This window comes from Ptychodera flava, chromosome 9 (assembly GCF_041260155.1).
Source record: "Ptychodera flava strain L36383 chromosome 9, AS_Pfla_20210202, whole genome shotgun sequence".
Lineage (NCBI taxonomy): Eukaryota > Metazoa > Hemichordata > Enteropneusta > Ptychoderidae > Ptychodera > Ptychodera flava.
The window spans coordinates 20,044,515-20,116,603 of NC_091936.1; the positions used below are offsets into that span (position 1 = coordinate 20,044,515).

Below are 72,089 nucleotides of genomic sequence, written 5' to 3' on the forward strand. Positions count from 1 at the left end.
TATATGCGAAAGTGTATTTAATAATAGCTCGCATCGTGCCCATTTTCTTGTCGCCGGCAGTGAATAAAACGTTGTTTCGGTGAATTGAGTTGAAATTTGTCTGCGTGACCGAGAAGGTAGCCAGGCTTGCGTCCCTTGAGAAATTAAGAATATATTTGTCCCCCAAAAGTGATGATAATTCGGTCCTGGTGTTAAGCTCTCTCTCTCTTTCTCTCTCTCTCTCTCTCTCTCTCTCTCTCTCTCTCTCTCTCTCTCTCTCTCTCTCTCTCTCTCTCTCTCTCTCTCTCTCTCTGAGATTGCTGCTCACATAGTTAAGCGGGCAAAAATTATCTTCAGTACAAAGTGCGCCTTCATTCACCGACGTGCTGATACATCGAGCGAACCGTCGTATTATCCATAAATCCTTGAACGAGGGACTGTGAATCATCATACACTGATGAGGCGCATCCATCATCGACATCCCTGAATACATGCTCAATTTTCAATTAAAATAACGTTTCAAATCAAGTTCCCGATCAAATTAATTGAATCACATATCAAATGCGGGTAATATGGGTGTATTCATGTATTTTATAGTCACAGTTAAAACCAGATATGACCTGAAAATGCTCAAGTGTTTCATTATATATTGCGGTTGTGTGTATATTTAAACGTTTGCCAAATGTTTGCAACTTCATTCAAAGTGTTATGATCAACATCATGAACAATATTCACCACAGATTAATTCTAAAGGTCATTAAGCATACAAATATGTAATTAGCTGAAAAAAAATACAAAATTTCTTTGACTGCTGTCATTGTATCACCACTTTATATGGCAAGTGCCTTTCGTCAAGTCCCAGGTCAAGTCTTCCAAGCTATATATGCCAAACTGTAAAAGCTCATCAGATATGCAAATTGCAAATTAGCTGACATGAAAATGCGAAATGACTTTCAATATTGTTTTAACCTGGTATCATCAATGTACATAGCAATTTTTGTCAACTTTCGATCAAGTAAATCCCAGTGTGTATATCCCTAATTAGGAAAGCTCATTTATTATGCACATTAGGAATTGGCTGTAATAAAATCGTTAATGACTTTGAATAATGTTGTATCGAAGTATCTGTAATGTACATAGCAAGCTTCGTCAACTTTGGTCAATTCAGATAAATATCCCTAATTAGGAAAGTTAGTTAAATATGCAAATTAGGAATTTGCTGAAAAGTCAAAATGCTTAATGACTTTCAATAACATTAAATCACAGCATCTGAATATACTTACCAAGTTTCGTCAGTTTTGATCCTGTCAATTCAGATATACATCCCTAATTAGGAAAGTTCACAAAATATGTAAATTAGCAATTATCTTTCATGTTGCCCCTTATTGCCTTTCACAGCCGATATATTTTGATTTAATCAACATTTGCAGTAAATCGCATCAAATTGTGTGCAATCGTTCTCAATGTATATCTTTTTTTCTTAAATAATTAATTATGCAAATGAGCAAAAGTACGCAAACCACATCAACCAAACACTAATCAGTTACAAACTGAATCAATGTACCAGATTTGATTCTGATCTGATGAGCCGTTTTTTGAGATATCGGGCCCACAGACACACCGACACACAGACGGACAGACAGACAGACGGACAGATAGACATGGCTGCGACATAAGCTCACATGTGTTAACACGTAAGCTAATAAAATAAGATATCCATGGATATTATGGTTTGCACCCCCATTTGTGTTCAATGATTGCGCGTAGAAATATTCAAGCTTGAGCGTAATGTTCCAAATTTTCCTTTCACACTGGACTAGCCCACCAATCACTTGGCGTTTTCTATGTTGTAATAAAGATAGTCAGCATATCAAGTTGCTCTTCGTGTCTCAATTGTATTAATCATTTTTAATTTTAGTACGTTTCAGATGCTTGCCTTGGTCGGGCGTACGTTTATGCTTGGCCAAGCCATCGATATCATACGGCTTGCGCGATCACACCAACCTCCACGCTACACTAACTCGAGAGCAAGCTTTGGAAATTTCTACCTTTTAAACAGGCCTATTTAATTGATCTTCGGATCATTTCATAGTATGGCTCCCTTCAGCGTACATTGGATCATGGTTGCGTTGTATGGGGATACAACAATAAAACAACAGGGGAAACATTTATTCTGAGCTTCTGAGATGTCAAACGACTTTCCCCAGTTGACCAGTTCTCTTCACTTAATATTGTGTTGATAGGACAAAGAGTTTAATACTCTCATGCAATTTTAATTTTTTTTAAATGTATGATCAGCAATGCTCCATGACAACTTTCTGATAGTATGTTAATCTCTCGGAAGTAGAATTCATCAGTATCATACACCTTTTGTACAGACTATGAATTATAATTACGAAAGCCTCACTATGTGCAGGTCAAAAAATGTTTGACTATCGTTCTTCGTTCTTCTAAAATTTGGAATTCTTGGCCTGATGATTGAAAGCATGCTCTCAATGTAAATTATTTTAAAAATAAAAATGGTTTGAAAGAGTTCACAAAAGAAAGTGTTTCTTCACCTAGTTTTCAAATTTCCTCTGAAAGTTTCGTTCATGCATTTGAACACCGATGACTAAATTAAATAAATAAATAAATGTCAACTTTACAGACGGGAGAATTTAACAATTTTCGCTCGAATTCTAAACCTTAACCAACCACTTTCCACATGTTTGTCTAGAGACAGAGTTTATTTAGTTGTGGAGTAGACTGTTTCTCGTTCTCTATAAGAGCCACAGTGAGCCATACCGGAACATATACATTGCAAATAAATGACTGTTGAACCTCAAAATGGAAACACAATATTCTCAAAATATTGGAGAATATAAACAAAACCTCACAGACCTAAAATTATACCGAAACCTTACTTGATCAGGTGCAGCCAACGGAGCTATTCATCGAACAAAATCTATTTTGGGAGCAATATTTGAGGGAAGGGGAATTTTAAATTTGCTCGGGTAGCGGACATATTTTTAGGTGGCAGGGGAGCAAATTTTAGGGTGTTTTTTTGTCGGGGAGGGCAGATATCGGTTGACTGTCCCGGGGACAGGGAGCACGTAGGAGCCAGCCATCCCTATCATACGGGATGGAAACCAAATAGAAGGCCACTAGCTCTGCAGATATGTGTCTGCATAGGAATGTTAATTTTCGTGGGAAATTTTTTCACGGGGCAGGGTAAAATCGGCAAGTTTTTTCATCTCACGGTAGGGTTTCTTCATGTCTGCAGGGGTAATGGAATGATAAAATTTTAAGGGGAATTTTTCGCCACAGGGCAGGGACCTTCAAAAATTGACAGTGGGGAGGGGAAACAGGCAAAAATAAGTGGGGAGTTTGAGTGCGGGAGGGCAAGTCGAAAAATTTTCTGTGGGAGGGCAAATTATGAACAGCTGATTAATTACCCTCTTGACTTAAAATTAATCAATTCACATTATTTGTCATGCACAATATATCTTGTCATAGTAAAGACCCCTTTAAAAGTGCATTGTTCGTTGGCTGCACCTGCTTGATGTTAATTTATTCAAGTGTAATTGCTCTACATTTAATTTTGCCTAAAATAAGGGTTACTTACCGCAGCCGGTCTTTCCATCTCGTTACAAGTCTAAACTGCCGGGACGACGAATGACCTTCCAGATTGTACACCGTAAAGTGCCGTTCGGCAGTTATAACAATCAAGCGATATATTTGCAAAGGTATAGGGTTGCTACTCCTGGAGTATATTCCACCTGAAACACAAGCGATCTTGATCTTAATTTTCAGCGGTCTCTGAAAGATCGTGAGCATTTTAGAATATAAGTTTCGATAATTTCTTAATTTTGGTTCAAACTCACAATCTATGGTACCGTTCACCTGGCAAAGGAGACAGCCATCCAAACCACCGCTACATTCTCAACCTCATGTTGATCACCAGTTTCACGCCAGTGACACTGCGAATGAGATTATTGATAATATATACTATTTCCTTTCAGTCTCGTCATAGCCATTTGTTCGACTTCGTCGATTTAAGTGAGTCTTGGGCCCAAAACATTAACACAGTGTTAATTAAATGCGACTGATCGAAAAAAAATTGTTGATAATTTGAGTTCCATATCCTTGTTACAGCTGAACGAGTCATATATGAACTTTGATTTACCAGTACGACAGGTGTCTTTCAGCTTCAATGGAATTTAAAATTTATGAGTTAATTTTAACAAAATTATATTAAGTGTTTATCGTCTGAACTTTCTGACTATCGAACTGACAAAGAAAATAAATAAATAATACTGAAACTCTGTTATTATATAAATCATTGGTCCAAAAGCATGGCAATTGAAATAGCTGTATGTACAGGTATTTAGCTAGGAAATGAACACCAAACTACATATGGTCAAATCTTCAAGGGTAATTAATTTGTTATAAGAAAATGGTTATGAAAAACAATCATCATTCCTAGAATTTTACACATTCCTTGACGAGTCACGGTTTAACGATATCCATGATTTTAAAGAATATTCACAGTGTTCTGCATGTTTGCTGCGTGTTTTTTTAACATTATGAAATAACAATGGATGGTGTAATGGAATTCGATGGCGGAATATATGACACTAGTTGATTGGACTTTTTTCGGTCACCGGAAAGAATCTAGGCAGAGGAGTGAACAAGGATCACGGCAGGGGTTAATATCCCTGACGTGCTGTAAATGATGGAATATCCAAGCAAGCGGACTCAAAACAAAACACACCTCATCCATCTTGACACGTGACTTGCCGTGCATAATTGATCATACTGGCAAACTGACGGCACTGTTCTCTGAAGGCTACAGCGAGAAACTCTACGGACCGACTTGTGTGGATTCTTCCCAGTCTAAAGGTATGTGACCATGTGATTGTTACATAACATTTTCGATGGAATAGGAATCAGTCAAACAGGCAGAGACATATGTTAGTATGTTAATATAATTCGCCTCGGGGACAAATATTTGGATTGTTTTTTTACAATTCTTTTATGATCTACCGCCTTTTGCAAGCTCATTTTGAAGCTCTTCGAGTAGTACATGAATTTTTAACAGGCCTAGAATTTTGAAAATTAAAAAAATCCCTCATGAGTTAACACTGGGGTGTTGTCGTCACCGTTTGAAGGAAGAAATTGGGGTATGACGTATCGGTATTAATTTGTTTAGAATATTTTAAATGCGTGTTCCTTGACAATTGTCAACGGTGATAAATCAACTCATGGTACGGACATAAAATTACGTAACGAATATGAATAGAACAACAGGTATATCACAGTCCCTTGACAAACCTTACAACGAATGGTTGGTGACAAATACGCCTCGTGGCACCGGCCAGTCATCTGTAGGTTTGTCGCTGTTTTATTTATTTTCTCCGATACTAACGTCTTTGATGATTTCTGAGTCGGTAACTGACCAGATTAATCGTGTTTATAACGATCGTTTCTCGGTGAATGCAAATTTTACTGTCATCAATCATTCCATCTGCTGCCTCGTCCTGAAAATCAGACATGCCGAACTTTTCGATGATTTTTGTACCACACCCTGTTTGTTTTTCAGTAACAGTAATTAAGTCTTAACAATATTGAGCCGTTTCCGTTTTCAAAATTAGAAAGGAAAAAATTTGTCTCGTTTATAGCACGTGTGTGAGTTGTTTTATTCCGATCGACCATCATACCGAGCGGACGCAGTTCTTCCCGCCTTTGAAGGTTTGCCTAAAAGTCAGAATACTCTATTATAGATTGCCAATATGAAGGTATAGATGAGCATGCGGTATATCCACTTTTAAAAGTATAACATTAAAGAATAGTAACATTTCGATCGCCTTTCTCTCTGAAAAACGTTTTTGAAGTGTGATCTACCATAGAAGTACTCTCAGTTTAAATCATAAAGGCAATTTAATTTTCCGTATCGCTGTTTGTTCAAACCTGGAGATTTCGTTTTATCAAAAGAATTTAAAACACAACGTTTACTGCGCTGCAGCAGTATAAATCTCCGGTTGTTTTCTTTGCTGAATAACAGCTTTTTGCTGCTCAAATATGTTATACCCGCACAATTGCACTGTACATAGTTTTTAATAGGATATCGCCTTGTATTGCAAAGATGGTGTACTTATTTTGCGGGAAAAAACACGTCAAACAAATTATCATATAATTAAATTGTTACCGTAACACTACTGTCCGTTTAGTCCAATGAAAGTATCGTATGGGGCGCGATCTTCGTCGCCACCTACTTCTGTCATCCTATGTAACTGCGTGGGAAGACGAAATAAGACAACTTCACCATAATTGCAACATGCATGCCTGGTAAACTGAATGCTCCCCAAACACACAAGAAAAAAGATACAAACAAAACATAAAGACTTTAGTGGGCAATTAAACATCTATAGGTCCTCTACCAAATGACATTTATATTACAATAACAATTTTGAGTTTACAAATATCGGTATACGTGTCACAGTAACTATACGAACGATAGTTTTTTTTTCCAATTTTCTTCTAGAATGTCTTAAAATTGACTTAAATTCTCGCACAATACGTACTTGGATGTATTCACAATTTTGTTTGAAAATGAATCCAATTATTTATATAAGACTCAGTAAGAAATATGCACAGGCGATGAGAACAACATATTTGCATTATGATTTTTCCCTCACATTTAGGCCTATGCACTCGTCATAAAATGATGATATGTAATATTACACGAAACATTACTGTTGACGCTATTGAAGACCAGTGGGTCCTCTATTCTATATTGAAAAGATAGTGTTTAAGGGGACTCCCATGACATTTTTGGAAGCAACTGAATCCCCCACTCCCAGGATCATGTTTATTTGTAATTTTTTTCAGGGTGGGCCCTGTCTTCCTTGGTGTCGCCACACTATTATATCACGACGGTAGCACCACGCCCTCTACGGCTGAACTTCCAGGATATTAACTGTTCCTACACTCATTCCTTCAGCACACTGCGAGTGTATACTCGAACACAATTAACAATGTCTTCTTCAAAAAAATGCCAGACATAGTTTTATTAACAACTCAATTTTCCTTGCCCGAGTTGTGTCGGCGTGGCCTATATTTATTACCCGCGCGTTCAATTTTGCATTTAAGCCAAGGCTTTTGCCTCAAGTTGTCTGTGTTTGTTCAGCTATAAATTTGTGATATATTTAATCATGTGTATTTTCGTGCCTCGTTTCCCTCTCTTCCAAAATGAAGCTTTTAGCTTACGAGTGATTTAAAGCGCGGAGCAAAGGCTCTTGCAAAATTTTGACGAAATATCCTTTGGTTCGCATTCTTGAATATTTTATTTCAAAATGATTTCAAAGGGTGTCGATACTGTTGAAAAAATGAACATCTTTAGCTGGTGGAAATTTTTGCTGAAATGCAGGCAATGCGAAGACTTCAAATTAATATACGCATCTCAGAGGTTGCTCGTCGGTCATCTAATTAGTGATTCATTAACAATACATTCTCTTCGCACGGGAAGTATGTCACGGTCATATTACTCAATCTTGCTGTCTTAGAGGTTGTACTGACCGCAAGACGATATCAGCAGATCCAGAGCTGTTATCGTTGACACATGTCTGGCATAACGTTAGTATAATCCCCAATGCGACGAAAAATCATACTGACACAGATGTTGTGGATGCAAAACGCAAGTGGTATTGAGAGCTGAATCCAGCGGCTACTGTATTCAAACATTGCAGTTTAGATTGAGGTCGCTGTAACGATTACATTTTTCAGTTAAGTCGTCATGAGAATTAGTATACGATAGGTCAGGAAGACAGAGAAACGATATAGTAAATTACTGTATAATAAGCTCATGCATATGACCGAAGACTAATACAGTCGGGAAAAGGCTCTCTGAAGGCCACAGAATGTGCCTTTGATTGGTTCTGACATTTAGTTTCGCCGACAAGGGCTGCTTTGAAATTGATATCTGGCGGAGCAATTTTCGGACAAATTCTCAACATGATAGCTTGTCAGATTTCACAGTTACTACCGCAATTGAAAACGTCAACAGATGATACCCATAATGCCTCGCAGAAATAGGACGGTACCATCAAGGCCGGTGTATGGGCATTGCAATTTCTTTCGGAAGTAAATTTTAGCCTTTAATGTAGTTCGCGCCTCGAAACTTTTACTCTCACTTTAAATAAAAATAACCTAAAATTTACTGATATTTGACAATCAAAATTGCCGCCATCCCTGTGTTAACTCTATGCGAAAAATAAACATTTTTGTTTTTCATAAAAATAAGCTGGTGGAAACTTAAGTAAATCCATGAGCTTCTAAATGAGCCTTCACAAGTGGTGGCCCAAAAAGGTATTATAGAGGTATGAGCGACACGAATATCTGTCCTCGAGGTGCATTTTATCATAAGACATTCCATGCATAAGTATGATGATCTGAAGTTGTTCATGCAATTTAACAAGCAATAAGAAAGTTAGTCTTTGATCATTAATACAAATACTATCATTTTACCACAAATACTACACAGTCATGGAACCATAGTAAAGGGAAACAAACCTTAGATTAGGTCAAACAAATAATATGTATATTTCCGTTCACTCAGTGCCATGGCATGAAATAGAGTGGGACGGTTTTGAACTGTTTATTTCTACTCGAGTAGGATCTATTTCGCAAAATAAATCATGTTTGATATTTTCAAAAAATGAGAAGAAGGGATGGGCCAGGTTACCAGAAACACATATGCGGTATATTTGACATCATGTAGAATTTTTAAGGGTCATTGACTTTCGTATTTGTATAATTTTATAGGCATATTCTGACATCTTTTTAAACGGTTAACATCGGTTCACTTATAGTTATTTTCTTGAAGGCTCAGGTAATGCGTTTCGATAATACTCTTGAAAGACTAAAAATATCCTACAGTTTTCAGCCTCAAAAGACTGCGTTCATTACATCAAAGATCATAAATAAGGGGGGATTACATTTATGAAATTTTACCAAGAACACATATATGTTATATTTTGCATTGTTTAGTATTTTAAGGGTTGGTCACTGATTTTTTAAATAATCATAATTCAGATCATACTAGAGATATTTTCTGTCATGGCTTTAAAAATACAAATATAGAATAATACTTAATAGCACTTGTTTCATCAATTATACGGCTCTCTTTATTGTGTACCAGGCCATTACTCTTAATGTTATGTCCTAGCAGTGTCTTGACTTTAAGGAAAAACTGGTTTTCCTCAGAGATTCTTCCCGCGCCAGAGTTGTAGTTTTTCCCGCCTTTTCTCCTACTTAGTCTGCACGCGTATTTGTCGAAAATGTACATTCGCAATAATTTCTCAAACCGTTTAATGTGCATTAAGCTCTAAACGTCCCGTCTAATTTGGTTGTTATTTAAGTCACCGTGTCTCCAATCCAATGTGAAATACGAAGTGACAAGTGATGCACAATCTGCCATTAATGTTGATTTCAAATGACAATTATATGTGTATAATCTGCCATTTCTATTGATATTAAATGGCAATACATTATATGCAATGATATTTTGAAGGTTTTCGTCAACACTCGAGGTCGGTGAATGAACTCACCGGAATTTTATGTAGAGACATAGTTCTCTTTTGAGTTAGCCTGTGGTGAAATGACCTTCGTTCGACTCTTCTGACGGTTCAAGAGAGCGGCTGTTATACATCAGACATGGGTCAACGACACCTATTACTGAGATGCATGCTGTTCCCGATGACGAGGGGTCTCAATATTCAATAAATCAATGTGAAACACTGGGGCTTTGTACAAAAGCGTGCGAGTGGTTCTGTTTAGTCCTACAAAAAAAAGTGGCATTTATTCAAGCTTAAGTTCAACATATTTCTGTTTGTTGCGTAAAACATTTTTCTTCTTCATCGATATTCTTAGTAATTTACAGTACAGTATAACACCTTCTGGCACACATTTCTTCAATAACAGTCTACCCATCATTTTATAGTGTAATTATATAATATATATATATATATATATATATATATATATATATATATATATATATATATATATATATATATATATATATATATATTATATATATATATATATATATATATATATATATATATATATATATATATATATATATATATATATATATATATACCAAAACTTGTTTGTATCTTCTCAGAGGGGTAAAGTGCTCGATGCAGGGATGCAGAGCAATATTACAATAAATATGAGATCACATCAAGTATGTTTGGTACCTATTACTCGAGTTTCACGCATACACGCGATCGTCAGATAGGTAGATTTTATTGTAATAAAATCTACCTATCTGACGATCGCGTGTATGCGTGAAACTCGAGTAATAGGTACCAAACATACTTGATGTGATCTCATATTTATTGTATATATATATATATATATATATATATATATATATATATATATATATTATATATATATATATATATATATTATATATATATATATATATATATATATAACATGAACTGGCCCGAATTCTCCCTGTGTGACGTAGAACAGGACGGATAAGAAATCCGAATTACCCCTGTTGTACGTCATTAACCGGAACTTTTTTCTTGCACGGTACCGTTCATATATGCGAGTCGCGATGTGAACATAGACCGATTTGTCGTGATCGATGCCGTGCTCTCATGACACTTTTTCAAAAAAGGTGACCCGATAAATCCACACATGGAAACACAGAAGGTATGTCCAGCGAAATTTCGAGTCGCTAAAACTATAGCTGTTCCCGAGAATCGAATGGGGAAACCGCCGATCCAGTCGAGTCGCCTCGTAAGGCTCAATGAGTCAATGTGGACGTCGTACCTGGCGATCCCGGTTGGCGATAAACCTGAAATCTTCACCTCAACGGAAGTTCAACTGAATAAATGAGTACAGTATAATCTTCGGAAAAGCGACATACAGGCACAAGCATAAAGTCATTCGACTAACAACGATAAATTTCCTTCATCATACAAAAAATTCCGTAAATTCTTGCTCGGAATCAAACCTGTAGCGCGGCGGAAGGCTGTCTTCGCTACATAGCGAAGACATCAACTGTTGAGCTGTATATGCATTGCAGCGCTTTGGAATCCGATGTACTTCGAAAGTTGACTCAGAAAACACTCAAAACAGAGTTTCCGTCAAGTAAAATTAGGATGTATCTACGGGTGAGATATATGTCACTGCAAACATCAAAGTCCTTAAGACGAAAACATTGACGACCGAGATCGGGATAAACGAGTTGACACCGGCATTGCAGAGACCGGTGACAGCAGCGTTGTGGGCATAAACATGCAATGAGGTACACTCTGTGTGTCATCGAACGGAACCTTTCGCGCTCGCCACGGTCGTAAACTTGTGTGATATTTTGACCATATATGGGCATATTTAGATTACAGGTGACTGTATACCTTTAAAATAATCAAAGATAGGTGATAAATTAAGTAAATATAGTCATTCGACGTAATATTGCAAGACATCAAATATTTGCCAATGAATTGTCTCTTTGTTCACTGAAATTAAACATTTTTGGTGATGTTAGCACACAACACGCATCTAGATGTTTAACAGATATTTATACGCGATTAAAAAAAATAACTCACATGTGTACGATATAAAACACAGTCGGTCAATAGATCACAGTATGAACATAGTGATGCATCACCGTTTATAGCAGACTGGAGAAATATAAGGTAGAATGGAATAGAGTGTTTCTATAATGGACTAGAATATAGTACTGCACATAACAACAAAGCACAGTACAGTATAGCAAGCGCAGTAGATTACAGTAAAGTACAGCACAGCGCAGTGCAGTGCAGTGCAACAAAGGACATCACATCAAATCAAATCACATCACATCACATCACATCACATCACATCACAGCCACGGTACAGAACAGCTCAGTATACACTATGTGAAGCACAGGAAAGTACAATATGTTACAGTACATGTACAGTACAGTACAGTACAGTACAGTACAGTACAGTACAGTACAGTACAGTACAGTACAGTACAGTACAGTACAGTACAGTACAGTACAGTACAGTACAGTACAGTGCAGCGCAGTTGAATAAATGGCAGTACTATTAGGCCAGATGCATATTTGACACCTGCTTTATATAGTTTGAGATTATTCGAATCCATGGTCAATTTCAAAATGGTATTTTAAAATTTTCCTTGAAATGAAAACAGCCATGAGAAAGTAACTATTCTTATGAAACTATTTCTAATACCCTAATGAAAGTATTTGTCATTTACATATTAATCCAGAAAACGATGGTCGTCAATTAAAAAGATTGGAATATTTCTTCGCTGCATTTACATATTTAAGGACTGGGTGAATCGATGAGTAATTATATTTTGAGCTTCATATAAATGACATTAGCGTAGAAATTATATCTCGAAGTATTTTAAATTAACTAAGGACATGACAACCTATCATTAAAACGGCGTCGTTATCATTTTTCAGTCATTCTAAGGTGATGCGGGATGGAGCGCATAGACAACAACGCGTTGCAGAAATTCTATTTCGCATCGGTGGAGCGGGGCAATATTGGTGCCTTGCATGGGATTTTGAAGAGTAAATCTCTGTTCGATATCAACGCATCGGACTCAAATGGAAAAACCGCTTTGCAGTTGGCGATCGAGTCAGGCAGACTGGGTAAGTTTAGTGCTTATTGTCAACTTCTTGATAGCTAATCTACAATACACGTACAAGGTCATGCATGTATAATTGTAAACAGCACAAACCCTGCTAAGTTGAGTTAATCGATTGACAATATCCGTAGTTTGCAAGTCACCATTTTGTAGATTATGGTCATCAGATTAATACTATTTACTTTCCAATTTTACAAAAATAAACAACACCTGATGAAATTCAGATTGAGTGAATGAGTAAGTAAGGAAGGAAGTAGGTAATGTAGGAAGCATGTACTAGTAACTTAGCCAGCAAATAAGTACTTAAGGTAGTATGCACCTCGAAAGTGAAAGACTTAAACTTTTGCTCTAACTTTCCTCAAAGAATCTTCCTCTTTCAAAATCAAGAATAAAAATAGGGGGTCACCGCGCATATTTTGGTACTAGAGAAACAAATTATCGATATTAGAAATTCAAAATGGCCGCCATCCCTGTGTTAACTCTATGAAGAAGAGTAAAAATTTTCGAATTTCGAAAAACTAAGCCGATGAAAAGTTTTCTTTCACCAAGAGCTTTAAAATGAACCCCCACATGTGGTATATCGGAAGAGAATTGTAAAAGTTTGAGAGTCCGAATGTCTGTCCCCGAGGTACGTTCTACCTTAAGTTAGACGTGTATGTATTTAGGTATGTGACGTGTATGCATGCATAAGTGTAGATATTTATGTACGTATAGTCATCTATTTTGAAGCTTTGCGCTTTGAATTTACAATACTGTAATTTACTTTTGTTCAAATGATTAATCGGGGTATTTTCCTTCTAGTGCACGAAACTCCAACTCTCAGCCTCGACAAAAACATTATATGGGCATCTAAGACACGTAAAAGTATATCAATTATAGTATCTTTGTTCTCAAACATTAACATGTCTATTATTATCTACTTTGCAGAAGTTGTTAGAACACTTCTAAATCATGATGTATATATTGGTGACGCTCTTTTCCATGCTATCGAGGCCAAATTCGTCAAAGCCATCGAACTTATATTGGATAACCCACAAGTAAGTAGCCTTCACCATCAAAGATACCTCGAGTAAATTAATATGCCTAACATTTGTACCTATTTGAATGTTGGTTGAAGACGAACGACAGTAAGAACTAAAGATGTTGCAAAGTTAATCTGTATATGTTATCGTTGAACACATTTTATCATATTTTACACGTTAAATGGCAAAGGAATGTCTTTCCATTTGTTTTTTTCACTTCGTTTGCTTTCCCGCTTTAATTAGGTACTGACTTTTGCTGGATTTTTTTATTTGTCTACTTTTAAAATATTAGGTTAATATCTTGTGGCTTCCAAAAGACCCTATTGTTTATCTCTCGTTTCTGGTTTAATATATGAAGGTCTATTACACAGTATAAGTACTTGGAACAAATCTTTAACTCTATGAGCTACATGCAAATACTTGATTCTAACCTAAACAGTCCTCAATGATAGAATTTCCTCTGATTACATCCACCGAAGGGAAAGGACCTAATTGATGCCCATGCTGGAAGTTCAAGTGAGGATATCCACCCAGACACAACTCCCCTCATATTAGCTGCGCACCACAATGACTATGACATAATCAAGGTAATGAGTACTAAAAGACATACGTTCACGAATTCGATCTTACAGTGTATTATCATTCTGTTCAAGGGCCAGTAACTGTAATTTTGCACGACTCAGTTTCGAATGAACTATTTTTGTTTTGTATGTCAATTGCAATATCTTGTTCTACTCTCCAAGATATGTAATACAAATACTAGTAAGCTCGTCAACACAGCGTTTATACCAGTAACAGGAACTGCTATGTTTTACGTATACGTTCGAATTCAAATTTAGACCAGAATTCACGTGTCAACGGTAGAAATACAGTCTACAGGCAGTTGACAAGCTTAACACTGTGTGTGTCAACAGGCTTTTGTGAGTCGAAGAAGAAACGGGTGACATCAAAAACAAAAAAGTGAAAAATGAGCAAAAGTTACAGCTACTGGCTTTTTTCAAGGTTTTACTACTTCGGTTGACTGAAACAATCAAAGAGTCAGTTTGGGTTTGGTACAGAAATATTCGAGATTTGAATGATTACAGGGGTGCTGAGGGTGCTAATGACGATGAGAATGGGCCGACAATTTATTACTAAAGGTGAATGTTAGCGGAGACCCGGTAGCTTGGTCATAGTGCAGTAAGCTGTCTCCTGAAGGTGCTCGTGATACTCAGCGATTTTTGCTGTCTTTTCCGAAATTGCTCCTCATTTTGTGACCTACATGTGTGCATGAAGATATCCTGAAGCTGACGACGTGAAAACTGTACTCGGTTAGTCAATAGTACTGCCATAATCTGCAATTTCTGAATTGCCCAGGGCCTTTGGCCTTTGGCTTCCTCGCCATTGCACATATCATTTCATGTCATTTCAGCATTCTTATGTAAATCAACATGAGGTGCTACGATTGTGGATCGTCAAATTCTGTGACTCTTGCGATATGTGACGAACTATTATGCCCTGAATGTGAGGAGAAACGGTTTCCTGGCACTATGCGTAGACGTCAAGAACGCAAATTGGGCAAACAGAAACAAAATTCTGTCGTAAATTTGAATCATCAAAAAAGTAACAGGGCGGACGAATCAACAGGTGCTGATGATTCCAGTACGAAAATATGTGACACGTCAAAGAATAAGCGTGGGGAGTCGTCATCGTCTAAGAACGTACTGATCGTGAATGAGCTGCTCTGCTTTCTGGTAAATAAGATGGATGTTATGCCTACTGACATTTTATCCAAGGTCTGTTGCGATGAAAATTCGAAAAAAGAGCTATTCGACATTTGTTCGTTGGCTACTTTTTCTCGCTTCAGACGAAGACAGGGCCAGAACAAAAAGTTGAATAATGTTCAAGATATACTGAATTTGTTACATGAAGTTGATCCGGAGGTGATACCGTCCTTTGTAGCAGTTGATTTAGGTAATCTACCACCCATAACACAAAATCATATTGATATCTCTGTTCTGATGCAACAGATGTCATCGATCAAGTCTGATATCACTTCACTGAAGGAGTGTACAAAGCATTCTTTACAATTGAACTCTCATCTTGAAGATGAAATCGAGCTATTGAAAAACTCACAATCATTGAATCGAGTAAATTGTATATCAGAAGTGAATGAGAAATCCGTTGCGTGTCATTCTGAGATAGACGAAAACCGGCCACAACCAGTTGCGTGTGTTGAACAAGAAATTATCTCTGTCTTGAATGCCCCAACACCGCATAAGCAACAGGAGGAAAACACCAAAGTCATGGAATTGTTTAATTCAGGTTCCCCGAGGAAGACCGTATCGCCGACGAAATCTTATGCAAAAGCTCTGAAGTGTATACCACCACAACCAAGCGCGGGCCAAATTTATGATCAAACATCTGTGCACGAGAATTCGAGTATTACTGACTCCTCAAAGGTCGATTCCTTCAAATTAGTGACAAGAAAGAAAAGACAGAAACGAAGTCCAGTTATCGGTACTTCGCTCATATCTGACTGCGTTGTTCACGGAATAAATACAGAACCAACTGTACATATTTTTGTTAGTCGTCTGGGTCCTGATATTTCGTCAACACAACTGACTGATTACATCAAGAAGACATTTCATTGTATCTCAGTTATTGAATGTGAACAACTTTCCACCAAGTATGATTTTTATTCATCTTTTCGGATAACCGTGAAAGGAGTTGCGTATAGTGATATAGTATGCTCTGAAAAGTGGCCTTGCGGAGTTTTGGTTCGAAAGTTTTACCGTAGTCGTTCCAAAAAAGCATCCACAGAACAATGAAAATAGGGTCTTATAATTGTAGATCAGTTAAATCGTCGGTTGCAGATGTTGAAAACCTCTGCAATATGGTTGATATTTGTCTTTTGCAAGAGCATTGGCTCTTTAAAGACGAACTGTCTTTGCTCTCATTAATACATGATGATTTTCAGGCTTTTGGAGTTTCTGCAATTGACACAAAGGAAGGCTTATTTGTCGGCCGTCCGTACGGCGGCACAGCCATACTTTGGAAAAAATCATTGGCGAGTATCATCACTCCCAAAACGTATAATGACCCAAGAATCATTGGTGTAGAGGTTTCGTTTAACTTTGGTACTTGCCTGTTACTTTGTGTTTATCTCCCCACGGATTGTCATGAAAATTTTGATGTTTTTAGTTACTATTTGGGCAAAATTCACTCTATAATACAGGATTCTGGTACACCATACACGATTGTAATGGGAGATATGAATGCTGACCCTAATAAGACTCTTGGTAGAGAATTAATTTCCTTTTGTAATGATTATAACTATGTTATTGCTGACATGTCACATTTTGGTCAAAGTTCAGATGTGTATACATATAAAGTGAAGCCCATGGTTCAACCTCCTGGCTTGACCATTGTCTGTGTACCAAGGCCGCATATAGCGCACTTTCAGATATTCAAATTGTCGATGATTTCTTTTCATCTGATCATCTGCCATTCATTTGTCAATTTGCCTTTAGTACTACAGTGAGTTCTTCTTGTGATAGAAATTCTAGTGACACCTGTTCGCAGGTCAATTGGAAAGGAGTTGACTGGTCAGCTGTTGCTGACTCGGATATTCAAAGATATGCACTTCGTTCCGATTTCTATTTGTCACAAATTCAGATTCCCGGCGATTTGATTTATTGTAAAAATCCAAACTGCTGCCACCATCAACATATCAGTCAAATTTCTTCGTACTATAACTCAATTTGTAATGCTTTGACCAAGGCAAGTGATGACGTTTTCTGTTCAAGCAAACCAAAGCGCTACCATTCAATTCCAGGATGGAATGATGTCGTCAAAGAAGCACACAGTGCAGCACATCTAGCGTACAGTATTTGGAGATCAGCTGGTAAACCAAGGACTGGCCCGATTTCTGAGCAAATGCGGCGCACGAGATCCGTTTTCAAATATACCTTGAGAAAATGCAGAAAAGATGAAGCCACCAGGCGAGCTGATAGCATGGCAAACGCCCTTTTGGAAAATAAGCAAAATTCTTTTTGGGCTGCTGTTGCCAGTGTGAATAGTAAAAAGGTCCCTTTGGCGACTTGTGTAAATAATGCAAAGGGTGATCAGAATATTGCTAATATGTGGGGTAGTCACTTTCACGAACTTATGAATTCTGTGAATAATGTGAAGCACAGGATGTATGTACAAAATTCACTAGACTTGATCCCCTATGCTGAAGAGATGTATATAAATGTCGATGAAATTCGTAATATCATCAGTAAGCTAGTCATGGGAAAATCACCGGGCAGTGATGGTATTGGGGTAGAGCATTTGCGTTATGCTAGCAGTAAATTGATTATCCATCTTGCAATGTGTTTCTCTTCAATGTTAATACATGGCTTTGTTCCCGAAAATCTCACCAATGTGATTCTTGTTCCCTTGGTGAAGGACAAAACGGCTGATTTGTCGAGCAAGAGCAATTATCGACCAATTGCACTGACCAGTGTCTTGTCTAAAATCTTGGAGCGTGTTCTGTTAAATCGTTGCGCAACACAACTTGAAAACTTCTGAATACCAGTTCGGTTTCAAAAGGAAGCACAGTACTGATATGTGTGTTTTCCTCCTAAAAGAAACCATCAGGTATTATAAGAAGAATGGAAGTTCAGTGTATGTATGCTTCCTTGATGCCGAAAAAGCTTTCGACAAGGTTAACCATTTCACTCTATTGAAGAAGTTAATTGAGAGGCATGTTTCTCTTTACATTGTTCGTATTCTTAAATTTTGGTTTATTTCCCAAACATTTTGTGTTCGTTGGGGAAAAGCAATTTCTTCCACTTTTACTGTGTCAAACGGAGTGCGTCAAGGTGGCATCATGTCTCCCATACTTTTTAATGTATACATGGATGACCTTAACAAGGCTTTGTCTGCCTGTGGGATCGGTTGTGAAATAGGTGGTACAATGTTGAATAATTTATCGTATGCAGATGATATGTGCTTAGCAGCGCCTTCTATCAAGGGTCTAAGAAAACTACTCAAAATTTGCCAGAATTTTGCTGAAGAGAATGATATTGTATATAACGTTTTAAAAACAAAATGTATGTGTTTTAAATCTCGAAACAAATGCAGAATTATTCCACCAATTACCCTTAGGGGTTATAGTATTGATTTCGTGTCAAAATTTGTGTATCTTGGTCATGTTTTTACATTAGACTTAAAGGATGATGATGATATCGCCTCCCAACGTAGGGCATTATGTGGTAGAGCAAACTTACTTCTAAGAAAGTTTCGTAATTGCTGTTTGAGTGTTAAGTTACGACTTTTTAATACTTTTTGTAATAACATCTATTGTGCTCAACTTTGGTGTGATTTTAATGTTTCGTCCATTCGTAGCCTGCATGTTTGTCACAATAATGTTTTGCGCAGGTTTTTAGACTTATCGCGAAATGCTAGTATCTCAGCTGCCTTTGTTGAAAATCGTGTAAATAATTTTCCAGTCTTCATCAGAAGAAGACTTGTGTACAGTCTTGTCCGGAGACTGCAATGTACCGACAACAGTCTTCTAAGAGTTTTACTTTTGTCAGACTGTAGGTATTCTGGATTGCAATCTTATTGGAGACAGCTTCTGTATCGTTAGTCTTAGAATTGCTTTTTATTGTCTCTCAGTTCCTGTTTTTTAATGTGTGTTTGTAATCTGCCTGTACTTTCTTGTAGTTTGGTGTTGTGCTTTTTTGGTGTACTGTGTAGCTTTTTTGATTCTATGGACGGTCCTTGTACCTGTCTGAAATAAAGTTTAATAATAATTTCAGGTGATGTATTATTTCGTTCTACACATTTCTGTAGTGTTGTCAAATTTGTTTCTCTGTCATCCTGCATCTGTTCGATGTAAAACTATCCAGCACATCCCGCGCATTTCTAACATCACGAACATTTCAATCTGGCGAGACATTTTAAGTTTTCTGCACACATTACCCCTTCTGAGTTCGTCATTATAGATCAAAACAAGACTTTATAAACTTTGTTCATTTCATGTTGCATCGTCATGAGTAAACATGTTAACATCCCACCTTTTCATCCGTTTTGCCTGCATTATCTGTGTTTCAGTTGCTGCTAAAGCGAGGCGCCACACCAATTGCGTGTACTGGTAGCTCTCGGACGGAAAAACACACAATTCAACATTCAGTTGGTACCCTCAATGTCTATAAGGCGCTCGCCAGCGAAGCGTATATGTCTGTCATCGAATTTGAGACAGAAGTAAATCCAGACCCTTTTCGGCGAGCTTTTGAAGTAGGTATACTTTCTACCATTATGTATTTTTCCTACATTCTTAGTAAGTTAAGGAGCCATGCTATGTAAAAATGAAAGGTCCCGGGGAGAACAACATTGTATAAACGGTGCCAGGATAGTTGTGCAGGTAATTAAGCAGAGGGGATGAGTTGCATGCAGAGTGCGATGTTATTGTAGATTTGATTACAGTCCCTTCGACTGTGATTTGTTAAAGATGCTTTAAAATAATAATCTTTGCCAACTTTGACTTTTGTGATTCTATCTTTTCTTTTATCAATTTTATGTTATATCAATGTCGTCTAGTATGAGTTTAAGCAACGAGTCGTCATTGACATTGACCGTTGTTTGACTGACAGATGTTCCACGTGTCAACTCGAATCATTATAATATATATATATATATATATATATATATATATATATATATATATATATATATATATATATATATATATATATATATTATATATATATATATATATATACAAACATACATACATACATATTTGATGCGTATGTGAGAATATTTGATCTTCCTTTAAAGCTTAATGAATACAAAATATATCCACCATTTCATGGAGCAGGTTGTTAGCTCTATTAGTAGGAATTTGTTCTTTATTAACAACCCTAAAGTCTGACTTATCTTTACCCTAAGCTTTGCGAGGAACTGCGCCGTGAGAGTTCCAAGGAGTACGAGTTCCGTGAACAGTACCTCGAATTGGCGGCAAAGTGTGAGCAATACGCGGCTGATTTACTCGGTCATACTCGCGATTCTAACGAGCTGAACATTATTCTGAGCCACAGCCATGACATGGACGCCAAAGATATCGGCAAGGAAGAGCGTCCGATGAAAGTACTGTATGCTGTGAATAAGAACCAGAAGAAGGTTAGGCGATGAGCGCAAATAAAATTGATACCGAAAAATATCAATTCATGCAAGACATTTCATAAAATTGAATGTGTTTTTTATATGTGCCTGAAAGCGATCTTCTTGACTTGACGTTTAGTGCAGTTTTTTGTTCCACTTGTGTATTTCAAGGATATAAGTCCACCTCATACTATTTTTAAGTTCTAAGACGAAGAAAGTGCATGTACAAATTTTTTGTCGACCAACTAACTGTCTGTGGTATAACTGTAACATTACGCTATGATAAGAAAAGAACGATTGTGGTTTGCATGTTTAAAAAATCGAAATTTCTGTTAAATTTATAATAAAACGCTGTGTTTAAATAACTTTAGGGACGTATTGATACTTGTCATAATATGTTATGTCCTAAACTCGTTTTCATTGGAACTATTAGTTGCTGCATAACAGCAGCCCTTGCTGTTGTTATTAATATTTTAATTTCTATTTGGGAAAATGATTCTCTGGTCGAAAATCAAACGAAAGTACATGAAAATCCTCCTTATAGCATGAAGACCAGTATAGCTTTAATAGAATAATTGAAACTACAAATATAAATAAAGTTTTTACATTTTTTCATGTCTTTCTCGTAACTAGTTCGTGGTACATCCACACTGTCAACAGCAACTAATTGAGCTCTGGTATCGTGGTTTGGCGGATTGGCGAGATTCAAGTTGGGCCGCAACGCTGCCATCTCCACTTTGATCATGCTGGCGTTTCCTGTACTAGGTCTGCTTTACCTCATCTATCCTTATGGAAAATTTGGAAGATTCATGAGAACACCGTGAGTGCTTTACATGCCTGCAAAACTTTTCCCTTGTACATATACATTATATTACAGCTTTGTAAGTGCCCTCAACTTTTGTGACGTCATGCCCAAGATCTTAATATGTGTCTGATTATCCAGCATTGTATAGATATAGATATTAAAGAGGTTTATGTAAATGTAAGATTATTCTTAGTTATCTCGATTAACATGACACGTTCGTTTTCATTGATCCCGTATTTTCTGCGTCCTCCTTACAATGCATGCCCGAGGTAACTCCGCTAGATAAAACGACAGGAGAATTGACAGATTATGATGCAAGGCCGAGAGCAAAATTTAAAAACAAAAAACCAGGATGAAAACCCAGAATTTGTGTCATGAGCGGGAACAATCATTTCGCGAAAAAGTCCCCATCGCTCGAAAACGTATATTTAGGTCACTAACTAGTCTCGTATGTTGATGACGAAAAATATTTGCAAAACGTTCCTAACTGGCTGTCATTAGGAACGTTTTGCAAATATTTTAATTTCTATTCTACAGTGTACAGCTATAACAATATTATGTTCCATTTACAGGTATATAAAATTTCTGATGCACACGGCATCGTACGTTTGTTTCATACTGCTGTTGTTTCTGTCCACTACACACTTCGAACATTCGGAAGCAGATCACGCCACTGGAGAGGATGAAAACTTGGTTGACATTAAAATCAAGCGAAGACTCAGCCAACAGCGCGGACCGCCACCTTCGCCGGTAGAATACTTCATTATCATGTGGGTCATCGGTAAGTCAACCTCTCACCCCTCCACCCCTCAGCTTTGCCTCAGACAACCATTAATGGAGCTGCGCAAAACTTTGGTCTTGGCAGTTTTAACCTGTGGACATTCAATTCTTTGTGAGCAGGTCCACATTCTGTCACTCACCATTGGTGACAATTGGTTTGGGCAAAACAATGGTGTAAGGGATAGTGCTTTAAACTCTGAATAGGCATGTAATACAAAAATTATTGTCTGAATACATGAGTTTATGAGCCCTCACCGCATGAGACAATTTGCCCTCCTGGCGTCAGGCAAATTGTCACCTGCTCTTGGGCATATGTTTTCAGGCAATAACATATATATAATTAAAGCTGCAAGCAGCGTTGGCGGGGCCCAAGCGGTTGCCATGGTTGAAAGTACTTGCACTGATGATACAATGTGCAAATTTTGAGCTTCCATGTGCACAGTAAGTGAGGCTACCCACAATTCCCCTTGATTTGTTCACTCAGACATTTTTTGCTAAAGGCTTTTTCAATTTTCTCAGTTTCTCAACAATTTTAATTTACAATTTAAGTTCAGGATTATTTGTTAAAACTATGTTCCAAAATTATTGATTATGTTAAAATTCAAGAGTAAATTAAATGAGAAGTCGATGTTTGGAGGTGCTAAAAATTGCACACTTTTCAAGATAAAGTTATCAGCAACTAAGATGGTCTCATCATACCACCTGTCAGACATGTAAATTTCCTTTGTTACGAACATTAAAAAAAATCAATACCCTTTCTTTTGCTAACACAGATGCAACTTATTCCCTTAGTTTCTTTGAAAATATTGTGTATGGCTGTCAAAAATCTATGTCGACAAAATTACAAAATTGCTATCTCCTCTGCGGAAAAGGGGTTGATCTTCTCATTATTCGCAGTGAGAGATCAGAAAATTATGATTATCAGAATTATGTTACCAGAATTTTGAAATATGGACCGAGTTGTTCTGTGTACAGAAGAAATTTGCTTCAGTTCAGTGAGTGATCTCCGTGTGTACAGATCATGGAGAATTGTGGGTAGCCTCACTTACTGTGATGTGTCTCTAGTGTAGAGAAATCTTTAGACTAGTTGTTAACACATGTGGAAATACATTTAAAAGCTCACGCATCTCAATTCTCATTTAAAATGATTTTGAAAAGTATGCTTGACAGAGAGAGGCGAACAAGAATTTTGAGTACAATTGATGTAGACCATCATAGCTCATTCTGGAAATTTACCATGTGTCCTATGTGTTGATAAATCCTTAAACTAGTTGTTATACATGAAAACTTCGTGTCAAAGATCGTTTTCCCCATTTCCCATTTACATGACTTGAAAAAGTGTGTGTCATAGACAAAGGGGACATAGCATTACAATAAGTTTCCACTGATTGTAAGCCATACAGACTGATGTGATGACAAGAAAAATAAAGTTTTTTCTTATCCTTGCGCGTGTCAATTCAGATCTGCTGCGTCCACCTATTTTCTGCTCATGAGGAAATAAATGAAAAAAACTGCAAAAAATACATCACGATAGTGCATGTATAAAACAGAACCGTAAACTAAATAATTGACACTAACATTCCATTCAGAACTGTACACGTATTTCACTCTTATATTACTCTGTGGAAATTTTGCAAATGCTGCACTTAAAGTCAAACCGCTGAACTGTTGCTGTACAAAAATAATAAAGCAACACTGCTGTACATTTATCTCTGCGTGCATTCGTATGTTGTTGTCATTTTTTCCCGCGTTGTTGATTGAAGAATGAAAAATGAAACCTGCGTCACCACATAATTTTTGAAATATGTCTAGGATAAGAAAGAAACATTTTATTTTTCTTGGCGTACTAGTTGTTTTGATGACCTGTACACTATGAATTTCAAACTGTTGGGTAGAACAAAAAGGTGTTCTTCAAAACCTGAAAAGTCCAAATATTAAACTGCAAAAGTTACTGGCAATAACAAAGTATGGAGTTGTCACTCAGGAAACAAATGCTAAACATCGTGGTAAAAGTTAAAACTACTGTTTGTTTAATAAGATTACAATTTTTTACGGTAAGAAGAGTGGGTCGCTGAACAAATCATAACAGCCTTGAGTACGATTCCTTCTTTTAAGTGTCAAATAATACTTGTCCTGAGCACTGTTTATGTTGAGTGAAATGCTCCCTTAGCTGTAACTTTAAAGGCTAGTTATACTTGTCAAAAGTTAGGCGTATGCGATGCAGCTATATTTAAACTATATACAAACCTGTAATCGCTTTCAATGCAGTACTGTTCATATCGCGCTATAGACAACGGCACGAAACCTGCTTCAGCATGCCAGTTTTTCAAACGAATTTATATATATCCATTCTCATAGCAGTTCAAAAGTAAAATATTCTCAAACTTGAGAAATGTGTGCATTTTAGACTTTCAATACATTTGCTTTTACGCTTGAATTTAGCATGGAGCTTTGGTAGCTCCATGAATTTAGCAAGCGATGCTCGGACAGCGCACAGGGTCAGGGATCATCACCAAAAACGTCAGTGCGTAAGTTCACGGCCAGCTGAATCATGCCAGGGATCGCGGAAATCACGGATCATAAATCCAAATGTGCATGTCTATTATGTGAAGAGAACCCTAAAATATAAAGCACATAATGACTTGATATGGAGAAACATCTTTTTGTTTCACTGACGGTCAAGTTAAATGCTCAAATATCGCGACAAGACTTGCGCATTTGCACAATATTTAATGCGGAAGTACATCGACTGTACTCGGCGTACGAGCGAGCGCCTTCTCTGAAAATCTGTTTACAATATCACGTCAGAATACACTGAAAATTTTTGCGAAATTTTTAAGGAAGCCAATTCACACAAGTTCCTAATGTCAGTAAAGATATTTTCTTGTTTGCAGCAATACACCACCAACATTTTCACCGTTCAGGAGTGCCTTACTCGCTCTACGTTGAAAAAAAGCCGTATGCTTTTGACCATGCCGTTCCTAACTTTACAAATTCCAGTCGACTTTCCTACTCTCATCACAATCTTTCTTTCCATGTCATATCTTTACTTGCGCTTAGAACCTGCGTTAGGGGTGGTTTCACTCCAATATGGCTGGAGCTGCTTAAGTCAAAATCGAAAGTTTGCCGTTTTTGCTTAGTTTCACCGTCACTTTGATCCTTCAGTGTTGACGAGGACACTGCACTGCACAGTGCACGCAGTAATCTGTAGGCACATTGTGCAAAGTTGTCCAACCCAAAACTTAGTAACATTGTAGTCAAATAGTCATGGTAAACATATGGGTACTTTTGGATTGTGAGCTATTTCGTCACAATTTATTCATTACTGTATGTGTTACAAATTCTATCTTCTGACGCATAAGGTCAGGGATGCACAGAGATAAAGCATGATTACGTCTCAAGTTGAATGCAGGACAGCGCGTGGACAGACAAAGTGATGACGTCATACTGCAATTTTCGATTCGCAAGTTTGGCTAATTTTTGCCTAAATTTTCTCGGCAAACACTACTTTTTTCTCGCATTTGCGATTTTGCGAGCAGGCAGCGGAAACACTGCCTGCGTCATTGCGAACACAGGAAGGGCAACGCGCCTTATTTTCAAGCAGGCGATTTATGTTTGTTTTTCAGATTTCGCCATTGAAAATCCTACCCGCACGCGAACGGCAAACAAAGAATTAATTGTGTGGCACCTATGTAGAGTGTTTGGATAAAACACATAAGGAAAGTGCTAAATAAGTCATGGAGTTTATCGTTGAGAATAAATAGTGACAGTAGTAGTACTTGGAGCAAACGTTTCTAGCATTTTTGTTCTGAACTTGGTCTCACTCAAGTCCACACACCAATTCGTAAATATTCAAAACCTTGAAATTGAGGAAGTGCATGTTTACTGAGTGTTCCCATTGTAATAAGCTGTGCAATCAAACATTCTGAACAGCTACACTAACAACTGATATGGTCGCACCTATTTAGACCTAGAACAATGGCAAGAGCGTCCAGGTCTGATCATAGACCTTCCATTTTACCTGCAGGCTGTGAGTGACGATTTTTCAAATCGCCGGCATTGAGTCGATAGCCTGTTATTTCAGCAACAATGACGCAATACAGTTTTCTACAATTATTTTACCTCTCACTTTCCGGTTTCAAAATGTTTATGACAAACAGCCTATAATGTTTATCCAATAAAACACCCTTACTTCATAATATTGACATTTTAGTTTCAATTAGGGACTTAACGTCTATCTCATCGTCACCACGACTGTGCTCCAGCGAGTTGTTGTCATGGGTATTGTAATGATATATTAATCATCACATGACAAACATCAATAACTGAAAAATGAGCTCGCGACAATTATTTTTTGCTGTAGTATGGACCAGATTTTACAGCGCGATGACAGACTTTATTCTCTGATATGAACGTAAAACACATAATCGATGCATATCATCAATGCTTCTGACCAACGCCTTTTCACACTGCGTAGGGGCTGGGATTGTGGGTTGCATAGAAATGCCAGATCAAGTTGACAGAAGCCAATACAGTGCAGTCTAACCTGCGCGCCTTATCTCTGTTAAAAAATACGGCTGCACTCAGACACCTTCACATAAAATTGCCCAAATAGCTTCATTCATGATCCTTGTATTTACCCGCGATTTTTTTACAGAATTTATATCGTCTAATATCGAAGCTGGAGTCAGTCCTTGGAAGTCGGGTTTGACCAGAACTGTGAGGTGGTGAAATCTCCGATATATATCGGACATTAACCCGTGATTTGACAAAATCTAGCTAGTATCGTCTAGTATCGAAGCTAGAGTCAGTACTTTGAAGTCGGGTTTGGCAAAACCTGTAATGTGGTGAAATCTTCGATATATACCAGACATATACCCGCGATTTGACAGAATTATATCATTTAGTATCGAAGCTAAAGTCAGTCCTTGGAAGTCGGGTTTGACCAAAACTTGCAAGGTCAGAAGGTGGTGAAATCTCCAATATCGGATATTTCCCCCCAATTTGACAGAATCTATATCGTTCAGTATTAAAGTAAGAGTCAGTCCTTGGAAGTCGGGCTTGACCAGATCTGTAAGGTGGTGTAATTTCCGATATATATCGGATATTTACCGCGATTTGACAGAACCTAGTATTGTCTGATTTGGATATTAGACTCCCCAAATCGCCGATAACTATATACAGTATCTGGTAAATATCAGTAATTTTACTGACCTTGCGTGCCGAGGAACAGGGCAAGTCATTCTAGTATTGTCTACTATCGATATTAGAGTCCCAAAATTGCCGATAAACATCGAGTAAATATCGGCGATTTTACAGATCTGGCGTACCGAAGCACAGCGCAAGTCATTCTACTATCGTCTAGTATTGATATTAGAGTCCCAAATCGCCGATAAATATCGGGTAAATATCGGAGATTTCACAGATCCGGCGTAAGGAGGCACAGGGCAAGTCATTCTAGTATCGTCTGGTATCGATATTAGAGTCCCAAAATCGCTGATAAATATCGGGCAAATTTCGGCGATTTCACAGACCGGGCGTGCAATGGCACAAAGCAATTACAGTGACATTCGATCAAGCTGCAGAACAAGGTGTTGTTTTAATGGATATGTATCAGCGATTTTTAGACATTAAGAGCTCGGCTTGATGTGTTCTTGTTTACATTTTTATCAGCTACATGCTCTCAGTTACATAAGACACCAGGGCCACTCCATGCATGTCAGATAGAGAAACAAAAACAATCACCACACCTTGCGATGTCATGTATCTTTCTTTTTTTACTCATGACGAACAAGTGAGCATGCATTCAGACACCTATACATATAAAATTACCCGAACAGCTTCATTTATGATCCTTGACACTCACATATTAGCTGTGCGTAGACCCCAGTAATTGTGCCCTGGGGGGGACCTTGTCCCGCTCTATTCAGTCAATCACAGCAGTCGGCCACCCCTTAAAGCTAGGAGCACACTCCTCTAAGTACTTCTGTGGCAGTATACTTGACAACGTCACCTGGCGTACAAAACCTGGCATCAATGTAGCCTTACACAAGGGGCCGAGATTAGGGTTCGTGGGACTGCTAGCTGAATTAGACAGCGGGCATTGCAGTCTGTCATGTCGTCTTTGACTTTCAAGTGTACAATATAACATGCGCCTCACCATCACTGATCGATCTTCTGACTGACGAGGTTTTAAACTACAGCCTTATGAACATTGGGGCGACTTAACCGATCCAAATGCCTTTCGCAAACTTGAAAGAGCTCGCACTAAGAAAGATATGAGTAAAATATCAGTTGAATCTGTGTATTGGTTTTTGAGAAGAAGATTTTTAAAGATTAAATTGAGATTTACACAAAATCCAATATGGCGGCTAAATTACCCGACTGATTAAAATGCCTTTCGCAAACTTAAAAGGACTACCACTAAGGAAAATAAGTGTAAAATTTTAGTTCAATCGGTGTATTTGTTCTGGAGGAGAAGATTTTGAAAGATTAAATTGCGATTTCACAAAATTCAATATGGCGGCCAAACCACGTGACCGATCAAAACGCCTTTTGCAAACTTGAAAGAGATCACACTTTAGATGATAGACGTAAAAATTTAGTTCAATCGGTGAATCGGTTCTGGAGAAGAAGATTTTTAAAGATTAAATTGTGATTCTACAAAATCCAATATGGCGGCCAAACCACGTGACCGATCAAAATGTTTTTTGCAAACTTGAAAGAGATCACTGTTAGGATGACATGAGTAAAATTTCAGCTTAATCGGTGTTTTTGTTCTGGAGGAGAAGATTTTTAAGGATTAAATTACGATTTTTTGCAAAATCCAATATGGCGGCCAAACCACGTGACCGATCCAAACGCCTTTTGCAAACTTGAAAGAGATCACACTTTAGATGATAGACGTAAAATTTTAGTTCAATCGGTGAATCGGTTCTTGAGAAGAAGATTTTTAAAGATTAAATTGTGATTTCACAAAATCCAATATGGCGGCCAAACCACGTGACCGATCAAAATGATTTTTGCAAACTTGAAAGAGATCACTGTAATGATGACATGAGTAAAATTTGAGCTCAATCGGTGTTTTGGTTCTGGAGGAGAAGATTTTTAAAAATTAAATGAGTATTTTAGAATATCCAATATGGCGGCCAAGGTCACGTGACCGCATGCGATTTTATTTGCAAATTCTAGAGACCTTAGGTCATGCTTGCTATACAAAAAATTCAAATCGACTAGACCCTACGTCTTCTGGAGAAGCCATCTTTAGGTTTTTGGAAAATCCAATATGGTCGCCAGGTCACGTGACCAAACAAAATTTCAAGGGTCAGGTGCACGAGTACTAATTGGCTCCTATTAGCCCTGCAAGTTTGAGAAGTTTTCGTTCAGCCGTTCGAGAGATCTAGGTGAGCAAAGAAACGGCAGAAGAAGAAGAAGAGGAAGTCAGTAGAACTTGAGCAATAACAATAGGGTCCCAGCCGGTCGGCTTGGGCCCCTAATAATTGACGAGCCCATGCGTTACTAAACTTACTGACGTTGTTGATCTCTCTTTTCTCTTGACTATAAGGAATGACTTGTCGCGAAATACGAGAACTGTGGAATTCGAGTTTGCTTGAATACATAACAAACGCCTGGAACGTAATGGATTTGATGCAGCTGGGATTGTACTGGGCTTGGATCGGCCTGAGGCTTACAGCAATAATTCTGGTAAGCGCAATCGGCGCCAGTATATGTACTTCAACACATCAAAAACTGTTGAATTACTCCAGACATTCTAGGCAGTCAATTTGTTATTTATAAGAACATGAATGATCGTCATTTGGTTAACAGAGATTAACAATTCAATGTCTGATATCACTACCAAGTTTTTGAAAAAAAACCAAGCAATCATCATAATGTTCTATTATAATATTAATAAAGATCTATCATCTTCTCTTCAGACACATACAGGATTGCAAATTCGTCATCTTTATGCTTAAAATGAAGTAATTATCCTTTACACAGTGCAGTAATTTAAAAGTCATAGAGTTCAAATCACATAAACAACTAGGAAGTATCGCTTGCATTTCGGTCAAAGTTCAATGCTTCACAATAGTTTCACGTTTTAACATCGGAACGGCCTGTCATTTTTGCTCGTGTATTCTTTAGGCCGCAGAGAAATAAGTCTTAGGATTTTTCGAAAGTTATCAATGAACAAATTGCTTTTGGTCATGAGTGTTTATGTTTGCTTTTGTTCATCTATATTTGTACTATTTTATACATGTATATTTTTGGGTTATTATTTGTGAAAATTAATAACAAACTAACAAATAGATAAATAAGTAAATAAATAAATACATAAAATAAAATAAAAATGACAGTAATATATGAACTATAGAATACACAAATTAACATTGCTTGAACTGACTTATGACCGCGATACATTAGAATATACTTTCGTTGGTCTGCAAATTAAAGTTGGTCCATTCATTTTTAATTTAGTGCATAATCATAAATCTGAACATAAAGCGAAAGCTGAGATTTCTCGCAGGAAATATTTAAAAATTATCGGTGGTACATCGTTCTTTCTCATCAGATCTATAAAGAGAGACTGCGAGACCGGGAAGACGTTGGGAAGGGGTGCGTTTCACATGGACTGTGTAACGTCAGTATATCAACAGAATTGTCCGACACATTTTTGGACACCATCCCCGAAGCGCTCGAAAACGTTGTTGCTCCGCAGAATGAAACGACGCTGCTAATGCTATCGCAGATACACAACCATACGATTCACCACGTAGAGAATCTTCTGGAGGGAATCGCAACTGATTTGCTACACGGCGTTAGGGAATTAATCGATGACATGAAATCCTCTCCAGAATACCTCGCTGCGTACTTGAACGTGACCCAGAAACTCACAGACATGAATGAACTTCTGTCCACTCTCGATGCGGCTGCGCTAGAAGCGACACCGACTAGTTTGAAGGTCGATGTGATAAGGCCCGACTTGGCAGACATCTCTTACACCAAGCCAAGGACAGAATGGAGCCAACTGGACCCTACTTTGCTCGCCGAATGTGTGAACGCAGTTGCCAACGTCATCAGCGTCGTCCGTTTCCTGAGGGTGATGGTGATCAACGAATATGTGGGACCCCTTCAGATCTCCGTCGGTAGAATGATGAACGATATCATGAAGTTCATGTTCATCTTTGCTTTGGTGTGGGTTGCATTTGCGCTAGGTTTGACTCAAGTGTACTGGTCCTATGCTGCCGATGGAGTCTATGAATGCATGATGTCTTCCGAAACTTACAAGGAATGCTATGGAAAACGATTCTTTCCAGAGTAAGTACTGCCCGGTTTGATTCCCAATCTGCAGAAACGTAATCATTAGGTGTACTCCTTACTATGCCAGACAGAATCACACTCTGGTTCGTTCTCTTTCTTTTATTGGCTTCTGCTTGTGTCTCCTGATAATCTCAATTTCGTTCCATGCTGTACCCTGCTCTTGTTGACTTACTTGCCTGTCTTCCTGATTTTCGCTTGACTTTATTGACATTTTCCTTTGGGTCTAAGTTCTATGTGCCAGAAATGTCAAGTTGACCACACATCGAAATAGCATGGGAAAGATTTTCCTCTTATGATTTTACTTACATCCGATTACATCTATCTATTGAAATTAATTCCCTCGAATCATTTAATCATTTCGTTACATTTCGGGTAGCCTTTTCAGCTTTTATGAACGCATTAATTTTCTTGTCGTTTCTGCTGTTAATGTCGTTTTTTAATTTGCCAATAAATTTGTTCACATTCATAAGATTGCAATCCCTCACTGGTGTTCGTTTGATGTTTGGTCAAGTTTATTTGGCCAAGCCCTCGAAATCTACGAACACGCGTTGAATTAAAAAAAAACGTGTTATAGGAAGGTTTTCGTACGTCTACACACAGACTTATAATTAGACTGTAAGATTCCGTAGTTATACGGATTTCAGCCAACTCCAACTCCAAGGTTGGGTCAGACTTTGCGGAGATCCATACAAGTCTAATCTTTTAGTCTAAATACACATTATCACAAATATTTGCAATACTAATACCTGCCATCATGCGTTCCTAACAAAGTAGTCACCAGCTTTGTATTCTGTCTGCAAGTGTTTTAGTGTCGATGAAAACGCTGTTCTGGTCACTATACGGACTGATTGACTTGGAGGCACTGGGAGTTGAAGCCAACCATCACTCGGTGGAGTTCTTCGGTGCACTGCTTTTTGCCGGGTACGAGATCATCGCGGTGATCATCTTGCTCAACCTTCTGATTGCATTGATGGGGACAACCTATGACAGTATTGTGGTTCGTATGATTAATAGGCTCTTTTTGGTCTCTTTGGTAAAACCTTGGTGGGTCTTAGAGAAGTCTTGATGCACAAATGAATGTGTATAAATGTAGAAATTGACATTGAGTACATTTAGTTGTATATGCTAGGCATTAATGATTTACTGAAAAGAGAAGGGCGGTTTGAAGGACCTGGTACGTTTGTTGGTCGTCGGGTATGGAGTAAGGTTTAAAGATGTATGTAGAAGAACTTATGCAGATTTTGAAATTATTATTGACCTTTTCGAAATAAACATGCATACATCATGTGCGTGCATAGCATAGATGCACATAGAGATAGATAGATAGATAGATAGATAGATAGATAGATAGATAGATAGATAGAGAGATAGATAGATAGATAGATAGATAGATAGATAGATAAATAGTGGACAAAGACATTACATATATTTGCGTTGGTTTATTTATATCAAGATAACACCCTTTCATGCATTTTAAGTTTCACTCTTTTAGCTGTTACTGGTCGACATTTAACGTTAAAGTTTGATCAAAATAAAAAAATTGGAAAAATAATGTTTTATCTTTATATTTGCTTGACTTATTGGAATATCATTTTTGTTCTTTTCCTGTGATATGCGAATTTTGACTGTGATGATTCCGTAGAAACTAAATGAGTGAAACCCAAAATACATGAGCGGGTGTCAGATACGTTGTTGTACAACGCACGCCCTCTTTGCGCTCTTGCATATTTTGATGTTGTTGAAATCCTCACAGCAAAACGCTGACATCGAGTGGAAGTTTTTCCGGTCTGACATGTGGATGGAATACTTTCGTCGGGGGACAACAGAGGCACCACCTTTCAACGTTCTTCCAGGTACCACGACAATCATTAATTCCTACAAACGACTCGCCAACTGCATTCAGTATAGGAAAACTCAGAAGGTTCAAGCAATGGTAAGCGTCATGTTCTACTTATGTCAATCAACCAACCAACCAACCAACTAACCAACCAACAAATCAATCAATCAATCAATCAATCAATCAATGTATGTATGTATGTATGTATGTATGTATGTATGTATGTATGTATGTATGTATGTATGTATGTATGTATGTATGTATGTATGTATGTATGTATGTATGTATGTATGTGTGTAAGTGTGTATGTATCTAGCCAGCTAGCTATCTATCTATCTAGAAATCAATGGTTTATCAATGTATCTATCTCTCTATCCTTATTTTTGATCTATCATCTTTTTGTCTCTTAAGCATCTAAATAGATACTAAAGAGCAGATGTAACCATGTCACCTTGAGATTGTATCTTTTTTCAAGGCCCTCGAAATGGTAACAGTTTGCTGTGCTATGTTTGCAGTAATGAACGATGCCTAATGCGTAATCAAGAGAAACAGTCAGCTTTTACTTTTGTTTGGGTACTATACGATTACTCTTAGGGACAGTAAGGTCACAAAAAATAAAAATTTTGAAGCTGCTCTTTTTAATGTTTATTGCAGAAATCAAGGTCACTCAAGGAAAAACAGGAATATTACAAGGCAAGTGAAAGTAATTTAGGTTGTATAGCTGTATTCCGCCTGCTGGAAAGACCGTACAGTGGTATGGCAAATAACTGTTTTTATAAACTGTATAACAATTATACGACTGGATAAATGCAATGTTTTGAAGTCTCGGTGGATACTCCCTGAGAATAACTTTTATTCAAATGTAAGTATGGAATACAAAGCAATAAAGAAACAATCTGAGGTCAGCAATATCAAAAAATCAACACTTTACAGAGGATTTACTGTCGGATATTTTGGTTTTTTATATCAGAATGTTTGTCAGCTGTTGGTCGTGCGATACTTCGCAGAAAAGTCGGCGTCAAGCGGCGAGTCTGGTGATGGCGGCCACACGGCAAATAGTAAAGTATCGACCGTGGTCAGGTAAGACCTGGTGGACGCGACCAAACGTGATAATTCATCGTTGCATGTGCGCTTACAGTGTTTGATACTCACCCGTGTCTATTTCGCGAGTACAATTGACATCTCGAAAGGTCAATTGCCTGTACCCAAAAGTCAGAAGCCACGTCGGGTTTAGCAATGAGGAAAAATACAATCGGTCGCCTTCTTGGGCTTCAAGTTAGCACTAACATTATTGTTACAAACATAATTACATGGATATCGAACAAAAGCGCGAGGTAGAAAATGAAACAGTGATCTATCTTGTAAATACATAATGCTATATTTATGCCATGGATGAATTTGCTTACCGCTGGTAATTGTGAAGAGAACAAGGATATAAATTATTCGATTCGAAACTGCATTTAGATATGCTGCCGATATTCTCAATTTTAAATTAGGTTAAATTGCATTACATCTTATCAGAAAGGGTATCAAATTGCGTTCTCAATGTCTATCATCACTTCGCTAAAAGGACAGGCACAGCTCGCAGTTTGCTTTCAAGTTAATTTGACCTATAACACTTTTGACATCCCTGTAGGTTTGAAATGTACGACATTGTGCAGCGTCTGGAGAAGACCTTCGAACAGTTCAAGAGTGAAGTGTCTGGCCAGCTTCAGGAGTTGAACAGCGCCCTCGAAGAGAGCAAACTCGCAGAAATGCAAGCCATCGAAGACATCAAAGACCAGCTGAGAAAAATGTAACACCATAAAATGTTGTACAATAAAAGAGAATTAAGTACCACCAATTTAAGTGGAGCCGGAAATATCTACGTCATTATTGGATATTTTGTTTTAACATGCACGCAAATCTTCTTTGAGACTGTAATCCTGACTTTAACGGATGTAAGAAGAACTGCAAAGTATAATAACGCAATGATCATGTTCTTTAATGCAACAAGTGAAATCACAATTTCACGGTTGTAATTCCGTGACAAAGGGTTCCACAATTAAAGGACAAACCACCATGCACGCTAATGAAAGACATACATCCATACATTACGTAGATCTGAATGGCTATTGTCAGGTTATAGTAAAATGCGTTTTCGAAAATGTAAATGTTCTCACACCGTTTTTGTACCAGTTACAATCGATCCGCACTTTAATAATATGTAAGTTATACAGTTCCACGCTATCTTTTCGAGACGTCGGTGATGTAGCATGCTAATTGTCAAGGTCAACCAACTTCAAAGTCTTCAAACAGACCTTCGTGTTAAACTTACATTTGTATATCCTTTCAGCGATAACAGCTTACATATTATCTTTATTACCTTACATACTATCTTTCGACGTTGGTGTTATTTATTATCTGTTCTTACTTTTTGTACAACACCGGTTACCTTTCATAGGCCGGTCTTGCTTGGATTACTATCTCGCCATGAAATCCGACGCCACACCAATAAAATGTCATTACCACTGTCATTGTGTATACCACTGATCCTGTTGTTAATAAGGATAATGAGGATCAAACCATTATTTTATGATGCAGAGTGTCAATTACTTCTAAGCCTCTTTATGATTGGTCGAGAGTTCACGCAGGCAAAGGTAAAATGCTAACAGCCCATTGTCAGAATGGATTGTTGCTTGCTTCGGCATAAACCTTTCATACCCGATTATCGTTTATCGAGAAATTAAAATCGCCTAACTAATTTTTCCTGACAACAACAACAACAGCAGCAGCAGCAGAAAAACGACTGTTTGGATAACATTGGGGCATAGCATATATGCACAAAAACATCACAATTATTGCAATACAGGTCCTTTAAAAGATTGGTATTCTCTATTGGATGCGTGTACCAATCATAGACAACACACTTTATCGTCAACCCACGTTGTATCTACACGACAATCTACAGCCACACAAACGACCAAACATTTCATCCCGGTAATGCATCTAGCTGTTAGCAGCGATCTTTCTGATTCTGATCAGTATTCCAACAGTTTCCCCCAAAACGTTGACGTTATTTTACCCGATAGTTTGATTCCCTCGGTCTTTATCTTGACACATGACTGGTGATAGAATATTGGAAACTCCAGTGTAATCACAATTTTGAATTGATACGGTAAATCTCACGGTGAAGGTGATGACGTAGGAGTCAGTGAAGTATAAAGGAAAAGCTGAATCTACGAAATATAAAATCATTGAAAGATTAAATCCCTCAGAGTAGAAATACATTGATAAACGCCAGTGTACGCTTCCACTAGTCGGCCTGCCCTTCAAAAGACAACTCGGAGTAAATTTCAAATCTGACGGAACACATCTCATATTTAAGCTTAGAGGCATTCGATTGTTGATAATGCTCGCGCAATTTCAGCTATTTGAGTTTGTGACGTAAATTCTTCCTCAGGTTTGTTTAATTTGTTTGAATAATGCCGTTATGATTCGGCAAGAAATTCTGCAGTGATAGCTTGCGCTTCTTCAAAGCCAGCACAGTGTACATAGCCCCGGATGGTATCACTCTTGGTATTTGCAGTAGCAACCACTGTGTAATGCGCAGAGAATATGTGTGAGGTCAGACGAAAATAGAATTCCCCACTGGCAGCATGCTAGTGGATGCTGCGAATAGCAAAGCTGAAACAAAAATGTGTTTCAATGTGAAGGCTTGGGTTTCATCAAGAGGTCTCTCGCGGCTAGTTCAGTAAGTAGGTCAGGGTTGAACAACGGTCGAACAGCACTTCCATTTTATAACGTTTTTAAACATATTAGTTTGAATCAGATGGTCGATATTTGACCTTGCACCAGTCACACAAGTCCATAAATTGCGCCAATTAGAAATGTGATATCATGTCTTGTACTACATATTACAAGTGCCCTTGAAGATACGGAATTCACGCTTCGGTGATTCACTAATACGTAATGCTGTTAAAGTTGAACTCCACAGCCCCGAAACTTCTCAGGATGTCATGGGCAGTGTGAGAGTAAACTTGGGTGTCGACGTCAGCAACCGGCGTCAGCATTTACCGTTCTTGTACTGGAAAGCAAATTTATTCGAAGAGAATACTCATAACAAAAATTCAGATTAAACACAACAATGAAAAAACAACAACACATCAACATTTCGGTCGAGGTCGGTCGTTACACTAGTGACGAGGGCAAATCGTTGCCATTAACGATTTACTGCCCAATATGAGATTTCCTGTTATTGTCACTCGTGCCAAGAATTAACTAGACGAAGGACTAAACGATAAAAAACACTTGTCCACATATAGAACTACACATCACAATACGATGAGGTTAACAAGCCGACATTATACTATTGTAACCTCTGGAGAAGTGATTTAGTATAAAGAATGATGTGTTCAAATCACATTCAAATATATGGCTGATGGTGTATTACAAGCGTTGTTATAGCCCGCGGGAAAGAGTCTATAACATTCTGCATAAAGAATCCAGTAAAAACGCCTTACATTTTGTTGACATGATAACTTGACTCGTCTGAACCGTAAGATATCAAAACATGTTTTCGTGTTATGTTTCTGATACGGCGTTGAGATGACATGGTTTTATCTCAGATATAATTGCGTTTTTTTATCTCAGCTGTAATTGTGTTTTAAGTCACGGGTGCAAATTTTCTCTCTATACCAACGACTCATCCATTTTTAAAACATTATTTTATATCCATGACAATGGGCAAAGGTTTTGAAAGCTTTGACATTCAAGATTGAAACCATCCTGTAAATGAAGTTAGAAATGAATTGGTAAACTGTTGATACTGATAACACAAAATAAGTAGTACACAATGGGGAATAGCCATATGTCATAGGGTTAAGAAATTCAGAATTTTAGTGCGTAGTTTTCAAACGTCAATGACTGAACGGGTCTAAGAAAGTAAATAAAAATATGCTCGAAGAATCGAGCACAAACGTCTTACAGAGAACTTCATCGACATGATTACTGGACGTGTATGAACAGATATCAAAATATTTTCGTGAGTCGTGATTCTGACACCGTGTTGAGATGACACGGTTTTATCTCAGTTACATTCCTATGTACAGTTACTATGGTTCTCCTACTTAGTGCGTTTGGTCGACATCGTAAGTCACGAAATTGCTATAAATTTTTCAGTCAACCTACATTGTATACTTGCTTTTGGTGTCTGTGTTATGGGTGCTGGACGCGCCGTCACAGAATATCGTAAGATTTTTAAAAATAACCACTCCAAGTTGGTCTGCTTTCAGTTCCGACTCCATAAAGTTCAGACAACAGTGAATTTTCTTCTTCTTTGAAACACAGAAAAGTTCTCTTCTTCCACTGTGAATTAGCAAACAGACATGTTTCGAACAAATCTCTTGTCCTTCATCAGTGTCCACAATTGATCTGACAGAAAGATCCAAATACAGGCATTTAAACAGCGGGAGGTGTGAACAAACTCGAGGTGTGAAAACGTTTCATTATCACAGAAAATGTGCTACGTGTTGACATTGAACTGTCAACTGACTTTCAGGATGTCACCATAGATGGGTGGTATCTCATATTTTCCAACATTGGCGTTGAGTGGTGGATTGTTTACATTAATGTATATGGCCTCTAATAATCTTCTTTTGTCCACGTGTTGTTCTTTATCGATGACTTTGACTGACAAGAAGACAATTCTGGAGGTTTGTGTTTACTTTCTGAAATATGCTGTCGGATAGCTGATTGATCTTTTTTTTGTGTTCTTCAAAGCGTTCCCTAAGAGGTCTACTGGTCTCCCCTATGTAATAGGCATTGCACCCCGGTGTTGCACAATCTATTTGGTAGATGACGTCTTTCATGTTCTCTTTCTTATTCTTATCTTTGGGTTTGACCAGGATATCTCGAAGTGTGTTGCTGCTTTTGAAGTATGTCTGTATTCCTCTCTTTTGTAGTGTATTCCTGATTCTTTCACTGGTGCCTTCGATGTATGGTATTACGATGAAACCTTTGCTGTTACTGTGTTCCTGGTTGATGGTTCTTTGCTTATCTTTGGTCGATTTGATAGTACTTGACCTTGATCTGGCCCATGTCGGAAAACCATTCTGTTGTAAAACATGGCTTATATGTTCAAATTCCTTCTTTCTGTCTTCTTGATTTGTGCATACGTTTTCTACCCTGTTAAACAGTGATCTTGGTACTGACAACTTTGCATTTAGTGCATGATTACTGTTCCGTTGTAGATATAGATCGGTATGTGTTGGCATCCTGTACACTGTGGTCTTCACCTTCCCGTCAATTAATGGAGTGACTTTGGTGTCCAAGAAAGGGATGCTTCCATCAGCTTCTGGTTGCTCCATGGTGAATTGTATGCAGCTATCTATACTATTGATGTAATCATGGAACTCTTTTACTTTGTCCTTCCTTATTGCTGTGTTGGTATCATCAACATATCTGTACCACCAGAGAGGTGCCAGGTCGGTGTTTATATTGGCAAGAGCCTTCTTCTTGTTCTCACCTTTCTTCTTCTTGTTCTCACCTGTGTGAGATGTTTTGTACGGAGAGATACACCTACGTCTTGTAACACTGGGGGAGGGAAAACAAATGTTTGTAAACAAAATTGCCCGCATTCGATTTCAAATTAGATACTGCCAGTGAGCAACGTTAACGTGACGTGTTTCGGGCCGTCAATCAGGGCGCTTTATACAAATAACCCGAACAATTAATGAACGACGTTTTTAAAGACTATGTTCCCATGGAAACATGTGTATACACTATGCATTTATGTCTCATTATCCATAAGACATAAAAGGTCAGCGGAAATGTTTAATTGTGAAACCTCTCACAAAACACACAAAATAGTGGAAGTCAAACGTTATTGTAGTATCCTCAATGTCAAAAATTTGATCAAATTAACAAATCTAGAAGGAAAATCGGGACACAGCTATAGGTTGGACACGTACGGACTCTTTCAGCGTTGGCAATCGCAGTGCTATTCGCCCTACATTAGCTTACTTCTGAACATGATCTGTCAAAGAGTAATGTGACCACAATTTCAAGTTTTATGCTACAGGAATGTTAGCGGCGGTATTGGTCAGACTGCATTTCTTCAAGATAGAAGCCTGTACAACATATTTGTGTCAGGAGTACATCCAGTTTGATACTGGTTTTGCAGTTTGTTGCAACAGCCTCAGAAAGTCAGATGCAGTTCGGCACCATTTAATGCACTTGTACAAAGTTAAGGTAAAATTTTAAAGTGTTGGAGAAGATGTGTTTGTCGTGAGGGCAACTTCAAGGTCAAAAGGGCATGTTTGCCTAGGGACTTTGGAAGAATATTATTCTGCCTACGGATTCCTTGCGCAATTGGAATAATAATCCTATGTATCGAATTGCTTTGCTGCTATACCAGCTTTGCCACTTTGCCATTTTTAACTTCAGAAAGCATATCGAGTTAGCCAACTTTGCGGTCATGTGTGCATGTACATGGATATACATGGCGCCACATCTCAATTCTCTGTTCCCGATACTCCATCTGAAACATAGAGCTGAGTTGATTTTAGTTCCGCAAATCAAGCAAAGTATATCTCTCGAGTGGTGAAGGGTAAAACCTAAACACCCTTTTCCATAAACGTCTTGTGTGCTCGATGAATTGCTATCATAAAAATCATCATCACAGGCCAATATCGGCACTGCGCATGCACTGTCTAATCGTTTGTTTTACTCTGGAAGAGTAACGAAACATAGGAAAATAAAATGAGCACACACAAATGAACATTTATGTTTTAAACTCCCCGCATCATTCCATGAGTTTTAATATATTAGATAATATGGTGTATAGGGTAATTTAGACAAAGTACAAAGTGGTCTGTCTGCATTGGAATTTGATATCATGTTCTCAATAACTTGATGGCCATGGCGTCTATCATCAGGTTGAAAGTATTATAGCCTGACGTCTTCTTCAGGTGCCTTGCATTATCTTGTCGTGTCATCTCTCTCTCTCTCTCTCTCTCTCTCTCTCTCTCTCTCTCTCTCTCTCTCTCTCTCTCTCTCTCTCTCTCTCTCTCTCTCTCTCTCTGGTATAGCTGTCGTCTGTTTCCGATTCGAAAAGCAAAACAAAACAAAAATATGCGTAACATAACATCGATGTACCAAATCCATCGTACACTTCATCATACGCCGGCACTGACGATTTACAAGGACCTATGATTACTTCCGATTTGCGTGATTAGAAAAAGCGTGACTATTGTGTTACTTCTTTCTGGAGATACTGACCAGTAGATTGTTAAGAAAGACAAACAATTTGTACAAGGTGTGTTCTTTTATCACTCGCTACCTTGGATATTTGTTTCGTTTTAGCCCAAACTTTCCTCGGGGAATCTTTCAACAAATCTCTTTCAAAATCAATATAAATATCGGGCGTAACCTCGCAAATTTTGGTACTACAGAATCAAATTATCCAAATATGTCCCCGGGGCGCACTCTAACTTAAGGAAGAGCGCGCCTCGGGACAGATATTCAGGCTCTAAAACTCTGACACTCTTTTCTAAACCACCACTTGTGGGGGCTCGTTTTAAAGGTCTTGGTGTAAGAAAAGTTGTCACCGTCTTAATTTTTCAAAATTAAAACGTTTATTTTTCTCTATAGAGTTAACACAGGGGTGGCGGCCATTTTGAATTTCAAGTATAGGTAAATCTTGGGTCATTTGTATCTTTAGTACCAAAAATTGCATGGTGATCCCCTGTTTTTATTCTTGGTTTTGAAATAGAATGGTTGAAATATTCCTTGAAGAAAGTTTGAGCAAAAGTTTGTCTTTCACTTTCGAGACGCATTCTACCCTAATAGAGAGCATGATTAATCTTGTAATGATCGCATAACAACAACTCTAACATTAGAAGTCAGAGGATGAATGGTTTAGATGATTTGTGACTAATTCGCACGGTTCAAGTTCAACTCACGTAAGACAGTCTTGTGTCGCATTATATTTTAACCGGCTGATTGACATGACTGACCGATTTCACTGAAAAACGTCAAACGGCAAAGTCATGTGTTTGTCGTTATATTCACTAGACAGCTACAATGCGTAGCTGGAAGTATATCCATAAGGTAGAAACTTTCAGCGAACTCTGACTGAGTTTTCGACGCCTGTACTCTTGACTCTGATACGCTAATGCTCTCAGCAGTGTGTAAAATATAGTTAATGGACTACAGGGCATTTCTTGTTTACATGGTCTGGAGGTTGCGATATTTTATCCTACCCTTAATATTCACAGATGTATCACACTGTGACGGCATTATCAGATCTTATCAGATCTCTAGCCATCCATCACTCTGAACAAATAAGCTGCCACACTATCAAATGTTACATTTATAAAATCTTTTTTCAGGTCTATGGCATGATCAAAACGAGTTCTGCGGATGCCTCTCGTAATTAGGAACTGCTGTAGGTGTACAAAAGTTGCACTTCGATAAATAAAACGAATAAGAAGAAATTGTACACGATAAAACAACCGCATGTATAAGTTATGTTTTAACATAAATGAATCAAAGTCAATGTACACTTCATGGCCTAATGTGGCTTAGCCGACCATAGGCCCGCAACCCTTATATTTCAACGACCTATGATTAGGTTTTGTTCCGGGCAATTCGAAAACAAATTGTGTTTACTTAATTTGTGCTGGGAAACACTAACCAGTAAATTGTTATCAAAGATAGCCAGCCAATGGATACTATGTTACCCATTTTTTGCTTACTACTTTGAATTTGGTTTCATTTGACGATATTACGACGCAATACGACTTAAATATCCAGACCGTCTTTTGTATTTTGCTCTATATTCATCACTCAAGGACCTAATCATAGGTCGTCGAAGGCGGAAGTATAAATATCGGGAATATAAATTATCTTGTTATGATCACTTTAGGGAGCCTTCAGTAATTACAGGGGGTTGGGTCGGAGGAACTGGGGTGGGTCACTTTTTTAGAAAACTGTCCAAGGGGAGGGTCACTTTTTTATAAACCTATCTTAGGGAAGGGTCACTTTTGACAGAAGATGATTTTACTGCTAAACCTTTGAATGTCCATTTGATATTTTCTGAATTGGAAATCGCCGACAAAACACATCGATTCATATTCTTTTAAATACATACACATTATCGACAAGCTTCACAGGCAAAGAAGATGCATTGGTATCCTACACTTAATACCTTGAACACTTAAATCTGATGAAAGACAAGAGATAAAAACAAATAGGACTGATACCAAAGTGTATATGAATTATCAAATGTCTAAAATGCACAGATTTTTATGATTTTTATTGGCAAAAACTTGATCATAGTTCTAACATAGACTACCATGTATAGTGAATCAACATTTCGGTGAATTCTAAAATCCAATTTCTTGCACACACATCCATTTGTAACCACCCTAGTCTAATCAAGTACATTAATATGAATAATCAAGAGTACATAAACACACAGATATACCTATTTTTGTATTGGAGAAAATTATTCATAGTTTATAGACTACCATGTATAGTAAATCAACATTTTCAATGAAATCCGGAAATCCAATTTCTTGTACACAGATGCACATTTTACTTCCCACTTCAAGCAAAGTACATTTACATATATTATCAAACATATATAAATGTACAGATATTGCTTGTTGCGTGGGGAAAATTGTCAATAGTTTGCCTGATAGATTCCCAAGTATTATATTTGATATTTTTCTGGTAAACACTACATCAGCCCCAACTTGTCGCCTTAGAGTTGAGAAAAATATGGTGACCTCCCTGCCAATGCATTACCCTTCAAAAATGCTGGCATGATAAATTGCAACCGTCCCTCCCAAAATGCCTGTCCTCCCCTGTAATTTTTGTCTGTAACTTACATAACAATTAAAGTAATTGTTATGTAGATTAGCTGATACTGTTTTTAGTAATTCCTGGGGAGAATATTGCTGTGATTAGGGGAGGGTCAAGTTTTAGAATGCCGGACAAGGGGAGGGTCACATTTTAGACACAAGGATATGGGGAGGGTCACATTTTACAGTACAAGTGTGCGCAGAATTCCCCACTCCCTATAATTACTGAAGGCTCCCTTACAGCAACTTCAATATCAGATGATATCTTGCGTTGGAAGTCGTTGAACATAAGACTTAGTCAATGGCTAATGGGTATCTTAATATATTTTGGTCGAAAGATTAGCTTACTTGTAGCTAATTCGCACGGTACAGTATCAAGTTCAACTCACGTAGAAGGCCTTGAGTTGCAGCTGAGTGATTAACCCTGACAGACCGATGCCAGTATGTAATCGTCAATGGACAGCTAGAAGGCTTCGGCGGAATGTCGCCATTAAAGGGACAAAGTCGCCCATTTTTCATGAATTTTCTTTGATACGAGATACTACTTATATTGTTTGACATGTTGAAAGATACTGAATGAATGGGTGACCATGCATATATTCGACCCTGGTTTTAGACAAATTAAATGAAACCAGCGCGAAAATGAATTAATGGTCATGACCATTAATTCATTTTCGCGATGGTTTCATGTATCGTGTCTAAAACCGGGGTCGAATATATGCATGATCACCCATTCATTCAACATGTCAAACAATATAAGTAGTATCTCATATTAAACAAAATTCATGAAAAATGGGCGACTTTGTCCCTTTAAAGAGAAACTCTAAGCAAAAAACGACTCTGATAAGCCAGGTGGTTTATGAGGCTCTCTGAGTGACACTCAGATCATGAAAGGATTACCCTACCCTTAATATTTACTAATGCGTCGAATGTACCGCCATTATCAAATTTCACAGCTGCCAATTGACTAAGACAAACACAGACACTTTATACATGAGCTCGCTCATCGATTACAGTTTTATGTTCTCTTTTTTTCAGGCCCATGACCCAATCATAGTGACTTCAGCGGATGTATGTCCCTCTTTATTAAGAATTACTTCAAATTTGCACGAATTCTCATCATATTTGCTTGAAATTGTGTACAATTCACCAAATAAAAATAAACACAAGGTAACGGTAATCAAAACATTGGTGGGCTAAATTTGCCTGAAGCTTCGTGCTATAAGATGTCTCGAGGTCAACCTATATCGAGGTCAACCCATAATCCTAACCCCGAGAACCCATTTTCAGCAAAAGTAGGGTCAACCCAAAGTCAGCGAATTTCCGATATATTGGCACGAAAGCATAGTACAATACGTACCTATAATGAAGGGAGCTTGTAAGCCCTGTAACAGCTGTAAGCTATCTTTTGAAACAAATCTCATAAAGGTATTTTTGAACTGGTTAAGTAGATTGGCAATTCTTTCCGAGTTTCGGACAATTTATATGATTATATCCATGAACCAGATATTTCCAGGTGCACCCAAAGAAACTGTTCGTGTAAAAAGCCGTTCGTGCGCAGATTTTCAGGGGTGGCAAAATTAAAAAGTAATCAGCAGGCGGGGAGAAAAAGTAAAGTTTTACAGCGGAGTGGACAGGGAAGAAATTTCAGTTTTTGCAGTGGGTGGGGAGACAATTTCTGGCAGTGGGTACCTGAAAATAGGTTGAGAGAGGGGAATACTGTGGTTGATTCAGAGAACATATTACTGAACATATCGCATCCGTGCATTGTACGAACGCACACTGGGTGATAGATAAACAGTTACATGAATATAACGTACGTGTGGGAATATATACATCTAATTGGCAAAGGGTAACTTTCAGTCGTGCTGAGAGGGGCAGTGGGAGCAAGAACTGTTATGGGGAGGGGGATACTGGTGGGCAGTGGGCACCATAATTCAGTTGGAGGGCGTATTTTAAGGTCAAGGTCAAAAATATGTAAAATCAGTTTTTCAGCCTTCGAAACATGTTTTGACATGATTCTGTAAAATAGACCCAATTTACTAGTCGGCTGCACCTGTATTTAGTCTATCATGAAAATAATTTCTGATTTGCTCAGTTAACTCCACAGCTGTTTATTTTTGTCACTGCATACTCTGCAGTCAGTGCCATGATGTAATATATCTGCTTGGTGTGTAGTGTCTGATCGTACTGTTTCACATAAAAAAAAACTGAATTGCTTACAAACTGATCATCTGCGGGGCAAAGTCGCAAGGTTCACTTGATTTGTTTTGTTTTGTTTTGTTTTTTGGTTTTTTTTGAACGTCCATTTAACTCAGTTGACAGTAGTTCTCTTTAAATGTTTTGAATGGTATAGCAAATGGGAAACCATTTTCAGATATGCATGTTCCATGGGTATTTATATCTACAGTTTTGATTTCAAGTAATTTGAACACGTTTGTGTCTACTTGAGAACAGCAAGTTATAACAAAGACCGAAATAGGGTAGGGAATGTGTTTTGTGTTTTTACATGACAACTAAACTTTGTCCTCTCGTATTGATATTGTGATATGATACTTACATATGCAATCATATCGTATTACTCTATATATTGCTCCACTGTTTATGAGAAAATACAGAAACGGCATTCTATGAATTACGCCATAATGGTTACATCATAACAACTATAATAACTGATGAAACCTTATGAGTTGTAAATTTTAAACACAAGTCAAACGGCCAAGGCTTTGTTGGTATAAGTTCGGCGACTAATTTAGACCCCTTGTTGTTCATTTGCATGGTAAGCATTTGGTTCCCCTTATGTCTAAGCCCATGTGTGGCAGTTTATAGATCTGGGAGGGCAATTTAAACCTGACAGACCAATGTCAATATGAAATAAACAGAAAACAGGAATGGTGTTGTTTGTCATTAACGGCACTAGACAGCTACAAGGTCACCGTAGCATACCGCAAACACGTAAAACTTCTGGCCAGTACAAACCCACTTTTCCCTTCATATAGCCTATAGCTGTGCTTTGGACTCTTACAAATGAGAGATTATCAAAGTCTTTCTTTGCGGCCTGCAATACCTGGAATCTTGGCCACGCCTTGCCTACACGGTCTGAAAACTCCAATTTGTTATCCTACGCTGATTAGTGACAGATGTAATCAGCGAAAAGCTCTTGTTGCATTTCTGGCCGACCGTCAACAACAAACACAGAAACTCCGTGTACATGACGTCATTCTGTCGTGTGATCACGACGCCATATATATGATTTGTGCAGAGAAAAGTAAGAATCCTGCAAAGTTGGTATCTTAGGTGAACAACTAAACCTTGAAATGCAGAACGGGCACAAACGTATCGATGAAGTTTTCAAAACGAGAATAAACTTAGATGTAAATATGCTGGCTGAAATCTACCAATACCAGACCTTTATGTTGTCTCGTGTTCAATATGTTTCATTCGGTGAGATCACATCTAAGTACTACAAAATCGGGTCACTCATCCTGCCTAACAAATGGACGTAATGACGACTTCGAGTGCAAAGCCCTGGATGAAAACCTTTGGCCTTCTAAAGAGCTCATGAAACTCCCCATGACACAAACTAGATACCATTATGGGGTCATATAGAGATACGGTGCTGGAATCGTCCAGCAACAAGTTCAAGGTCACTGCAAACGCAGGAAGGCAAATATGTTCTCAGCGCCTGTTGGCCTCCGTCGGAATTTAAGAAGTAGGCAGGGCTTCGCCTCTTACTGTCATTCCTTGATGGTAATTGGAGACCAAATTCTGTCTTACACATTTACTTGCACCCAGTGACTTCTTAAATTTCTTTCTGTTACCCGTCCAAGTGCACTTCAGTCTGTCTACCCACCGTATTAAAACTATTGAAACCACATTTTGTGGTAAAAGGCTTAGGAAAAACATTCAGAGTTGAACTTGCAGTGCTTTTTAACAGATTGAAAACGTTACCACTGCTCTTTGTCTCGGGCAAATTTTTCATCCATTTTTGTTTACGCGTTCACGTCAAATCCGCTCTTTCCGTGGACCCAACGAATTTCTCATCACAATGCATGTTTGTTTAACACAGACGTATCGTGGGAAAGTTTATTAAAGGCAAGCAAAAGGTGAAGCTCCATAAGCTGTATATTTGGCTATTTTTTCAGAATTTTTGTTTTGTGGTTTCCCTACACTTTGTGTATTGAATCCCTGAACTGTAATTTAATGCCAAGTATTTAGCATATCAACACAACCCTATATGAGTATAATCTCCCTTGTTATTGTTGAAAATTGTATTCAAGTCCGGACTAGAATTCATTTGTAAACAATAAACTATGATCACCACACACATACAAGCTCTATTGACAAAAAGAATACTCGAAATTCCAGCATGGCAAACGGATTTGGGGTCAGACACAGTAGTTGATATACAGAAGCACAATACTGAAAAAACTTGCCACAAGTTACACTTTATGTCCCTTCACTACCAATGTCTTTAGATGGTCTTGGCCAATCAGAGTGGCCATGTACTTCAAGGTAACATGACACCCTAAAAGGCTCCGAACACATTTTGTAAATGCACACACTGAACGATCTATATCAGTCGATATTTTCTTTACGTCAATGCCGACTTATATTTTCACCTTCTTCCATGGGAATATTTTCAAATGATCAGATACTACCTACTGACCATACATCGGTCAGGTTTAGTCAAAATAACGAGATGGCCATTTTATTACACTTCTTATCTTCAGGCAATCAAATATAGCTGCTATGTGGCTTGACTTGTGAATGAAAGTAGGTCACACATCAACATATACCAAGTAATCGAAATTTCAACACATTAACAAATACTTCAACACAATAAGTATATTTTACGTTGCCATTACGTGATATTTTCAAGGGAACAATCACTGTGACTTTTAGATGATATTTTTATTATTTATGTTCCTGTAAAACAAATCTGTTTTCTTCCTCAGTCCCCTCATTCCTAACTATGTTGGAAATTTATTATTCTAGAAAAATATTTGCACTGTTCTAATACAATGCCCTTTTTGACAAATAAATTCTAGTTCGGACTTTAAAATACACTTTAAAAATTTCAACAATACACTGTACATTTCAATGTATACAAGCTGTGTGAACACATTGAACAAAACGAATTGTCATGATTCGAGAAGAAAAAGAAATTGTGTTTTACAAGCAGTCCATGACAAATGCATAAAAAGTTACAGCGCGTGAAGCTATTAATAATCAATCTCAATTTCGCTAGAACAATATTGCGATTGTTCGAACAAAAAAAGAAAACAAAACAAACACGCAAATATGAAAGTGTCATTTAATATGATCTCCATCTCGCTAGGCTTCCATTCGAGGCTCACGTTACGGAATTGTTCACTTGCCTTGTTGGCGTCCTGAATCTGGACAAACCCAATTAACTTATCGGTGCTTGTTCAGTTCATGTTCACCTCAACTGTACCAGGTCATGGATACTCGGCGGGAGACCTGCGTGTGACGACGGCAGGATTTTCTGCGACGAACAAATTCTTAGCAAAGTTAAGAATCGAAAATCCAAATTCTTTCTTGCTCGATTGATAAACGTTACGATAAAGACGTAACTTTTAAATCAAATCAATGAAGATTGAAATTCAAACTTTTAAACGTGCTCTCCAATGCCTCTGAAGGCAAGATATTCGAGGAATAATATATACATTGATGAACCTTGTTCTTTGTAATGCAAAGAATGGATCCACTGAATAATATGATGCGCCCTAAATTTATACTTCATATGAACTGCCAATAGCAAAGGCATTTGTTATTAAAAATTGCTGTCATTCTTGACCCGTTCCACCGCCAGGTTACGGCCAAGTGGGATATTTATCGTCTGCCCATTTTCTATATTCACTGATGTCCGGTTCATAGGAGCGAAGTATCATTTTACTCCAGATTAAGGATTACGTTTGATGTTGACGCCAGGCGTCTGCTGACAGTGCAGTAGCGAATATCTTGTGACAGACTGCAGACTTGTTTATACAGGCCCATCGTCATACCATCAAGTGCAGGCTACATGACACGCACCTTGTTTGACCTCCGAGGGACCATATGCAAATCAGGCTATTATCTCATTATCATATGCTCATTCATCGCCTGATCAACCAATCAGACTATGTTACCCTAGCATCTCTCGAGGACACACAGAGGTCGACCCTTCTGATTGGTTGTGTTTTGATGACATTGCACCCACGTTTATTGGCAACGTGATTTTGAAAGACAAAGAGCCTGTATTTTTTGTTTGTAAGACATTATTCGAAGCGCAAACTCGGGATTGCATGTACAGATGTTGGAACAATCGAGCCTTCTGTGGCATGAAGATTTTTTGTAGGTGACTGCGTAGGACAAGCAGGACAGTATTCACGGGCACCTGAAGTAAGCAGCGAAGCTATTGCTGTGGGTAAGTTAAACGTTTCAATACTTGCAATATTTAAAAGCTGATTAAATCATGGAGATGCGATCGGACTTCTTCAAAGCACGGCTTTAGCGTTTGCCGTCCTTGCATGGCCTGGTCACTCTTAAACACCAAGGACCCAGATACAGAAAGAAAATGAGCATATCATAACGTCTGATTTTAACTAAATTGTTTTTCTGCAAGATAATTACTTACACTGGACAGAAATATACAAAATTATCAAACATAGACTAAGCACATGATTATGACTGTGTTTTGTCACGACAATCATCTTTAGGTCGGGGACCTGCATGTCTTCGAACATCACGCACGTACGTTCGCCTGCCTTTGAACGCATGTCAAACGCTCTTAGCTTAAGGTAGTATGCGCCTCGAAAGTGAAAGACTTAAACTTTTGCTCAAACTTTCCTAAATGAAACTTTGAACCATTCTCTTACCGAATCAACAATACAAATCGAGGGTAATCGTACAAAGTTTGGAAATAACAAAAGGAATTACTAAACATTTCTTCCATATTTGAAATCCAAAATGGCCGCCATCCCTGTGTTAACTCTATGGGCGAAAAAATCATATTTTGGGTTTTCGAAAAACTAAGTCGGTGAAAGTTTTTCTTTCTCCAAGAGCTTTAAAATGAGCCCCCATAAGTGGTAGATCAGGAAAGATTTGTAGAAATTGAGAGTTCGAATATCCGCCCCCGAGACGCGTTCTACCTCAACTGTTTCCATCACTTTACTAACATATACGTCGTTGACCCTCAGTATTATCTTCGCTCCGAAATGCGACGCGTGCAGTAGGATGTGAAGTCCGTAAGTGCAGTAATGACGCACCAAGCAGAAGGGTTCGAGGGCCATACCAGCAATGCCAATATTCATCGGATATAAAAAAAAACTTATACTGTGTATCTACTATGAAATGAAGGCAGTGTTTTCTTTGAAAAGACTAATTTTGATTTGTCGGTATCTTAACTTTGCATGCAAAAGAATAACTCCAGGAAGCTTCAGGAGATCCTAAGAAAGTTACACTTGCTTTAAAAATTACAGCAGGACCTAAACATTTGATCAATCCTCATGGACTTCAGAATATCGATTCTATTCATTAAAGAGGGCAAAGTGACCCTGGTGGTGTGTGTAGATTTTTCAAATTCTCGGTATAAACAGAGCCTTGATGCAATTTGCATGGGCCCTAAGGACGGTTATCGCTCTCTAGTGCAACACATGATTCCACGTTGGTATGTCGAGTAAAGCAGAGCCACTGCCTTGGGCATATTTTAACAGAAAACAAAAGCCTTCTTATCTTACCCCGGGAATTGATGGCTATCAGCTAACATGAACTTACAGAGGCTGCAGCCAGACTTATCGAATTCTGTGCACGCGCTGCAATGACCATGGACATGGACTCGCGGGGAACAGATCTAAATTCTATAACTTCACATCCTAGTCGTCATTTTACAATCATTGTAATATCTTCTAGTGGGCCTCAAAGTGTCATACAGCCTTCACCATTGAAGTGACCTGAATTTACGAGTAACACATGTACGAAGGAGTGACACGGATAGTAATAGAGACTTGGAGGGCGTATAGTTATCATGCATACAACATGACCCCCACACTCAAAGACGTCTTCAGCAAATTAAAGATCGAGATGTCATTTCTTTCGGTTGCATTTCTTGCATAAGTGATCGATCACACCTGTTGGCAGCACGGTGTTACATGTCACACTAAAGAAATAATTCACTTAAACAAGTTTAATTTAGGCAGAGGAAAGTCCTGGAAATGTCGTAGCCCAAAAATGCATCCAAATTAAAACATTCGGACTGAGAAAAAGTTTTTAACTCGAGTATCTGAAAACGAAGACACATCAACTTCCTGCTGATGTATTTCCTTGTCGTTATCTCCACCTCAAGATATGTTGTTTTTTACATTTTGGTCATGGTGAAAGAGTTATACATTTGCTCAAACTCTCTAAGCGAAAACTTTAAACAATTCTCTTTAAAAAATCCAGTGAAAAATAGGGGTTACTGTGCAAATTTTGGTTGTTGTGAATATTTAAAATTCAAAATACCCGCTAGCCCTATGTGGACTTTATAGAAAAAGAAGGCATTTTCTGTTTTCACGAAAACAAGACGATGAAAACTTAAAATATCAATAACAACCAAAATTTTCACCGTAACCCCTAATTTCAACTGGAATCAATAAACGTAGAACACCAGGAAAAAACTGTATCTTAGTGCTCGAATATATGTCCCTGGGGGGCATTCTACGATGCTAGGTCTAATATGTAGCACTTAAATCCATTTTCATTGCAAATTTTAGAAGAAAAGCCAGGCATGAAAATCTAGCAAAAAAAACGGAATGATCAATATGTATATTAAAATGTAGTAAAAATGAAACATACACTAATCATTTATTGAAATTATGATGTCCTCACCAACTTTATGCCGTGCAGTTTGTCAATAAACCAAAAAGTCTTTCTGGTCTTTTTTTGTATTGCAACAGTTCAAGAGATTATTTATTTGAGGAGTGCTACTTTTTGTTGTCTTATTACACAATCAAACATGGCGGGGGAGAGTCCTGTGTTGTTCATTAGTTCGAAGGATTATGCCTGCCTGCATGCTTACAGTCGGCCTTGCAACCATGCTGCACGTATGAACGAGTCTTAAATTGATTATAGAATGCGCCTCGGGATGAGATATTCAGACTCTCAAATGTTCACAGTGACTACATATTTTTGATCTGCTACTTGTGTGTTGGGGGCAAGATTCATTTTAAAGCTCGGGTAGTAGTAATTGGAGGTTTCAACGGCTCATTTTTGTGAAAAAATAAAATTTTATTTCTGCCATATTGGATAGCAGAGTGATGGCGGCCATTTTGAATTTCAAGTGCTGGGAAAAATTGGTTAATTTGTTTCCCTAGTACCAAATTTTGTACTTTGATTCCTAATTTGCTTTCATGATTTCAAAAAGGGAATGGCTTAATGTTTCTTATGGAAAATTTGGGCAAGAGTTTGATGCGAGGCGAGAGGTACCTTAAATTAGAGTTCGTTCACTTTCTGAATGATAGAATTGCACAATATGTATAAATAAGTGTAGTCATTGTGCTTGAAGCTAAATCGATTTCGGATTATGCTAGATATTTTTAGTATTTTCAAGTTTAAAGTTTCTTATTTATGTCACTTCTGCACGTACACCAGTCAGCATGTGAATAGTCGCCTTGAAGCCTTTCAATTATTGGATCGAATCCAAACGGCCTGTCTAATATCAATGTCACGATTCCATCCTATGAATTGCTTGTATCGTGATTTCATGTGCTTGTTAAAAAATGGTTGGAAGTCGGGAAATTGATCACTGAGATATATGTACATATGTACGAAGATTGTTTATATATATATATATATATATAATATATATATATATATATATATATATATATATATATATATATATATATATATATATATATATATATATATATATATATATATATCCGGAATTGTCGTCCTGGCAAACTGCTAAACAACTGATGAAGCCCTTGCTTTTCAAGTTGCATGCTCTTCTTGAAGCGTGCGTGCTGTTCTTAGTATCATGCTGTATGCTACTATGCTGATTGTCTCTCACACTAACATGCATTATTCTGTCTAGTTTCTGAGGTAGACTGACACGATTTACCTGAGACATGTACAGTTGCTTATGTTAAAATATATGCACTTCTGAGCCTGTACCAATCGTTGACTTTGCTTGGAAACACAGTGACATATGTTCTCAGTGATGCCTCTATCAATGTCAGCGGCAGCTGCTCTGTTTGTAAGAATGACAGAGCTTGCCGAAGGATTCGAATATTCTAGTTGCGATTCTTGTCTGAGATCGAAGGCCGGACAGACTATCAATCAATCCGTCTGCAGAAGTTAATATCTGCGCGCCAATATTCAAAATATTCTTACCCTACGACGCTTCTTGGCTAAACAACATCGTATGCTTCATATTCAGCATTCTGGAAATACCTGTGCAGCTCCAATACAGATTGTATGGACTTATTGCATCTCGCGGAAGGGAATACAGTGGGAATCCTCATACCATACGATCTGAAAACACCATGGCCGAGCCTTGAATATTTCATCAAAACCCAATGATCGTTTTTGTGCTAGGCGAATACAGTCATGGCGATTTTAGCTCACATTTTCACATACGTGAGTTATTGTCGTACCTATGTCTGTCTGTCTGTTCGTGTGTCTGTCTGCTCGTATGTATGTCTGTGTTCGTCTGTCCGTGTGTCTGTCTGTCGGAGAGATAACTCAAGGTGGATTATGGGATCACAGTCAATTTTGTTTGTGAATAGCAAGAACTAATTAGTTCTTGGTGTGTGTGGCTTGGATAATTGATGTTAATGTACATAATTATTTGTTCTGAAATCAGATATTCTCAGAATGACAGTATCATGTCTTATGAATCTTCATACAGATTTAATCAACGAACCAACGTAGATTCCAAGGTCATGTAGAAGTTTTATGAGAATGACACTTCTCATTTGCATATCTAATAAACTTTTCTTATCAGGGATATATATCTTGATCGACTTGACAAAAGTTGATGAAACTTGCTACGTACAATGAAGAATACTATGATAAAACATTATGCATTTTAAGTCAGCTAATTGATCATTTGCATATTTAACGGACAGTCAACATTTGGCACAAAGCGTGAAGGACTTGATCAAAGACAACTAAACTTGCTACATAATATGATGATACAACTATATGGCAGATGTACTTGAAATTGAATATTTTTATTTCAGTTTATCATTAATTTTTATACTTCATGATATTTGCAATTCAAGCTTATACTTCAATGAATATTGCTGGCAATGTTGATCATAAAGATTTTAATGAAGACACAAGATCGTGGCAATAATGTCAAGGAACTCTGTCAATTTATCGACAATTAACACACGAAAGCATTCACAGTTCATATATCTCGTAGGATTTGAAAGTCAGGGACGGAAAAAAATCCAAAGTAAACTAACGAAAACATGCAACCAAGGACAAGCCCATGAATGTACTCAAAATGATAGTAGTAAGCGTCCGACTAAATCGAGTTACATGACATGTCACTTACATCGCTTACACGGCTACATTTATGATTCTCGTTCGCCAGATCAGATATCCGTCACAGATTCCAAAAGTTGTTTTCCTTGCAGACCACTGCTGGCGAAGACTTGATACTAAAAATGTGCGTGATGTCAAGGACAAAGTCATGGTGATTTAATTGAGGTTATGCTGGTGTGATGAACTGTAAACTTTAATGTCCCCTGGTTCAAAGTTGCCGAGGCTATCATGCTAGAATATCGTCTTATGAACAGGACTGCTTATGGTCGTAGAGAATTGCGCTCGTTGGCCTGTGTGACTTCTGCCTATCTATTAATAAATGCTGAATGATAATACACAACAGCAACGTAGCACTACTGATATAATCACTGTTTGTCTGTTTACAAAATGTTTTCCCCATAACATACTGACAGAACTGGAGTGAACTGATAGGTAGCTAATGACATCATGATTTTAGCATTTGTGAGTATCGCAGGATCTTATTCCACAGTATCTGAATATTGAGGTCGCGTTAATCTAGAAAACGAGGCCGCACTATGGAAGGTCTCACCGGAAAGTATGACATCGCAAACATTACGTTAAGAATATCACTGTTAAAATTCTTAGCATCCCACCACGTGCACATCGAGTCAGATACCCCTTACGAAGAACCATGTAATCTGTGCAAAGCACTGGTAATTGAAGAACTAGTAAACGTCGAAAGCCCTCTATCTTCTTTGAGCAGATATAGACGAAGACAATTATTTCAAATATGAGAAAATCATGAAAATGTTATTATGTGACATTAACAACTTTTAAATATAAAATGCTGGAGACAGATGTCGTTATAAAAAAAAATTGTTTTTTTCGATGGTTCCATGATTTTTTACTTCCCGAGGTGGAACATTTGGTACTGACACTCTCGAAAACTTACCAAGGAGTACGGACGCATCCGAAATCCAGTAAGCATGCGATCAGCACACGGCAAGAAACAAACCCTCGGCTTGTGTCGGTTCAGAGTGGAAATGGTGGTGAAAGCTCAGGCTGTGATTACTCTCAGAACCCAAATGCTTTTCCTTAGACTTTGCTCATTCCGCGCCCCATTGCGATATTCACCGATGGCATCAAAATGATATGCAACAATGTTACAAAAACTCATATACCTTAATTGCTGTTTTATCATATTTTTCATGAAACTCCCAATCTAATCATTAATATCGTGCTTTCCTATGGAATTAAATTATGTTTCCAGTGCATACCGACAAACCCATTATTCTCGTTGTTCCTCGCTCAGGAAATGCCAAATGCAAGTTGAGCCCAGCTTCGCGACTGGACCTTGCATGATAGCAACGATGTGTCAATGACCGACTATTTACTTACTGCACAGTTGAGAAGTCGTCGTTGTAGCATGTGTTTGCATGTGTCTTATCACTTCAAAAGTGACAGCACATGGTTGAGGCAGATGTGAGTTAATGAAATTTCTCGGGGATACATATAGCACATTGAAGTCTCTTAAAACATCTTCTCCAAGGAGATCGCATGCCCGACGCTGGACTTGCATGTAGACTAAGTAGTGTTCAGGGCTTATTTCCAAATTTCCCCGCTCTTATTGTCCAACATTGGCAGATAAATTCCACAGTTATATCTATCTATCCACTAAAGCCCTCCTCGTCAACGTTGATAAACTGGGTATTTTCTATATCGATGTCCAAGTGTTCATAAGTGTTAATTTAGCGCCCAGATCACCAGTTAAGAATGTGCGAGATGTGTATCTGGGGCAACCGTTTGTGTACTGTGCTATTACTTTTAACATTTCATTTTACAAAAGCTGGTATTCGTTTGCTGGCTTCAATGGTTATATCTGTCTGTGTCTTCGATAATGTTTAGTGATAGCCTCTTCGTCGACCTAAATTCCGATCTTTCGGTCTCTCTGCAATCGAATCCCGCATACTCGATATTTGCTATTCAAACGATTTGTACGTTCGTGCCGTCCACTTCAATGCAAAAGATGACACAAAGATCCGTCACAAGACTGCTCCAATAACTCAAGCCAATTTGGTGACCTTTGACCGACAAGACCGTTAGAGATATTTATCAGACTGTAACATAATGGTATTATATTTTTTCTTTTGAGTTTTGGCAGGATTTGAAGACTTTATTGAATCATAATGGCGGACAAGAGATCAAGCAGCACTGTAGAACAGCTTTACTTGAATGCTGTGGAAAGAGGCGATATCCGTGCTGTTGAGAAGTTCTTGAAAGATAAGTCCGAATTCGACATCAACGCCGTAAACACAGATGGCATGACTGCTTTGCACCTGGCCATTGAAAGCGGCAGTGTCGGTGAGTATTTGGAAGTTCTACGAATCACCGAAAAAATATCATATCATTTTTGTCGGCGATTCGTAGGCCCATGACGAAGTAAAGTTTACACAAAATGTTGCCCTGATGGCCATATAGCATGGCAGGACAGCATAGCAGGACAGTTGTCCGCTGACAATTGTAAGAGTTACCTACGTACACACACGCATCGGACACTCATCCTGTTCTAAACAACAACCCAGATTTGTGGATTGCATGTGAAAAGGTGGCGAATGTAGGGAGTAACGACATTCTGGGGACGTTTCCACATACGTTAAAGACTCTTTTGCACATAAGCAGGGGAATGTCTTACGAAAGAAAACGATGAACCTTTGTTTGGTGGCGCTGGCTGCCAGCAGAGAGTTGATCATGTCCTAAATGCAAGTGGTTTACTTTGAAACACTGGAAATGGCGACCCTAGCTAAACGTTTATAGAATCACAAACGTACCATAAACATGCCGGTGAATGTGTCACTCTAGCTGATGATGCTGACGCAAAGTATTTCGTCTTCCTCAATAGAAAACGTATGTACAGTAGAGAATTGAGAACATACATTTCTAATATCCTGAGATCAATTAATTTTAACAGAACATCCTGTTGTATTTCATTTTATAATTATTTATACCTTCGTGATTCTTTGCTAAGTTAACTCACCCTCATTTACATTTTTATACCGAGGTGTTCTGCAAAAAAGATATTTGCGCTATCACAAACGCGGAACTTATCAAATAGGCGGTTGTCCTAAGCTTCGTCGTCGGATCGTCCGTCGTCTTCTTAAATCTGATTTGTCCAAATTGTAATGAAACACTGCTAGTCTACAGTATGTTTTAAATCCAATTTTGCCACTTTGGGGTAAAAATTCTTTTTTCTCCCAAACCGCTTATCAGACAGCTTTTACATTTGTTATACAATTTCCTACGGATGATTTAATAGAGATTTGTCCAAATTATGACGAAATTTTACAATTTTGTATTTTTGAAGATATTTTGCCTTTTTTTGTCACTTTCTTTGAAATGATCATCTTTGAAAGCATTTTGGTCGGTAAGTATCCAGGGATAACTTTATTCAGTTTTCTTTCAAATGATGACGAACTTTGCATATCAAATTTTTTAGGCTGGTTTCTCTTTTTCAGTCAATACTTTTTACAGCTCTTGTCTTAGAGGTTTGAAATTCAATATGTTTAGTTTCTCAGGATATACCATAAATATTGTGATCGTAATCACCTTTTTATTATTTGGCATTAGAAATTACAAATTTGTGCATTTCTTCAGCTTTAAGCGAATGCTACACTTCCCGTACAAGGGAACGACACACTGTTTGACTTATCTGTGTTCGAGAAAACGGCAGATCTCTAGCCATGTGAGTTTTCAACATTTCATTTCGAACGGCTATGCAGTGATTCAACTATTGTTATTTCCATAAAGAAGCGGGTGATATTGGCATCTAAGTACCTATAGTAGTTGCTTATTTTACAATATACTAGTATGTGAGTTCCCTGTAAACATTATATTCTTTCCTATTTTCGAAAAATATCACTAAGTAAAAATCGGACACACTTGTAAACTTCGGGCTGATCTCATCAGGTTGTTTGTCAACTTTTACATTATGTTTCACAGAAATCTTGAAAGTGCTTCTTAATCACGGTGTAGATATTGGTGACTCCCTTTTCCACGCCATAGAAGCGAAATTCGATAAAGCTATTGAATTGATACTGGCTCACCCGAAGGTAAGTCATAACAGCCCTGCAGTCGTGACTTCAATCTCGTGACATTAATGCCGTGTCACACACTTCCAAGTAAATATCCTTTCCCCCAAATCATTCCTAATATTCATTTTTCAAATTTGGGTCAGATTCACATGTGTTCTGTACATTTATATCTGTGTGCTAGCGGCGCTGCCAGTCATTTTATACTCGAACTTCACATTGGTGTCATTTCGCCAACAGAGCTCCAGCTGTAATTCGTCAGACTTCTCAAATATCACACCTTTCTGGTATATGTCAAAGTTGAAACAGACAGTGAATGTCTCTCGGGTGTTTTATATGTCTACAAAGTGAAGAAACAGTAGCCGAAAGGCTTGTTTTGTATGAAAAGAACTTTTTCTTGCATTGTTTCAGGGGAAAGGCCTGATCAACGAACACGCTGGTATCGAAAACGAGGAATTCCATCCGGATACAACCCCGATTATTCTTGCTGCTCATCATAATGACTATGACGTCATTAAGGTAAATGGATGACATTTCGATGGCATGCGATGTATCAGAACGCTCACGGCAGATCTTCCAGCACGGTGCACAATCAGTGCGCCACGCATATTTCCGTCAAATTGAACTTGAATTTTGCCTATATAGTCAGTTGAAATTATTATATTTTACATAAATATTACGAACGCCAGTGATTACACTAGATTACACTTAATATTATATTAATAATGTGACGAAAGGTTTTTAAATGTTAAGAATACGTCCAGGAATTATCATTGTGATTGGTCAGATTCAGCTAAAAAGCGCATGACTCGTCTTAAAGATGAAAAAGCAGTCTTGAAGTTTGATGTTTACACACCGTGACGGGGTCGAGTAACGTGGTTTACATGACAGTCTGTAGCGTTGAAAAAATTAGCCATGGTCGCTACGACAGAGTAATACGCCTATTCTTTCCTTCTATACAATTCGTCAGTTATTGATGAAGCGGGGCGCTCCACCGATTGCAGTGTCGAGCTACAAGACCGAGAACCACACCCTTCAACGCTCTGTTGGTACTCTGAATGTGTACAAGGCACTGGCCAGCGAATCTTACATGTCTGCTATGGAACTTGAGGACGAGGACACAGATCCGTTTCGGAGGGCTTTTGAGGTATGGCACGACTTGGTTGATCATCGGCGATTTATGAGTCTTTAATTTCTCGATTAAATATTCACTTTCCTCAACTGAACCTCAAAATACCTTTTCCGTTGTGTGTGTCAAGTTAATGAACAAAGAATAGACTCTCATTAACGAAATTCCGTCACAGGTATCAGGGTATGAGACAGAGTAGCAATTCGTTGATTTTCACCTAGGGTCACGCGAAGTAGTTTGCCGCCAAAACTGTACTCTTCCACTGAAGTTCCATTGGTAAACATGGCTTGCACACCTCGTTTTACGTAATACAGGTTCAGATGACCAACGTGGTCGAAATTCCAAAGCCCCGTCGCAAATTATTTATATTCCACCAGATAAAACCAAATGTCCTTAATGCTACACATGTTGAAAAGGGATCAATTCATGTGAATAAATAATCGTTTCGAAATTTAGATATGGTTAAAAAAACTAAAGAGAAGAAGCCATATTGTCGAGAAAATATCACCGACCTTTAAATATTATAAATATCATTCTATTCATAAGTCATTGAACTATATTTTACGTTCTGATTTTACACAATATCTAAAAATTGACGGTATCTTAGGATAAATTCCGAAGTTTGGTCACTTTCCCGACAGCTATGCCAAGAATTACGCAAAGAGAGTTCCAAGGAGTATGAGTTCCGTGAACAGTATCTCGAATTGGCGGAAAAGTGCGAGCAGTACGCGGCTGATTTACTGGGTAAAACGCGTGATTCGTCCGAGCTCCAGACCATTCTCAGCCACAATGCAGACATGGAAGTTAAGGACATCGGCAAAGAAGAGCGACCGACGAAAGTCTTGTATGCGGTAACTAAAGACCAGAAAAAGGTGAATAAAATGCTTTGCTTACCTAGAACACAATGCCGACAAAAATGACGAGAATCAGATCTATCCGAGATTTGCGTGTTCAACACGATAAAAAAGTGCCAGCAACAAACTCAAATCACGTTGTGTGTTTCATCAACGAACTGCAGGGCACGTATGTGGATCCAGTTTCCTCCGAACAGTAAAAATCAATTATTAGTTCATTTTTACAGATGTTACTAACCGTAGAGAGTAGAGAAAAATCTCCCCTGTCTATGGTTTATCTTCGCTTTTTCACTAATACATGTTCATTTATTTAATATGTATTTATTTGATTTATCTTAATTCATATTCATTAACGCTTTAAAGTTTTAGAGATTTTAAAGACTTATTTGCACAGTAAACATTGCACAAAAATGGAAAATTAAACAATAGCAAAGTATGAAACTAGGACAAATGAAATATTTCGAAAGACGTAATGGATATTGCATTCTAATAATAAATGAAAACATCCTCCTTTTTCGTTCCTTGTACATCTCACAACAAACCATCACATTTTTGCTCGATAGTAACACATCTATTGCCTCTATTTAAATTGTATGCTATAAATACTGAAGTTAGAAGTTGCCAGCAAAATTGTACGCGTCAGTCATTTAATATATCATAAAGACAACATGAATGTTATATACGTCTTCACTTATATGCACTGACACTTGGTTGTTAATCAAGGTACGAAAAAGTAAAATATCATCGATAACTCTCTCTCTCTCTCTCTCTCTCTCTCTCTCTCTCTCTCTCTCTCTCTCTCTCTCTCTCTCTCTCTCTCTCTCTCTCTTCAGTTTGTGGTGCATCCACACTGTCAACAGCAGCTGATTACATTGTGGTATTGTGGTCTGAAAGATTGGCGAGATAAAGGCTGGATACGAAACATGATTATTTCATTGCTCATTATGCTGGCTTTCCCCTTTTTGTGTCTCGGATACTTAATTGTGCCATTCGGAAAATTTGGAAGATTCATGCGTATACCGTGAGTGATCAGCAATCGAAATTTTGCTTGTATGTTCGCCCCTCCGCTCCCCTATTCCCTATGTATAGGTTCAACCACTATATTGAGTACAATGGGAATTTACCAAACTTTGGCGATTGAAGGGTTAAAGGCATATAGCAGTTACGGATAAGAAAGATCAGTGTGAAAGACAAAGATCAATCTGAAAACAATGAGTGAAACTAAATTCAAGGTTAATCAGTCCCTGCAAATCTGCATATATCCATGAGTGGTACAAGAGACATGTCTGCCATGTTAACTCGTGGAACCGCAGTATGACCGAGCCAGGTACTCTGGCTCCTTGCCCAATCGCCTCCGCTTTTTGCGCTGTCCATGGACTCACGAAAAGGGAACGGTATACGGCGTTCTATCACTGGCCTTTGTTGGCTCTGTCGAACGATCTAATTGTGAATATTTTTTTTAGCGAGCGTTGATTGACGATTTCAACTTTGTTCAAAACAGGCTGTACTGTATGTAAGCCGTCTAAAAAGCGTACCGTATCCATAATCTGTACAAAATGGCTGCTGCACACGGGACCTTTTTTCGGGATAGACGGCGCACTTTTTTGTACCATCATTCTGCCCTGGGACTTGGGAACGATAATATAAAACATACTGAACACATATTCTCTTATTCTTCATGTCTTCCACAGATACATTAAATTTCTCATGCATACCGCATCATACATCTGGTTTCTGGCACTATTGTTCTTCACCACATACCACTTTGACGGCAGCGGCGAAGATCTTAGCCAGCTCAACGATGAAGAAAGAAAAATAGCGGAGTTGGATATAGCAAGACGGCATAGCCAGCAACGGGGACCTCCCCCAACGCCCGTCGATTGGCTAGTAGTTATTTGGGTCATTGGTATGTACAAATAACGCCTCGTAAGATATCATCTAAAACGCCACTTATGGTTATTTTTTCACTTTTCATTAGATTCACTAGATTTCCAATAATTGAGTGAGTGTAACAAAGTCTTTGAGGATCGACCGGCAATGGTATACCTTTTGAGTTCGTTCGTGTTCTTTCGTTAAGCTGTGGGATGTATGGTAACGTTGCTAAAGTAGCAATTGAACTTGACCGTATTTCCACAGGGTACAGGGGACAGTCCCCTGGGGTGGGGAGGAAGATGTTTTTTGTGCAACGGTTTACCTTATTTGATTTTATTAATTTTGACTATGATATTTCAAATAAAGAGTTCAACTCTACACCGTCTGACTGCTTTATTATTACCGACAAGTCCTTATCTCCTCTCCAACTTGTGTATACACCTCTGTAATTGCTCCGAAAACATTGCCAACTTGCTAATCCGCTGTCGGTATCAGCGGATTAAGTGATTGAGTCAACACCACTGCCGTCCCACACGCATTAAAATAAGGAAAGGGTTGAAGATCACAGACACAGTGTCACGATGTCGTCCGTAAAACTAGTGGACGCTTAAAATATTCATGAATTCGTAAATAAACAGGAAGGTAAACAACTTATTATTCATAAATAAACGATAAAGGAGCTCCCTAGTGACCGGCCATTGAGAGAAATTACTGAAAAATGTCGAAAACCTGAAAGCAACAACCTCGCGACCGGTCGTGTAGACAAATGTTGGCAAATATTCAACACTTTGCACTTACAGCCATGACCTAACGATCGGTCGTTGAGAAAAATTACCAGGAAAAAAGTCAAAGCCGGAAAGCCATAACCTCATGATCATTGAGAAAAGGTCGGACTAAATTCAACACTTTACAGCCACGACCTCACGACCCATCGTTGAGAAAAATTACTGGGAAAAAAGTCAGATTCAAAGCTTAAAACCGTATCCTCATGACCGATTGTTGAGAAAATGTCGGGAAAAATTTAACACTTTACGTCCACGACCTCAACCGGCTGTGGACAGAAAATGAAGTCGAATATCTGAAAGCCACGGTCGTTGAGAAACATGTCGTGAAAATTCAACACTTTACAGCCACGACCTGGCGCGATCGGTTTGGGAGAGAAAATATTGGGAAAAAATCGGAAACCTGAAATCTACGACCGTGGACGCTTAAAATATTCTCGTGGAGAGAAACTGAAGCTCCTTGTCTGTGATGAAATCAACTAGGCTACCGTCCGACCGATCAGGAGAGAAAATGTAGAAAAGTTAAAAAGTCAATAACAACAGCCATGTGGAGAGACAGCTCAGAAAAAATTAAAATAAATCTGAACGGCCTGAACGAGAACAGCAACGTTACAAAATTTTTGATGACACAGATTTAGTTCCTGACTGCATTTTCCTACCCTAGGACTTTAAAAAGCTAAGTTCATGCTTTTAGCTCATTCACATCATGTTCTGCCGTCGTTGAGTTGCGTGTTTGAAGAATAATGATGGTGGAAAGTGCATAAAAATACAGCGAAAATATATAAAAGTCAGCGTGGACCCTCTGTTGTGCCGCGCAACAACATAAACGCAGCCGCTGACGTTTTTACAAACAGAATACATAGACGATGTATCAAATACCATGAAATCGTTTTTATTGAAAAGGCGTGCTTGCAGTACCAACAAAAAACTGAATAAAAAGTTGATGATTTTATCCATCTAGTTCTCGGAAACGGAAGCGAGGGCTGTCCGTCTTTGAGGAAAATACTATAACTTACGCTTGACATAGACGCGGAAGGGAAAAACACACTAACATTCTAAAACGAGAACAGGCAAGAAAATGTCAGCAAATTCGTAAGCCTGGTAATACCGGGGTAATACTAGGAAGTCTAAGTCGTGTTCCTTGCCATTCAAGATGTTTTGTTGATACGATGTGCACATGGTGGAGGTTCTTTTGAAATACAGTAGGTGAGAACTTCATTAGTATGGATAGTCGCTGATGTATTATCGGGGAAGCCGGGCAAACGAGTCGGTCACAGCATGGATGTAAAAAATAGACTATTTTTTGCATCAATGGTCAAATTCGATGACGGTGTGCTAAGTTTACAATACACGCTAGATGTACGGTGACGATGCATCGATGGTGGCATCGAATAATACGGATAGTGTATAATACTGACATATCAATCTATATTGAGCTGCCTGCAGCGGTGTTCGTTCGGTCGATGCTGTCCGAGCCTCGCTAAAAGGAGAAAAAAATTCTCCTTTTCTGTGGCTGAAGAAGCTACCACCTCGATTGACCAAGGAGGTTTGTGTAGATGCATGTGCCAGATGCGAGAGGCAAGAAACATGATACCTCACCCTTCAGCTCTTTCTGTGCAGAATTTTCAGAAGTTTTGTTTACGTTCTCAACATCATCGTTATCAACGTTTTTTGTGACAAATAGGATAAAAATTGAATCCTTGTTTTGATTTTGTAGGATTGATTAAAACCAGTCTTGTAGCGTGCTCATATAGAATGTACGAACTTTTCATTATATAACATCATGGGAAAAATGTTTATTTCTGGACTTGAAATAAACAGGTTTGAGGTCAAAGGGTTCTACTTCCGACTTCCGCTTTTACGGACGACATCGGGCCATGACCGACTCAAAAATGTAGGTTGGTTTTCTGGCTCAAGATGACCATTTTAGACGGCGTACTTTGGCATGTAACAGTTCATCGGTATAGTGATACTTTTGATAGTCGTTAAATTTCGATTGACTTCTATATCTGCTCAGATTTGCGTTTTTTTGTGACACTGTGTCTGAGATCTTCAACCCTTTCCTTATTTCACTACGTGTGGGACGGCTGTGGTGTTGACTTAATAAGCTAATCCGCTGATACGCTCAGTCATTAACAAGTTGGCAATGTTTGCGCAGCAATTAGAGTGGTATGTGCACTGGTTGAAGAGGAGATAAGGAATTGTAGGTATTGGAAACACAGTCAGACAGTTTGGAGTCGAAAGCAAGTTGGCAATGTTTTTGGAGCAATTACAGTGGTGTATACACAAGTTGGAGAGGAGATAAGGACTTGTCGGTAATAATAAAGCAGTCAGACGGTGTGAGTTGAACTCTTTATTTGAAATATCACAGTCAAAATTAATAAAATCAAATAAGGTAAACCGTTGCACAAAAAACACCTTCCTCCCCACCCCAGGGGACTGTCCCCTGTACCCTATGGTATTTCCTGTTGTGAAAATATTGCAAAACGTCTTGTTTGCTCTTGTATTTGACAAGTTACGTTTTCTACACGTTTGTAGGGATGACTTGTCGGGAACTACGGGAAGTGTGGAACTCTGGAGTCCTGGACTACATGACCAATGCCTGGAACGTGATGGACATACTGCAGTTAGGACTGTATTGGTTAATGATCGCACTGAGGCTTGCCGCCTTCATTCTGGTTTGTTGTCCGTCTGTCTTTTTTTCCAACAAAATTTCCATGATTTGTTGTTTCAGGTGAACCAAAATTTAGTCATCTGATGTACAGGCTATATGGGTAATCCCTTTCATTCGCCTCTGCTTTCTTTTTTTTCGTAATTGCTGACTGTATATGCCCACTGCAGAAAGCAAAATTTCGAGTTATCTAAAATTTCGCGAAAACTTTCACAATAATGATGTAAATGACGGTTTCTGATACTTTCATTCTATTTGCCAAATGCTTTAATGCTATTGCACCGCGATCATTTTTTCGGAATTCAATGTTTGTCGTCTTCTGCTTTCGAATCAAAATTTTACTTACAGAAAGGTGCTCCTACTCCTAAGGAAGTCTGAAGTAACGAGTTTCTGAATTTCTAGTGTCATGAAGATCGATCTAAGTGTGTTTATTTGAATTACACCTCATTCAAATGAGATGTCAATATTGAATTGTTTAAATTTTTGAATCTTGTAAAATCGTTTTATTTTAGTTTTTGTGTGTGTTTTTTTTAGAATGCCACTATATCTTCCCCTCAAGGTCATTGATTCTCGTTCATTTTTGGTTTTGCCCCTTTGACACTAGCTAAGTTATCCATGCAACTGTATTACTAGCTATTTTCAATAATTCCTTTAACTTCTTTTTTCTTTCTTGCTATGAAATTCTAAATTTTCTACCATGTTTTCTGACTGGTCCTTACTTGACTGAGGTAGAAAACTAGAGTTATGAACCGAAACAGACAAACAAACATACAAACAAACGAATAAAACACCAGAAAACGAAACCAGCAAAATGAATAAACTATCAAAAATAAATATAAATAGATTGTTAAATAAATCAGTAAAGAAAGAAAGAAAGATAGAAAAATAAAAATAAAATTTTATTGTAGGTTCACGAAGAAAGGACGGGCGAGGGCTCGGTGGGGAAGAGGGCAGTGTCTGATGACTTCGGTGACGGCAACGACACCCTTGCCATCGTCCAAGATCTCCTCAACGGAACTGCTGATGATATTGTGGACAGGATCAGCCTGTTAATCGACGACATACAGTCGTCGCCTCAATATGAGGCCGCATTAGCCAACATCTCTGAGAGACTGTCAAACATCCATGACCTGGTGTCGGGTCTGGCGGACAGCGGAACGACGACGCTCCAAGCGCCGACCTTCGACTTTGGTGAGGATTCCAGGTTCGAGGACGTCTCCTTCTCCAAGCCACGCTCAGAGTGGAACGAGATGGACCCAACGCTGCTGGCCGACTGCATCATCGCTCTCGCCAACGTCATCAGCGTCATCCGCTTCCTGCGGGTGATGGTGATCAACGAATACGTGGGACCCCTTCAGATCTCCGTCGGTAAAATGATGAACGACATCATGAAGTTCATGTTCATTTTTATTTTGGTTTGGGTAGCCTTTGCCTTGGGTTTGACGCAGGTCTATTGGTCCTACGCGGCAGACACTGTATATGACTGTGTCACACAAGAGGACAAGACTTACCCAGAGTGCTACGAAGAGCGCTATTTCCCTGAGTAAGTTATAGACGGTTGTTCCTTCTCTCTAGCATCCAGTCCCATTGCGTGTGTTTTAAATCTGTAGCCTTCAGATATGGAAGAAGTTGTTATTTACGATGGAATACATTACACTCCAAAGTTAAGTTGAAGCAAGTTTGAAAAGATATCGATAACTTGAAATAATGCGCTGTGACAGTGATACTATACATAGCAACTCTGTACTCATGCAACTCCTGTTTCGATAGTCGTCAGCGAAGCATTTACATTACACTGACACATGCCGAATAACTATTAGCGTTCGATAAATCGAGCGGGTGATCGAACGTGATTGATCGAGCGAGCGAGCGAGCGAGCGAGAGAGAGAGAGAGAGAGAGAGAGAGAGAGAGAGAGAGAGAGAGAGAGAGAGAGAGAGAGAGAGAGAGAGAGAGAGAGAGAGAGAGAGACTGTAGAAAAATCAAACGGACAGAGCTTTCTGTCTGATCATTTCCTATTGACAATATTTAACCCCGATTGAGTAGAACATTGTGGACTTGCACGAATTTTGCCAGCTAATCGTTTTGTTTAAATGCTTTTACAGCGTGGTTGGATCGATGAGAACGCTGTTTTGGTCGCTCTACGGATTGATCGACCTCGAAGCGCTTGAAGTGGAGGACAATCATCGCTCGACGGAGTTCTTCGGGGGAGTACTGTTTGCAGGATATCAGATTGTCGCCGTCATCATTCTTCTCAACCTGTTGATTGCTTTGATGGGTACAACTTACGACAATATCGTGGTGAGTATTGCATAAGATCAGACCAGGGCTGTAACTGCGAGTATGCACACTTATAGACATGTGAAACATTTGAATGTCGAGTGATGATATTGTATTTGCAGCGTTTGAGTGGTGTTCACCAAATTTTATGACGCGAAATTTCATCGATTCTTTCGTACGACATCAGGATGTCGTATCACAGCAAACATGATGATCGAATCACAAAAGAAGTAAATATAAATGATATTCACAGATTAAAATGATACGGCACAACACAGAACATTAAAGTGCAATACATTATCCTACAATGCATTACATAACATATTGTAACACACCTCATCCGCAGTCTGTGTTCTAATTCGCCAATTGATAGTCACGTGGGATGCGTTCTTTTTGTGCTGATCCACGTAAACGACGTCATCAGGCATCATTTGTCGGAACTGTTGCCTGCCAGGCATCAGTTCCGAAAAATGATGCCCGCTGACGTCAAAAAACATTTGCGCATGCGCGAACTGGAATGTAAACAAAGATGTCGTCTGCGGCCGAGCGAAACGATAGTCGAGAAATTTCTCGGTTTATCCTACTTTCTGAAGAAGAACTGAATGCTCTGGTTTCAAACAAGGACTCGAAACGAACGAAGACGATAATCAAAGGTGCATTGAACGTTTTGCAGAAGTATTGCGACCCCCCCCCCCCCGGCAAAAACTTTTTCTTGCTGAACCACTCCAACATATTACATCATAAGCTTACATGCGACAACTTTTGTGTATGGTACGTTCTTATGTATGACTACGGATGAGGTGTGTTACAAAACACATATTGACTGGCCATTAGGGCAACAGCATACGTCTTTAACCTCTCGGGCCTGTGAGTCACCCCAAAAAACAGACTGTTTCCCGAGGCCGTAGGCCGAGGGAAACAGTCTGTTTTTGGGGGGACTCACAGCCCCTCCGGGCCGGGTACAGACGTATGCTGTTGCCCTCATGGACAGTCAATATGTGTATATTGATTTACGTTGCCATAACGTACAGTACAGTACAGTACAGTACAGTACAGTACAGTACAGTACAGTACAGTACAGTACAGTACAGTACAGTACAGTACAGTACAGTTCAGTACAGTTCAGTACAGTACAGTACAGTACAGTACAGTACAGTTCAGTACAGTACAGTACAGTACAGTACAGTACAGTACAGTACAGTACAGTACAGTACAGTACAGTACAGTACAGTACAGTGCAGTACAATACAGTACAGTACAGTACAGTACAGTACAGTACAGTACAGTACAGTACAGTACAGTACAGTACAGTACAGTACAGTACAGTACAGTACAGTACAGTACAGTGCAGTACAGTACAGTACAGTACAGTACAGTACAGTACAGTACAGTACAGTACAGTACAGTACAGTATAGTACAGTACAGTACAGTACAGTACAGTTCAGTACAGTACAGTACAGTACAGTACAGTACAGTACAGTACAGTACAGTACAGTACAGTACAGTACAGTACAGTACAGTACAGTACAGTACAGTACAGTACAGTACAGCACAGCACAGCAAAGCACAGCACACTACACTACACTACACTACACTACACTACACTACACTACACTACACTACACTACACTACACTACACTACACTACGCTACACTAAGTTCGGTTGTACCGGCACAACTACATGTGTGCATGATATAAAATTTCGCGGGCAATAATATATTCGTATCTGGTCAGTACCTCTATGTGATATTCATCCATTTGACCGTCTTTGCAGCAAAACGCGGATATGGAATGGAAGTTCTCCCGTTCTGACATGTGGATGGATTATTTCCGAGCAGGTACAACTGAGCCACCCCCTTTCAACGTTCTGCCGAGTACCAGGGCCATCATCAGCACTGCTCGACGCTTGTACTACTGTCTTCGCTGTAAAGAAGATGAAAAGGCAGTTGCAAAGGTAACTTCCCATGTAGTACAGTCATTTTTATCCTCCTCTTTTTCCTGATGTTTGAAAACTATACGAGTTACGCTATAAAACGCTATCACATAACTTTGGTGTCTGATGTCAAAGTACTGCGACAATATGAGCGTAACTCAGAAATTGCAAAAGCTTCAAGTAAACTATTGCGGCATTCAAAAGTGAAACATGGCATTCCATGGGTTGTACAGTCACATTACGATGGACAAAGTTTGCTTGGTATGACGCTTTAACTGCAACACTTTATTTGTATGTGCCTGTATGTACCTCGGTCTAGTATATGGTCGAGGGGTTCATTGAGAATAAATGTGAGCTTTTTCCTTACAGCTGCAACGGAAAATGAAATCTATGAATGAAAGAAAGGAAAAATACAAGGCAGGTTATTTATTTATTTGTTTGTGAACACATCAATCGGCCCTTACTGATTTCATCATTCTTGAAACAAAGTTATTTTGCAAGATCAAGACGTGCTTAAAAGGGACAGTTGCTGTAATTTTTAATGACGTTGTGCATTAGGTTTTTTTTTTGATGTCAATTGCTCTACCTT

General features: G+C 38.4%; 4 protein-coding genes across 5 annotated transcripts in view; 3 read left to right on the top strand and 1 right to left on the bottom strand.

Annotated features, from left to right (window-relative positions):
- The first annotated feature begins 12,478 nt into the window (after positions 1-12,478).
- LOC139141205 (short transient receptor potential channel 4-like) lies at positions 12,479-20,832 on the top strand. The gene is made up of 5 exons (XM_070710829.1): positions 12,479-12,650; positions 13,574-13,683; positions 14,148-14,255; positions 19,753-19,902; positions 20,590-20,832. The coding sequence occupies exons 1-5, from the start codon at positions 12,479-12,481 to the stop codon at positions 20,830-20,832; spliced, it is 783 nt and encodes a 260-aa protein (XP_070566930.1).
- Positions 20,689-36,060, top strand: LOC139140281 (short transient receptor potential channel 4-like). Its single transcript, XM_070709426.1, has 10 exons — positions 20,689-20,820; positions 21,436-21,622; positions 22,180-22,388; positions 29,952-30,091; positions 30,960-31,705; positions 32,510-32,705; positions 33,462-33,641; positions 34,200-34,238; positions 34,516-34,625; positions 35,182-36,060. The coding sequence occupies exons 2-10, from the start codon at positions 21,546-21,548 to the stop codon at positions 35,342-35,344; spliced, it is 1,860 nt and encodes a 619-aa protein (XP_070565527.1). The 5' UTR covers positions 20,689-20,820; positions 21,436-21,545; the 3' UTR covers positions 35,345-36,060.
- A 3,139-nt stretch (positions 36,061-39,199) lies between these two features.
- Positions 39,200-40,557, bottom strand: LOC139141206 (uncharacterized). The gene is made up of 2 exons (XM_070710830.1): positions 40,548-40,557; positions 39,200-40,071 (listed from the first exon to the last, which is right to left on the bottom strand). Exons 1-2 carry the CDS (start codon positions 40,555-40,557, stop codon positions 39,200-39,202), a joined length of 882 nt encoding a protein of 293 aa, XP_070566931.1.
- A 10,020-nt stretch (positions 40,558-50,577) lies between these two features.
- Positions 50,578-72,089, top strand: part of LOC139140282 (short transient receptor potential channel 4-like) — a 24,642-nt gene continuing 3,130 nt past the window's right edge. The window contains exons 1-13 of one of the 2 annotated variants that reach the window (XM_070709427.1): positions 50,578-50,822; positions 58,047-58,255; positions 59,891-60,000; positions 60,391-60,498; positions 60,950-61,126; positions 61,750-61,980; positions 62,796-62,983; positions 63,654-63,868; positions 67,155-67,294; positions 68,196-68,830; positions 69,391-69,586; positions 71,342-71,521; positions 71,870-71,917. In XM_070709427.1, the coding sequence (XP_070565528.1) occupies positions 58,081-58,255; positions 59,891-60,000; positions 60,391-60,498; positions 60,950-61,126; positions 61,750-61,980; positions 62,796-62,983; positions 63,654-63,868; positions 67,155-67,294; positions 68,196-68,830; positions 69,391-69,586; positions 71,342-71,521; positions 71,870-71,917 (2,403 nt within the window). In that variant the 5' untranslated portion in view covers positions 50,578-50,822; positions 58,047-58,080. The remainder of the gene's footprint in view (positions 50,823-58,046; positions 58,256-59,890; positions 60,001-60,390; positions 60,499-60,949; positions 61,127-61,749; positions 61,981-62,795; positions 62,984-63,653; positions 63,869-67,154; positions 67,295-68,195; positions 68,831-69,390; positions 69,587-71,341; positions 71,522-71,869; positions 71,918-72,089) is intronic. The other variant, XM_070709428.1, reaches the window with a different exon arrangement.

Excerpts from the sequence above, each read along its gene's own strand:
- LOC139141205 (XM_070710829.1), top strand. The coding sequence starts at position 12,479 with ATGGAGCGCATAGACAACAACGCGTTGCAGAAATTCTATTTCGCATCG. Across the intron at positions 13,684-14,147 it reads TTATATTGGATAACCCACAA|GGAAAGGACCTAATTGATGC; the intron begins GTAAGTAGCCTT and ends CATCCACCGAAG. Across the intron at positions 14,256-19,752 it reads ATGACTATGACATAATCAAG|TTGCTGCTAAAGCGAGGCGC; the intron begins GTAATGAGTACT and ends TCTGTGTTTCAG.
- LOC139140281 (XM_070709426.1), top strand. The coding sequence starts at position 21,546 with ATGCTGGCGTTTCCTGTACTAGGTCTGCTTTACCTCATCTATCCTTAT. Across the intron at positions 32,706-33,461 it reads CAACCTATGACAGTATTGTG|CAAAACGCTGACATCGAGTG; the intron begins GTTCGTATGATT and ends AAATCCTCACAG. Across the intron at positions 33,642-34,199 it reads CTCAGAAGGTTCAAGCAATG|AAATCAAGGTCACTCAAGGA; the intron begins GTAAGCGTCATG and ends TGTTTATTGCAG.